Below are 72,089 nucleotides of genomic sequence, written 5' to 3' on the forward strand. Positions count from 1 at the left end.
TTTACAAATCCTACCATGTGGATTCATGGATTTTTTTTTCACATTCTGTCTCTCACAGTTGAAGTGTACCTCTGGTGCAAATTACTGACCTCTGTCATCATTTTAAGTGGGGGAACTTGCACAATCGGTGGCTGACTAAATACTTTTTTGCCCCACTGTATGTATGTATATATATATATATATATGTATATATACGTATATATATGTATATTAGGGTTGCCAACCGTCCCTTAAAATACGGAATCGTCCCGTATTTAGAAACAAAAGCACACGTCCCGTATTGAGCTAATAAGGGACGCACTTTGTCCCGTAATACAGTGAGAATCAAAAGTAGTCTATAAATGTTAATGGAATTAACGCTTTGTTGGAAAGCATAATTCCCAGCCCCTCTCCTGCTTTGTGACCAATGAGCTGACAGCACACTTATGACAATTCGAGTATGACAATTCAGATTACCGCTCATCTCATTGGTCGAGGAAAGGTCGCTTACGGAGAAAATACCGGAAGACAACAGATGACCACAACAAGAAGCATGGCCAACAGGGAAACAAACGCCGACACTGCGGTGCAAGTCTCGGACGACAGTACACCTAAAGCTGGGCAGACACTGTGCGATTTTCAGTCACGTTATTCAGCTCCTGCTCAAACTGCACGATTGACTCGCAGGGGTTAGAAGTTGGTAGGTCACGATGCAGGGTCTCACACTATACGGCCCGATGCTCTGATGCGACCTGAGTGCTCACACTGTGCCTCCATAACATGAAGGTTATAACAGAAAATCTGTCGCTCTCTCTCTCTCTGTCTTTCACTCACACAGACACACCACCACCATCAACTTTGCTAAATTGCTAATGAAAAACATTATCAGGCAGCTGTGAATGAGCAGCAGTGTAGATCCAACTATTTTCACGGTTGTTGTGGTCGTGATAATTTTGTGATGCCACATCGAAAAGGCTCGGATGAGCTTTCCAAAGTTCTACAAGTTGTGCCTCCATCACTTGTGTCCAGATCACACGCTGCACTGCCGTGCTGCGCCGTCTTTTTCACCGACGTTTACGTGTTTGCGCGTGAGCAGTGTGAGCGGCTCACGAGCGATTGATGATCGGGAGCTGCTCGAGGTGTTAATCGCTTCTCGTTACCCCACGTATACTACACGATGCACGATGAAGGCCAAAATCGGGCCGATCACCAAATCGGTCGCACGACTCAAAAATCGGCTCAAAATGGGCCAAAAATCGCACAGTGTAAGCCCAGCATTAGAGCAGCAATGTTTGTTCGCTCAGAGAAAGAAAAATAGGCTGCAAAAGTACTGGGAGGAATGGGAAAAGGGAAACACCTGGCTGGGAAAATACACCATAACACCTTTAAAGCGCACTGCACTGTGTGCCGGCGCACTTTTTCCATAGGCATGCTTCTAGTGGTGGGCACATGAAGAACATGAGGGGCGTGAAAGCTCGGGGAACCCTTAACCAATTTCTTGTCCACCAGGCCACGGCAGAAGCAGATATGGTATGTAAACACTGGTTTGTTGTTTAAACCCTCTGGTTAAGGTTAATATGGGCATGTGCAGTGAATATCAGCGCTATGTGGCCAGAAGTGTGATAATATAACTTATTTTGTGTAATAAACAACTGCAAGGATAGATGATTACAACAAATAGATCACTAATACATAAAAGTAATACATAGATGAATAATGATGATGAGTTATGATGCGTAATCATGGGAACAAGTGGGTTTACAAACCTGATTAGCTTTAGAAAAGCTGAAATAATACCTCAACTGAAGCCAGTTGTACTAAATGCACTAAATGTGCACAGTTACAAGAATGATTTTGTTCTATTGTTTTCTATTAATTTATATAATTTTAAGTTAAGCAGGACAGAGTTCTTTTAAAGAAAGATTTACTTATATCCTCAAAAGCTAAGCATGACAGGCTTCTGTTTAAGAAAGAGACCTGTTTTACTGTGTTAATGTTGTCATTTTGAGCTAAAAATAAATGGCTAAATGATCATTTGTTTCCCATATGGTCATATCACAAAGAATATGCATCTGCTTAAATCAAATTCAAGTCAAATGGTTAAAAAATAATTTCACACACAAAAAAAAGAGCTACCACACTGGGAAGGGTGAAGACACGAGGTGTCCCTTATTTATTTTTCAGGGAGTTGGCAACCCTAATGTATATATACGTATATATACGTATATATACGTATATATATATATGTATATATATATATGTATATGTATGTATATGTGTATGTGTATATATATATATATGTATATATATGTGTGTGTGTGAAGAGATAATGAAGAAATGGCTCACATACACAGCTTCTGAATTAAATTGGTATTTCATTTCACAATATATAGGCTAAACTTTCTCAACAGCCCCCTTAAATGTAAGCTGAGAGTGTGCACAGTATAAATAGTTTTATTTCAAATCTATTTTGCTGACACACAGAGTCAACACTGAAAATTGTACAACATTAATGAATTACTATGTACTCGCTGTGTAGTTCAAAAGTACAATGTTTATTGTGACTTTAAATAAAGGTACCCTGACTTTAAAGCCTTCTGTTTCGTATGCTTGACATTTGTGGTATGTGATGAATTAGTAGTAGTAGCATGAAAGAGCATAGAAAAAAGTGTTTGTGTGAATGAGTGTTCAGATAGAGTAAAAAAAATGCTATATAAGAACCAGTCCATTTACCATTTGGTAATCTCAGTCTGGTGAATACATTTTTGGGACTGGAGTGGCTTTCTGACATGAACTGCTGTGTTTGTATTGAGTTAGTTCGAAACTTTTACAATCTTGTTCATAACAGACACCACCCACATTAAAAATCTAGAAGTAATGTTGAAATGAAATGCGCAAACCCACTCTAAAAAATAATTATAATTAAAACAAAATTGCAAATGAAAAATAAAAAAAATAGCTCAGTAGGTTGACCATTCGCCCCATGATCGGGGGTTCAAATCCACCAAATGGCTACCATGAGGTACCCTGAGCAAAGTACCATCCCTACGCAGTGCTCCCCGTGTGCTGGATTGGTGGCTGCCCACTGCTTCACTGAGTGAATGGGTTAAATTCAGAGAGTAATTTCCCTACAGTGGATTAATAAAGTATACCAACCCATTGGCATTCTGGAAAGTGAAATTAATGTTGCAAAACACCTCTTGGGGGGTGGGGCCACTTGTGCAGGCAGTGTATATAAGCGTGATGCTTACTGCGTCAGATGATAAAACCCATGTGACGAGACTTTCCGTTTTCCGTGTTATGCTTCGTTTCCTGTGTACCTATGTAAGACACATTACATACACATGATGTTCTTTAATTTAGGGAAAGAATACAGTGATCAATCCATATGACTTGTTTATGATGCAAATGAGCAGTTATTGTTTTATTATTTGAAATGGGATCTCTACCAATTTAGTGATAGCTGCATGAAAGAAATACAAGGCTTCTATACAAGGCCTAGACTTCAGAAGAATAACTGAGGCAATTCATTTACATGGGATCAAAATGTAACTGAGAGCAGTGGCGGTCCTAGCCTTTTTGGCGCCCTGGGCGAACACTCCCTCTGCCCCCCCCCACCACACACACACACACACAAAACATATTAAGAATTGTACATTAACAAAAAACTGTTGTACACACACACACATGTGAAGAGAGAGAGAGTATGCATAGTATACAAATGGACACCAAACAGCCATCGTAATTCGTCATACAATTAGAACAGGGCAAATCAACAATTAACAATGACTAATTAATATTAAAATCTGTAATATAATGTATTGTTTGGAGTTTAGTCTGTTACTGTTGCTATTTTTACCATTTCTTCTTGGAGCAACTGTAACCCACATAATTTCCTTAGGGATTAATAAAGTATTCTGATTCTGATTGTTTCAGGATGACCTGCCATTATCCAATGACACATCTGCTTACCTGTATCTTTTGCTCGTTTCTCCTCCTCTTCTTTTCTCTTTTTTCTAAACTGAGCATCTGATGGCTTTGAACTTTTCTTGTCCATCTTCCATTGGTTTTAATTTTGCACTCCAGTATGAACACCCATCCCTCAACCCGAGGATCACCACAACATGACCTAATAGACCTACACCTTAGTTCACAGATTCACTTTGTCTAGGGTTTATTTCTGGGATTTCACACAACCCAAGGTTCAAATCATGAATACGTAATGGGCTTGGATTTACAACATTATAAATGAAATGTGCTCTATTTGGAAGCAGCAGGTCTCCCTCCCCTTTCGACAGGTTGTGTGTGAGACTTTAAATCAACAAACTGTAAATTTTAAATTGTTATTGATCCCTTTACCCCGAGTCATAAAGTGTATATTTATTTTCTTACTCTTCTTATATATATATTATTTGTTTACTTGCACTGCTGTAACTGGAGCCTCGTCGTCTCGTCTCTCTATATACTGGACTGTATGTAGCGGAGATGACAATAAAGTTTACTTTGACTTCAGCAGCAAGCAGGCGCACCGAGGGTTTTCGCGCTCACTTTTTGTGTACAGAATTTCAAAAAAACATCGGTGCAAATTATAAGTCTGTATTATAATGTCTGGTGTTTTCGTGTTTGTTGGTTTGTTTTTATTTTGCGAATTGATTATTATTAGATGCTGCTCCAACCAGCCAGAGAATCCCCCGCCGCCCTGCCCTCTCCTCCCCGTGTTGGAAGCAGCAAGAGGGTGCCCTTACCCCCAGCAAATGGGCGATAGAAAACCGATCGGTGCCTGTGCCATTCCCTGGCTGACGTCGGGGCAGCATGAGTACGAGCGTTTTTTTTTTTTTTTTGCCGATGCCCGTGATGCCACCCCGGGCAAACCGCCTGTGTCGCCCGTATCTAAAACCGCTACTGACTGAGACAATGATGCACAGGATGAAAAATATTACACCAGAATAACAACAAGGTTCAACACGGTGGCTTGCCTCACAGCAAGTAGGCTCAATTCCACCATCAGGCTGTGTGAAGTTCGCATGTTCTCCCTGTGCTTGTGCGGGTTCTCTCTGGGTACCCCGGCTTCCTCCCACAGTCCAAAGAGATGCAGTTAGTGGGGTTAGGTTAATTGGTAACTCTAAATTGCCCATAGGTGTGAATGTGAGTGCGAATGGTTGTCCGTCTCTGTGATGGCATGCCACACATGGTAAGCTCCACACCTCACCACTAGTTGATTCACTTTAGTTTAATTTACAGTCACTACTTTAATATATTCTACTTATTGTTCAATATTGTTTCTTTATTAAATGTATTTATTTTTCCATACACCTTCCAATGTTTATATGGCGTGCACACATATTAACACTGCAAGGTCAAAGTTCTGTTTTGTTATATTAATACATCTTTCTTTGTTTGGGTTACCTGGGGTTTGGCTTCTCCTCCTGTCTGGCAAAAGGTGTGGCAAACGGCTTGGAGAGCTGAAGTATCACTGACAGCTAATTGGATAAAATCACATGCTTCATTGCCTGGGGGTGTTTCATGTTTGTTTAATTGTTTTGTATTAGTTGGTTATATGGCAGCCATTTTGTTTTCCCCGTGTGTTTCATTCGGTTTAGCTAAACCAGTATTTAAGTTCCCCCTGTGTCATTTCAGGAGGTCAGGTTGTCTTATTGTTGCACACTTGGATTAAAATAAATTGAAACCAGTGTGGCTTTGTGAGTTCGCCTTTACTGCATCTGCAAATATATACATTGACATAGCACAACGTTACACACTTTTGCAGTCTCACACAACTCTTATAGGTGCACTGCCTTATGGGTAGTCTTTAAACTCAAACTCAAATCACTAATATTTCTTACAGTGTAACAATGAAATAAACATAAACAAAAGATAGTGTGATCCACCAGTCAATATCTGCTGTGATTACAGCCCGGTACAGGTATAAATCCGCCAAAAGCGCTACGAGGTTTCCGCACAAACTAGCTGCTAATCGTTAGCGTCACGGCTAATTCACATCGCTACCAATAACTTATACACTAATGACACATAGTGGGGATTAACGGCCAACTTTCCCACATTCTCTGCAACCCCGTGGACTCATCTGTAGATACATTTTAAGTTATTTACCATCTTGTATCTGCTTACCTGCAAATATATACATTGACATAGCACAACTTTACACACATGCAGTCTCACACAACTCTTATAGGCGCACTGCCTTATGGGTTATGGCTGGGCTTATTTACTCCCGCTAGAGCTGCTCATTTTAGGGGATACTCTCTCTTGTGGTGTAACGGAGGAATAACTACGCTTCCTGGACTATGTCATTTTTGGAGACTGGGGCACACATTATTTTACCACAATCAAAGAAAATACATATTTGAACAATCAGACCATTTAACTAACTATAATATTGTAACTAAAGATTATGGGGGGGGGGGGGTTCTGTTTTGTCCACAATGTCTTTCTTGTCCTTACACTATGTTTGTTTGAGATTTTGTTAATTGTTATCTTGAGTTTAGTCTATTTAGTTGACCTCTTTTATTGGCCTGCCTGTTTAAGTTTTGGCTTTGTTAAATATATCTTTAATATTTTTTTGAATTAAAACACCTGTGTCCTTTATGCTTTACTGCTTGGTCCCTGACAGTCTCTCAGCCCTGTGACAGACTGGTGACCTGTCCAGGGTGTATCCTGTCTCTCGTCTCCCTAAGACAGCTGGGATTTTTGGAACAGATTGGCTGGAGTTTAATAACCCATTGGAGCAGTGTTTGGGGATTTGTTCAAGACCTGTAGAGGCAAGAAGTGTCTTTGCTTCACTCAGCAGTGATGCAAGGTTGTCCAATGTTGACTCTGGGGAGAAGGAGACAGTGATGCCATCTTGGGAGACCATGTACCCTCCAATCATTCATTCTAAAGATTTCCCACTAGAGCAATCATGATGACACACTATTCTCAGCCAGTGAGTGAGTTGTGATACTTCCATGTAAGAGGAACATATCCAGGTGTTGTTAAGGGGCTAGAATCAGACAATTTTTTTCTGAGAAATAAAGGGCTTGTATTACTCCCTTCCTCTAGCCCACAGTTACTCGCCAAAACAGCAAGGGCCCTTTGTGGTCACACAGTGAATGGGGAACATTGATTATGAGGTGGTATTTTCAGACAAGGGTGGCACCACACAGGTGTATCACCTCAATCTCCTCAAAGCTTGGAGAGAGGCTGAAACTGCTTCTCTGGTGATTCTGATGAATGAACATTCCTATATTCCACATGTAGTGTAAGTGACATGAATGGAAATGAATACATTGTAAAAAGTAACATTTTAAACAAGAGAAGCCTGTAGAGAATTTAGAGAGCTCATCTAGGAAAAGCAAATGCTTTACATCACTTTCTCATGCTGTCAACCTCATTGCCACATCACTGGTCCATCCAGTCATCTTTCTGTCCATCTTCTTCAAGCCAATCAGCCTCCACTCAGCGTACTTTTAATCTCACTGCTCATCTGTCATTCTCGCTTGCAGATGTCTTTATGCAACCCACCTCCTCCCCTACGTCCCAATCCCCCTTTTAAGGTGTGGATTAAATGCCTTCTTTTTCTACATTCATGGTCTACATAAATAGATCAAGCTGAGTATATTCATTAGAATTACAATTTAGACTGAAATAAATTTTGTATTCGCATATACTAATATAAATTTGTTACATTAATATAACATTTTGTTATTTTTACAGAAAAAATGCTAGTAGAAATGTTCTAGAATGATTTACTTTTTGCTTTCTTACTCATTTCAGAGCCCATACCTTTTTACTTTTATTGGTGTAAACAACTTAAATCTGGAAATCTTTAACAAAAATATATATACTACTACTTGAACTAGTAGTACAGAATGCTTGTACTTTTGCCACTTCTGCCGCTCAGCTTAGCCTGGGGAATCATGTACCCCAATGTACTTAGGCAACTTGGCAGGTTAACCACTGATACTCAGACAGGATGTGCACCACTAGCAGACATCTGCCCGAATGCCCGGGCAATAAAATCAGGCCATTTCCAGAGTTATATACCTGGGAGATATAACACAGCAGCAGCTTTTCGGCACCAGGAACTGGGTAATTTTTTATCCCAAGCAAGTGTCATGACTCACTCAGTATAACCTGTTTCTAATCCTTGTGAAGTCTGGATGTATTTGTACTGCAGCAGGGCACACCAGCTGACCATCAACTTGATCAAAGGCAGACCTGTGAATGTCATCACCAAACTGTTTGAGCAAACCATCTTCCATTGAGTTAGCAGCTCACATACCACAAATAACCCTAACCCTACTTTCAGAAGAGAGGTTAACTACACATTCCAGACAAGTGTGTTGCTCTCTTCATCAGGCACCCCCCCCCCCAGACACACTGGTCCACTTATACCTCTTACTACTGAGCATAGAAACCTCACCCTACCATGCAGTTACCATGAAGAAGGTTATTAACCCAACAGCAGGACCAATATCTGCCCTTTTGCCATGACAATCAAAATTGAGGTCATGTGGATCCTCTCTCCACTGATCATCTGCCAAATGTTTCTACAAGGTGATTGAAGTCCACCGTTGGTAAATTCAGACCTGCAATTTGGTAAAAGCTATCTGAAAGACTCTCAGATCATGATAAAGAAAATTCTCTGGTCTGGTGAAACAAAGATCAAACTCTTTAGCCCAAATGCCAAACCAGGCACCTTTCATCACCTGACTAATACCATCCCTACAGTGAAGAATGGCGGTGGCAGTGCCATGCTGTGGGTATGTTGTTTTTTTTTTAGTAAATCTGGCCCTACATTGTCTTTCCCTACTTTAAATTACAACCTTATTTTTCACATGCTGTTAATTTTTATATGCTCTAACTCTAAACAACAGGGTTAGAATATGTTGGTTAAGTAAGATGCACATTTTATAGTCCATCTTCTGCACATTGTAAATTTGGTGTCACATAAGGTTTTGAATTCTGAGCACCACTCTTCTCTTTTCCTAAACTCCTCCTCCTCAGAGACATGCCTGATGTTGGCTTTGGGGGAAAGACAGCACCTCTTGCTTTCATTTTTAACTGATTATTCAAAATAATTTAAACTACAAGCAATGTTTCTACAAACTCTGGACAATCACCACTTTATATTGTGGCCTTTGAGCTACAACATGAGCCCCAACTCAATATATATGAATTCCAGTGTTATACATACAATCTATCCTAACCCACTCAACAGTCTCAAGATACAAATATTCTATATTAAACAACTATGTAGGACTGCTTTCTTCCATTTGTAAAATATCTCTAAAATTTTAAATATCCTGTCTCAGTGTGATGCTGAAAAACTAGTTCATGCATTTGAACTAGTAGTCTAGGCTGGACTACTGTAATTCTTTATTATCAGGAAGCCCTAAAAACTCCCTGAAAAGCCTTCAGTTAATCCAAAATGCTGCTGCAAGAGTACTGACAGGGACTAGAAAGAGACAGCATACAGTATTTCTCCTACACTGGCTTGTCTCCATTGGCTCATTGTTAATTCCAGAATTGAATTTAAAATTCTGCTTCACACATACAAGGTCTTGAATAATCAGGCTCCGTCCTATCTTTATGACCATATAGTACCATATCAACCCATTGAAGCACTTTGCTCTCAGACTTGTGGGCTTCTTTGTGGTTCCTAGAGTATTTAAAAGTAGAATGTAGTCTTTAGCTTTAAGGCCCCTCTTCTGTGGAACCAGCTTCCAGCTTGGATTCGGGAGACAGACAGTGTCTCTACTTTTAAGATTACTTTCCTTTTTGCTAAAGCATATAGTTAGGGCTGGAACAGGTGACCCTGAATCCTCCCTTAATTATGCTGCAATAGTAGTAGGCTGCTGGTGGACTCCCATGATGCACTGAGTATTTCAAAGTCAAAGCCAACTTTATTGTCATCTCTGCTATATACAGTTCAGTCTACAGAGAGACGAGACGGCTCCAGTTCCATACAGTACAAAAGAACAACAATAAATATAGGAAGAATAAGAAATATATATTTCTTTTTCAGTCACGTTTCTCACTCACTATGTGTTAATAGACCTCTCTGCACTGAGTCATACCCGTTATTAATCTGTCTCTCTTCCACAGCATGTCTTTTGTCCTGACTTCCTTCTATCGCCCCAACGGGGCGCAACAGATGGCCACATCTTCCAGAGCCTGCTTTTTCCTTCCCACGGTCACCAAAGCGCTTGCTCATAGGGGATCACATGATTTTGGGGTTTTTCTCTGTGTGTATTGGAGGGTCTACCTTGAGGCAACTGTTGTAGTCATTTGGTGCTATATAAATAAAATTTGAAATGGATCGATTATCATCAGAGAATATTGTAAACCTTGTCGATAAAGGACAAAACAAACAGATCCTGACCAGATTGTGTTTGCACGGCTGTTTATTGAGACAATATTAAATCTTCTTCTCTGCAATACACAATATGAAATGTATTATTATTTCTTTGTGTGTTACGGGAAACATTATTGTCAAGACTTCAGTTTTAAAGATTCTGACATTTTAGAACAAACAAACAAACACAGGAATTGCATCAGAATTTATTATCAATGTTCCACATCAGTGCTCCCTCGCTTCCACTGAGTTAAGTGACTGCCCCATCCCCCAGCTCTTGAATGCATTTTTTAGACACAAAAACTATTCATTTTGTAACATAAAAGGTATCACTTGCACATTAAAAACAAAGCACATTTATAATGTCATTATCCGCCATTGTCTGTGATTTCCATTATATGTTAATATTGCAATGAGGACATACTGATAAGGCATGGTGAACAAGAACAAAAAAAAATGAATAAAACATGATAATGAAGAGGTTAAAAGGGTAACAGAATGTCTTAACGGTATGTAGGCCAAGAGGAGGCAAACCTTTCTATCTTAAACAGAAAAAGGTGTCAGGATATGATGTTAGTAACAAGCAGAGCTAACACTGAAAATATTAAAAACAGTCTCCATTTTTGTGGTTAAACTGAGCTTTGATTATTGAGCAGTGAGTATTCTGTAGCTATTTCATCTCGCAAACGGGTGTTCAGCTGCTCATAAAGTTCAAGTTGTGGCTTTCTTTGCTTCCCCCACAGAATCACTCAGTAAGACTTCTGTCATAATCACACATCAGAGTGACAATGGAACATAACAGAAACATATATAAAATTTTTGGAATTATTATCATTTGTATTTTTATAGAAATACAAATCCACCAAGACACATAGCTGTTTTAACAGCTAGTGCCACATCAGATCAATATTTCAATATTTCAAGATCAATACTGACAACAAAAGCTGGACCAGCTGTCCTTAAATTCAGTAACAGTCAAACAAGTGGAAAAGTGAAGTAGCTATTTTAGAGAGCAGGCACATTTGGGATGTGCAGGTTGCAGCACTGGGGGTTAGTGTGGCCCTTGCATTATCTATTAGAACTTTTCAAACACTGTTGCCTCAATACAGCAGTGTAAGCTTTTATTTCGAAGCAGCACGATAGTGAGACTAGATCAGGGGTGTCAAACATAAGGCCCAGAGGCTGGAATCAGCCCAGCAAAGACTCTAATGTGGTCCGCTGGAAGACTTCAGAAAATGTGCAGTATTTCATTGATTTTAACTGTACTACCATAATTCCTATTCCTATTGATAAAGACTCTAAAAGATTAAAGGACATAAAAGTTTGATTTTCCACAGTTGGCCCCCTTAAACCCTTGTGCAATGACAATAAAGAGCTATTTTTTCTATTCTATTCTACTCTATTATACGGAAACTGAGATATACAGTTAAAATTGCATTTATTTTTTTTAGATTTTCACTGGTTCGCCCAACTTAAAATCAAATTGTGTGGGACACAATTTAAAACGAGTTTGACATCCCTGGACTAGCGTCAATCTGCAGCATGTCTTAATGCACCTGAGGACAAAAGCAGGCAACAGCTTGGCACAATGGTGTCTGTGCACCACACTTTTCCTGTATTGCTGTGGTGCATGGCGAGAAGTAGAGTACTGAGCAGCTTGTGCACTCCTAGGGTGGTCTACTGAGCCAGCAGTTGCTCTGGTGGGCGCAGGAACACCACCATTACTGTGATGTTATCACTAGAACCAGCTGTCTTAGCATTACCCACCAACTGTTGGGCGACTCTTGCCCCCACATCATCCTCGGACTGTTCCACTGGAGCAGTTCCTCCTTCTGGTTTACCAGCCAGCTTTAGTGCATCCATAACTAGATGTGGGACTGCTGACGCCTTAACTGCATCAAAGAAACCATCGCATGCCAGAAGAACATAGTCCTCATCACCCTGCAGTTTCATTGTTAGGCTTTCAGCGTCTCCAGACACAAAGGGCTTCTGGTCAAAGTCACCTGAACGAGGGATGGATGAGTGGTTAACAGCTGCAAGTGAATACTGCAGAACCTCAGACTGTTGCAGTCATTGCCTGAAAACTATTTATTAAATCAACAGGCAAAACACGTGTACATAATCACTCACACTGCATTTTATGTATACAAAAACCCTCCCTTTTAGTATATTTTACTGTATATAGTAACCATTTGTACACAACACAAGTTACTCTTGTTTTTTACTTTATTTTTCTTAATTCTCTAATATCTCTGAGTCACTTTTTCATTCCCAATTTCCTAGTGTGGGATTAATAAAGTCTATAAAGACTCCCTGACTCTCAATTAAGACTGCAACAATTTAAGTAACTTCAACACATGCACTGCACACAACATTTGTTTTTACAGATGTTGCATGTAAGGTGAGGATTACTTGTCACCATCTAAGTAGTTTAACATGGAGCTGCAGTCTAGTTCTGTCTACACACATGGTGAAGAACAAAGAGGCAGCCTTTACTGTGATGCAAATAAAAAATGTGTATGTGTAGGGATGGCTATCGAAACCCGGTTCTTGTTGAGAACCAGTTCCCACTGTTTCAATTCCTTGGAATTGTTTGCCATTTTTGCAAACAATTCCCTTATCGATTCCAGTCGCCCCGAATGACGTCACCACGTTGCGGAGCGTCATTTACTAAGCGGCTCAAACACTCAAAAGTTTGGTTATACTTTACGAGAACGGATGACGACAGGGCAACTTGCAATACTTGCAAGTAGATATTTCATTTAAGGGAGGAAACACTACAAATGTGCAAAAGCATTTGCTCACAAAACACGCGATGACCTTAAATGAATGTCGTGTTTTTAATTCCGCTCCGGACTCATGAATCTCAACCCAGCAGCAGCGGTAACGTTTGTACGTCCTCTCCCATTAATGCGGCAGGGAGTGCAAGGCTGTGAAACGGAACGGTCTAGCCTTCAGATTTGCGTCACCGCTGTCTCGGTGGAGTTTAATAAACTCAGCAAGGAGCAGACGGCCATCTAAAATATAACAGGACACTGGCGTAAATTCTCGACCGTCTCACACTTCTGTTTAATCAGTTTTCTGTTTGACGTTTATTCAGCTGTGTGAAAATCCCGGAAGAACCCACCAGATAGATTAATAACGTTTTATTTAATCTAATAATTTTGATCTCAGCCAAACCGATTTACTCCGGATCAAATAAAACACCGAAAAAAAGGCAAACAATTACATTTTTAAGTTATCCGAGTGACTTACTGTATATATCATGTTTAACCTGAGTAGCGAAAGAGCGGGGATCTGAAAACGACGAAGCCACAATTCCGCTGCTCTCGCCGGCTCGAGTGACCACTGAACCCCTCCGGCTTGCTATCCAGCGGGTGGCTAACAGACGTCTCCAAAAACGTCGGCGCACTTTTGCAAATATGCGATATCTTGATAAACCAAGCAGATATTTGAAATTTAAACAGCTTCTTTCTCGCCTGAAAATATGTTAAAAGTTTATTTTGTGACCCAGAAAGAGTAATAAGACTAATTTTAAAACTTAGCAGCGGCCGCCATTGTTGGCAGCTGAAATTTGGCTGGGCCGCGCTATAAAGGATATGGTGGGCCACGAAGGACACACCCGACCCATCCTTCAAATTCGGGGAAATGAAGGACGCATTTGTCACCGAGCAGTGTCTAAGCTTGTGGTAAAAGGCTTGCACCCATTTGCACCCAGAAGTGTGAGACGGTCGATTTTCGGTAAGTGAATGTGTTTAATTGTAGGCAGGGACATTACTGGATATTCTTGTGTAATTGCTACAGAACAATTTATGTTATACTTTGTTATTGCTACAGAAGAATATTTTATTATTTTTACATTTACAATTTTTTTTTTCCTGGTGACCCCGTGACACCCCATTGAAGAGCCATAGGCTGGATCTCTTAAGATCTCACTGTTGGGTTTGTAAGGCCATGTTACTCCTAAATTTCTATCTTGTTCAAAGAGAAGATATAAAACAAAGTTCTAAGCAAATCGACCTTAGTGTTCTCCTTTTTAAAAAAAGAATCGATAAGAGAATTGATAAAGGATCAAATTGTTGAACAGAATCGAAAATGGAATCGGAATTGTGAAAATCTTATCAATACCCATTCCTATGTATGTATCCAGGTGACACATTATTTAAATTCTTCTGCTTGCTGAAGGTTGTTGGCAGCTATCTTGCTTTATTTGGCAGTGATTACTGTAGTCTTTCCATTACAATATAAAGCACCTTAACGCAACTGTTGTGATATGGTGCTATATAAATATTGAACAGTGATACCTGTGGCAAGCAGGGCTGATTCAAATGAGGAGCATCCAGTGGGTCACCTTAAAAAGGCGGTTCATGTTTGAAAATCCTCCAATCTGTCTGAATTACAACCATTCTCAAAAGATTAGTGGACCAAAATTCCTCCACAGAACTGTAAAAGACTCATTGCCAGTTAGGGCAGCCCAACTAGTTACTAGGCTTAGGGGGGGCGATCACTTTTTCACACAGGAACAGGACCATGTAGGTTTGGATTTTTTCCCCCCTTAAGAGTAAACCCTTCATTTAGAAACTGTATTTTGAGTTTAATTGTATTGTCTTTGTCTAGTAATTAAATGTGTTTGATCTATAAGAATTAAATGTTACAAACATACAAAAAAGTAGGAAATGAGGAAGGGGGCAAAAACTTTTTCGCACTACAGTAAACTACTAAAAACATTGCAATTTCTAACACCTAAACCAGTGAACATTTCATCAAGACCTGTATCTCAATCAAAAGAATGATCAGCAGAATACGTGCTTACAACACAAAAATTTCCTTTGTGGGATTAATAAAGTATCTATCCATTATTCTAGCTGTTGCCTTACTATCAATAATACTTATATATATATATATATATATATATATATATATATATATATATATATATATATATATATATATATATATATATATATATATATTAGGGGTGCAACAATACACAAAATTCACGGTTCGGTTCGATACTTTGGTGTCACGGTTCGATATTTTTTCGATACAAAAAAATGTTCATGCATTTTTAATTTGTCATTTATTAAAATTATAAATATATATTTTAACTCAAAAGTACAGTTTTTAAATTTAACCCTCACCCTTGTGCGTGTTTTTTATTTTGACAGCGAATGCGCACCTGCAGACCACTTATGTGCAGCCCTGGTTATTTAGCTCATCATATTGCAGCCACAGAAATTCTTTTGTCCATGAAACCATAAAGCTGCACTTTCTTTTTGCCTTATAGTCTCATTTGTCATAACTTCTCCGTTTTGTGGTAAGCTTTTCTTTGGCTGTCACTTCTTCACCCTGACCTGTCTTATTTGGCTCAGCAGAACTGAAATGCTTTTACACACGCACTCACAAAAACTCAGCGATTCTCTGCGCGATCAACCTCTCACATGTTTAAGCTTGCTGCGGGAGATTTCACTTGTCATGTTTGCATAGTAAGCTAACGATTAATAAGACGATGTCAGAGGAATTGGTGCACAAATTATCATCACTCACAGATCAGTGCTGTCGCTCTCTATACACAGTTCGCACGATTGCAAAGTGAAAGCAAAAAAACAAGCGCAAATTCAAACGCGATTTCAATATGTCACATATTGACAGTGGCTCACCGATGCCAATGACATAATTACCCAGCTACATTTCCGAAAGAATGCAAAAGCATTGACATATATTTTTCCTACAATAGCCCGACGGGCAGGGAAGAGATAGATTTTGGTAGCCCGACTGAAAAAATCGCTAGCTCCGGGACGTCGGGCTAGCGATATTGCGAGCCCTGTATCTGATTGAGGAATCACTCATCTTTGGAAAAGAGAGTTTATTACAGAGAAATGGCTCTTTCCAAAATAAAAGCTATACTATCCGCTTCTTCTGGGCTATATTCTCAGCAGCATAAGGAGAATCATGTGCTAACAGCTGTCTAAATGACTCGGCTAAAGTTAGTAGCATGCTTGCTTTTTTTTGTCTGCTTCCACTTGTCTTTGCACTAGGATGATGTCGGCGTAAATGTGCAGTCATATTCGTTGTGTTCCCACTAGTGCTTTCAGGTTAATCTCGTTGAAATGACCTTAACGCCACAACACGGCAAATCTCCGTTAACGAGCTACCGCCGATCGCTCCGTGCATGGGGCTAGTCGGCCAACATGTTAACGAGCTAACTGCGCTAACACACTAGTTCACACCAATGTAATTGAGCATTGCATGGCACATCCAACATACTGTTTTTCTTTAGTCCATGACTCGCTTACCTTCAGGGTCATACGTCACATGAAAACCAAAATAATTCCAAACGCCAGATCTGAATGAGAGTGGGGGAGGTCCATCTTGCAAGGAGAGCTTAACTTCTGTCTCGCTAGCTTGCCCTGCGCTCTTCCTTCTGACTATGCTGTCTGTGTTGAGCGCTCAGTGGATCTGCACTCGACAGTGCAGCCTAGGCGGAGTAGTCGAACACAGATTCACTGAGCGCTCAACACAGACAGCATCGTCAGAAGGAAAATTGATAAAATAAATTACAAATGTTGTATTGTTCGATACATATGCGTACCGAACCGAAAGCACTGTATCGAACGGTTCAATATCGATACGAATATCGTTGCACCCCTAATAAATATATATATATATATATATATATATATATATATGAATGAAATGGTACATTTTCTAAATATCTAAACACAGATTGCAAATATGAGTTAATGAGATTCACAAATCATTAGATTTCCCTTTTACTTTACAATTTACACACTGTCTCAACTTTTTTTGGAACCAAGTTTGTCGTTTACTTTCAGTTAACATGAGCAACCTCAGTTTATGTAGCAGTGGAGGTCAATTAAGGTCACACTTTGAGAACTACTATATGATACAGCCAGTCAAATCACATCTACAGTGGGGCAAAAAAGTATTTAGTCAGCCACCGATTGTGCAAGTTCCCCCACTTAAAATGATGACAGAGGTCAGTAATTTGCACCAGAGGTACACTTCAACTGTGAGAGACAGAATGTGAAAAAAAAAAATCCATGAATTCACATGGTAGGATTTGTAAAGAATTTATTCGTAAATCAGGTGGAAAATAAGTATTTGGTCAATAACAAAAATACAACTCAATACTTTGTAACATAACTTTTGTTGGCAATAACAGACGTCAAACGTTTACTATAGGTCTTTACCAGGTTTGCACACACAGTAGCTGGTATTTTGGCCCATTCCTCCATGCAGATCTTCTTGAGAGCAGTGATGTTTTGGGGCTGTCGCCGAGCAACACGGACTTTCAACTCACGCCACAGATTTTCTATGGGGTTGAGGTCTGGAGACTGGCTAGGCCACTCCAGGACTTTCAAATGCTTCTTACGGAGCCACTCCTTTGTTGCCCGGGCGGTGTGTTTTGGATCATTGTGATGTTGGAAGACCCAGCCTCGTTTCATCTTCAAAGTTCTCACTGATGGAAGGAGGTTTTGGCTCAAAATCTCACGATACATGGCCCCATTCATTCTGTCCTTAACACGGATCAGTCGTCCTGTCCCCTTGGCAGAAAAACAGCCCCATAGCATGATGTTTCCACCCCCATGCTTCACAGTAGGTATGGTGTTCTTGGGATGCAACTCAGTATTCTTCTTCCTCCAAACACGACGAGTTGAGTTTATACCAAAAAGTTCTACTTTGGTTTCATCTGACCACATGACATTCTCCCAATCCTCTGCTGTATCATCCATGTGCTCTCTGGCAAACTTCAGACGGACCTGGACATGCACTGGCTTCAGCAGCGGAACACGTCTGGCACTGCGGGATTTGATTCCCTGCCGTTGTAGTGTGTTACTGATGGTGACCTTTGTTACTTTGGTCCCAGCTCTCTGCAGGTCATTCACCAGGTCCCCCCGTGGGTTCTGGGATCTTTGCTCACCGTTCTCATGATCATTTTGACCCCACGGGAAGAGATCTTGCGTGGAGCCCCAGATCGAGGGAGATTATCAGTGGTCTTGTATGTCTTCCATTTTCTGATGATTGCTCCCACAGTTGATTTTTTCACACCAAGCTGCTTGCTTGGTGCAGGTCTGGTGCAGGTCTACAATACTTTTCCTGGTGTCCTTCGAAAGCTCTTTGGTCTTGGCCATGGCGGAGTTTGGAGTCTGACTGTTTGAGGCTGTGGACAGGTGTCTTTTATACAGATGATGAGTTCAAACGGGTGCCATTCATACAGGTAACGAGTGGGGGACAGAAAAGCTTCTTACAGAAGACGTTACAGGTCTGTGAGAGCCAGAGATTTTCCTTGTTTGAGGTGACCAAATACTTATTTTCCACCCTAATTTATGAATAAATTCTTTACAAATCCTACCATGTGAATTCAGGGATTTTTTTTTCACATTCTGTCTCTCACAGTTGAAGTGTACCTCTGGTGCAAATTACTGACCTCTGTCATCATTTTAAGTGGGGGAACTTGCACAATCGGTGGCTGGCTAAATACTTTTTTGCCCCACTGTACATTTCTGTGGTTTTGTGAGTTGGGACTGACTTACCTATGGCTCTCGATACAGCATATGTGCCATTAACACGCCAGCAACCCATGAAAGTAATGCAGCCTCCAAGATCCTCAATTCTCTGTTTCTCATCCTGGACAGTTTAACACATCAGAGAAGGAGTTTAGCTTCTGGTTTCCTTCTCACCATTATGTGTGAGTATGTAAAAATAAGTGCATGAGTAATTTAACTTCACATGAAGTAACTGCATTTGTTAGTAATAGTTAAAAAAAACACATGCGCGTACACACACACACACACACAGTGTGTGTGTGTGTGTGTACGCGCATGTGTTTTTTTGAGCTCTGAGGAATGTTTGATCCATATCACGCAATAAACTTTCCAAATATTTTATCTGCATTCCCATTTTGGAATACAACATAGTATGAAATTTGAGGCAGCAGAGGTTGTGTGTTTGTATGTGGGATTCTTACCTCTCTCTCTGGTTTATGTGGGTCCATGAGTCTAACAACATGCCCATCTCTGACCAGTATTGCCTGAGAGTCTCCCAGCCAAGCAACAGTCAGCTCTTGATCCTGGATCAGTACTGCCACTCCTGTGCTGCCACTCCGGAGACGCTGCAGCACACAAAGGTGTAATTTAAAGACAAAAGACAGAGCAAGACAGCACACCAAGTTGAGTACTATAGCATGTAAATGTCAGCAGAAAACATTGTGCTCAAGATGCTGCACTGCTGATTTCTCAGTACCTCTCTCTTGGCCTTGTTTCTGAACATGTCATCTGTGCGTTTGAAGGCTGTTTTAAAGGCTGTGGTTGCATCACTCTGCAGCATCTCCTGTTTACTTAGAACAACATGGAGGTGAGTGGAAGCGTAGGTTGCTGCATCCACCCCTCCATGGCCATCAAACACAGCATAGTAAGCACGATCTACATCATCCTGGACCATACGGGAGGGAAAGAAAGACACAGTCATAAATAAATGTCACAGAATGCAGTTTTGTGAAAAACTAAGTGTACCCCATGATTCAGTGGCTTGTAGGACCACCTACAATACACACCCTCTGAAGTGTGGGCTGACAGATGCCCCCCATAGGCAGCAGTGATCCCAGGATGCAGCCTACCAATCCCCAGATCTAGCCAACCCCTCAGATGGGACTCTAAAATACTTTGGTATGCAGAGGAGCTCATGGTGAAGTTGGTGACTGCAAGATATGCTGCACAACAAATCTAAATCACCTCTCCACCACCGTGCAGCATCTGTGTATGCTTGGCTTTCTTCAAATATGGCTTTTATAGAGGATCAGCACCTCACTGCTGCTTACTTTATTTCTATACAAGCAGTAAGGGTACACTTAGTTTTAACAGGACTTTATGCGGTCCTGTGAAAACTTTTTTTTTTACATGACAGTATGTTTGATAATTAGTTGGGATTGTAATTTCAGTTTTTATTTTTGTGTCTGTGATATTTTTCATACCTGAATTCCAAAGAGCTGGTTGAACTCGGCTAAAGCCAAATGTTTGTCCTCCATTTTTCTCCGGGTGTTTTTGATGGCATGAATGGAGCACTGGAGGTTGCGAGAGGGACAAAGAGCCACCTTGGGGAAGTTTCTGTGCCACGCCAGTGCTACATCTATCAGTTTATTCAGGAAGGTGCGTTGGACTGCCTCTGATTGAAATACTGACAATAAATTACAATACAAGTAAGAAACCTGTTATATTTCTGGTTTTTTTTTTTCAATAACATCATGGACAAAGGCATTTTATTCCTTGAATTAATATGTACAATGGAAGTCAAACTACTTCCAGGTGGCACGGTGGTTAGCACTGTTGCCGCACAGCTAGAAGCTCCTGAGTTCAATTTCACCATCAGGCCGGGGTCTTTCTGTGATCTTTCTTCCTCCCACCATCCAAAGACATGCAGTTTGTGAGGATAGGTTAATTGGTTAAGCCAAATTGCCCTGTGTTAGTGTTAGCCCTGTGACAGACTGGCAACCTGTCCAGGGTGTACCCCGCCTCTCGCCCTATGACAGTTGGGATAGGCTCCAGCACCCCCCACGACCCTGAAAAGTATAAGTGGAAGCGAATGGATGGAAGTCAAAATACTACTTTTCAGTGCAGTGCAATGCAATATTTCCAACCACTATGCAAATGTACACCAGTTCCTTATAGAGGAGAGGTCTACTCATAGTTTCAATTTTAGTTTTTTACTTGTTTAAAAACTTTAGAAACTGAAATTATAATTGTTTGTGTTAAAACGGACCCTTTCACACACATGTGGCATCATCGAGGCTGAGGCTGTGCCCAAGTTGGCTGTGTGGCAGCAGACAGGGTGATATGTATTGGATAAATTATCATCTCCCCTTTTGCAGCCTCAAATTGCACTGTAAAAGATAAATTATAGTCTGCGAACATGCCAATAAGACCTGAGATGTGAAGACAAGTGTGAATGTGATCTGTGTTAGTACCGCTAATGATATTTGGTAATGATAAGTTGGTATCAAGTTACTTGGAGAGTGTATATCAGATATATGATCCTGGACAGACAACTTCCAAACACAAGATTATTTCATTCTGTCTGCTTGAATTGAATTGGCATCTTTCAGTATAATGCAATATATTCAAAGCACCACAAACATACAGACTGCTTTGTCATCTGCCTTCTCTTCTTGGTCACCTTCAGGTTCCTCAGGGCACTGGTAAGGTAAAAGGTCAGTCTGCAGCAGCTGGGAATATGCTGCCTGGCAAAGGAGGGCACCGAGTCTTGGAGAAGCACCCCTGAACAAACACAGAGATAAATACATGTTGTGTAATCTCTTGAAATTTGAGTCATTTTTCTAACTGCAGTTACAAAGTGTTGCACCAAAGTCCAAATTGTGGACAGAAAAAAGAAAAGATAATTTTTGGGCAGTAACCTGTAAATGCACTTCTTTTCCTCTACAGAATTGCATTTCTCTGGCAGCAAAGATTGTGTTTAGGAAAAAGGAAGTGGCATGAACAATTTTGTTTCTGCAGACAGGAAATGAAACCTTCCTGACAGGGAATACATCTGTAGAAAATGTGAGCAGAACAGAAAGCCAGTCACAGTTTTTAAGTGTTACTTTTTCCTGCTCAAAGTTTAAAAGTGTTTGAAAGTCTTTTACCAGCCTCTTCTCATTGCAGAAAGATTGACTGCAGATTATTGATTTCTAGAAGCCCAGACTTCTTACTAGGGATGGGTATTTATACGATTTTTACGATTCCGATTCCAGTTTTGATTCTGTTTAACGATTCGATTCTTTATCAATTCTCTTATCGATTCTTTTTTTCTTTTTTTTTTTAAAAAGGAGAACACTAAGGTTGATTAGCTTAGAACTTTGTTTTATATCTTCTCTTTGAACAAGACAGAAATTTAGGAGTAACATGGCCTTACAAACCCAACAGTGAGATCTTAAGAGATCCAGCCTATGGCTCTTCAATGGGGTGTCACGGGGTCACCAGGAAAAAAAAAATTGTAAATGTAAAATAATAAAATATTCTTCTGTAGCAATAACAAAATATAACATAAATTGTTCTGTAGCAATTACACAAGAATATCCAGTAATGTCCCTGCCTACAATTAAACACATTCACTTACCGAAAATCGACCGTCTCACACTTCTGGGTGCAAATGGGTGCAAGCCTTTTACCACAAACTTAGACACTGCTCGGTGATAGGGCTGGGCGATATATCGAGTTTTTTAAAAATATCGATATATTTTTATATGAGATATAAGATGTGACCATATCCTTTATATCGATATAGCCTATGTTACGCTATAATTATAGTTGTGGAGCCACAAGTTCTCTTTCGTCCACTTTTGTCTCTACGCAACGTTACTCGGCCTCGCCTCTCCTTCACTCCCATCGCTTCACCTGCAGGCAGCAACAAGATGGACACGGCAAATCTCCGTTAACGAGTTACTGCGCATCGCCCCGTGCGTGGGGCTGGACGGCGTCAACGTGTTAACGAGCTAACCACGCTAACGAGCTAACCGCGCTAACGCCATGCACAGCCTAAAATCCTTTCATTTTCTCAAAAGTTGACAGCGCGCCTTATGTATGAATTCTGGTTGTGCTTGATGACCGCAAACCGATTTCATGTGGAACACGGCGCTCAGCAATCTGTCAAAAAATGTTTTAGTACGACTTTGGTAAGCTACGGAGCTGCACCGCTTGATGGATTGTCGGAGCATTACGGCTACCGTAGTCCGGAGGCTGGCGGAGTGATACGTACTGTGCTTCAACGTAATATTACCGTATTGTGTGTGTATAAGGACCATAAATGGCACCTGTTAAGAGACACGGTTACAAAGAGGGTTTCAAACTCCAGGCTGTCAGTCACATAGTAGAAGTTGGGAACAGAGCAGTTGTGAAATCTGTCTTTGTTATTATGCTCAGCGTCTGTTAGTTTACATTTTGACTGCACAATTGTGAGCTCTTTGTTATGCACAAAAACAACAAAGTTTTCTTTTATTTATGGATCATTATTATTTAATAAATGCTCATAATTTATTTTTGAGTAGTTTTTTTCATGTACATCTATGCTGTATGTTAATAAAAGTTAATAAAATATCGAGATATATCTTATATCGCCATCCAGCTAAAAAATATCGAGATATGAATTTTGGGTCATATCGCCCAGCCCTACTCGTTGACATTCGTATATCCTGGCCTGAAAGAAGACACTAACGGTAGACTGCAGCGAGAACTGCCAGCATCTGAGCCAACCAATTCGTCGACTCCTTCAAATGCGGCCGACAAATGCGTCCTTCATTTCCACGAATTTGAAGGATGGGTCGGGTGTGTCCTTCGTGGCCCACCATATCCCAGAATTCATAGCGCGGCCCAGCCAAATTTCAGCTGCCAGCAATGGCGGCCGCTGCTAAGTTTTAAAATTAGTCTTATTACTCTTTCTGGGTCACAAAATAAACTTTTAACATATTTTCAGGCGAGAAAGAAGCTGTTTAAATTTCAAATATCTGCTTGGTTTATCAAGACATCGCATATTTGCAAAAGTGCGCCGACGTTTTTGGAGACGTCTGTTAGCCACCCGCTGGATAGCAAGCCGGAGGGGTTCAGTGGTCACTCGAGCCGGCGAGAGCAGCGGAATTGTGGCTTCGTCGTTTTCAGATCCCCGCTCTTTCGCTACTCAGGTTAAACATGATATATACAGTAAGTCACTCGGATAACTTAAAAATTTAATTGTTTGCCTTTTTTCTGTGTTTTATTTGATCCGGAGTAAATCGGTTTGGCTGAGATCAAAGTTATTAGATTTAATAAAACGTTATTAATCTATCTGGTGGGTTCCTCCGGGATTTTCACACAGCTGAATAAACGTCAAACAGAAAACTGATTAAACAGAAGTGTGAGACGGTCGAGAATTTACGCCAGTGTCCTGTTATATTTTAGATAGCAAGGAGCAGACGGCCGAGTTTATTAAACTCCACCGAGACAGCGGTGACGCAAATCTGAAGGCTAGACCGTTCCGTTTCACAGCCTCGCACTTCCAGCCTTCTCGGTCTTCAAAGGACCCAGCCCACGTAGACTGCGAAGGCCAGGTCCTCCGAAGGATGCAGCCGACGTTTTGGAACACAGCTTCTGTCTGTCTCTCTCATCATGGTCACCTAAATGCAGCGCACAGTAATGGCAGGTTTTGTAATAAGGCAGATCGCGCTAACATAATATGCACTGTTAGTTAATTATTTACCTGCCGCATTAACGGGAGTGGACGTACAAACGTTACCGCTGTTTCTGGGTTGAGATTCATGAATCCAGAGCGGAATTAAAAACACGACATTCATTTAAGGTCATCGCGTGTTTTGTGAGCAAATGCTTTTGCATATTCGTAGTGTTTCCTCCCTTAAATGAAATATCTACTTGCAAGTATTGCAAGTTGCCCTGTCGTCATCCGTTCTCGTAAAGTATAACCAAACTTTTGAGTGTTTGAGCCGCTTAGTAAATGACGCTCCGCAACATGGTGACGTCATTCGGGGCGACTGGAATCGATAAGGGAATTGTTTGCAAAAATGGCAAACAATTCCAAGGAATTGAAACAGTGGGAACCGGGTTTTGATTCCCATCCCTACTTCTTACCTAACAAAATGTTAACAAAAATGTTAGATGCAATCTCTCTAATCTGCAAATAAAATTTCTATTAAAAGTACAATACTGAACTAAACACTGTAGGATTAATGGTTACTTTGCCTCTTTCCCTTGTTATGCGTATATAAAGAGACGACCGTGGCTCAGGGGGTTGGGAAGGTCGCCGGTTCAATCCCCGGGCTCTCTGTCCTGGTCATTGTGTCCTTGGGCAAGACACTTTACCATACCGCCTACTGGTGTTGGCCAGAGGGGCCGATGGCGCGATATGGCAGCCTCGCTTCTGTCAGTCTGCCAAAGGGCAGCTGTAGCTACAACTGTAGCTTGCCTCCACCAGTGTGTGAATGTGACAGTGAATGAATAGCGCTTTGGGTGCGTTGAAAAGCGCTATATAAATGCAATTCATTATTAGTATACAACAATAACCAGCATTCGACTGACATTTACAGTTTGTATAAAACAAGAATAAATAAGTTTTACTTCATGTCTGCTTGTGTATCACCATACACTAAAAATCATTACATTTAAAAAAATGGAATATGTAAAATAATCCACAGTATACTCCTTTGTATTTATAATATTAATTAAGGCCCTTTACTAACTAAATGGTGTGTGTCTTTAGATAGCCACAATCATTTTCTCTTATTGGTCCACAGAAAAATAAATTTGTTCATCGTTACAACCTTCTATTCAGTTTGTCTCCTTCCCAGTCATACCTGTTTGCCAATAGCCTCAGGCCCAGCTCCAGGCTCTCTCCATGCAACTCCTCCATTGTGAATTTACGACTAAGAGGGCTAACAGGAAGTGAAGCGCCTTCCTCCAGAGCAGCTGGAAACTCCTCCAAAAATGCCTTCAAAAAGCACAGAGCCTCCTCCTGCTCCATCCCGCTGACTCTGGCTGGAGTGAACTCTTCGGTAAACAGGAGGTCAGGGCTCACAGGTCACTTCACAGTGGACAATTGAAGGGCACAAATTGAAACAAATTAATCAGTATAATTACATTACCATTTTCATCTAAAACTGTTTTTTTGTCATACAAGTTCAGAAAACTAATATAGGAGGTGCTTACTGTGTCACAAGATGCTTGTCTGAGAGTAAAATTAAAAGCAAAAAAAACGTAAAATACCCAAATTCCCCCGAATCTTATATTTTAATTGAAAGTACTAATGTAATGATACAAGTGTTGTTATAAGCTACAGGACTAATAGGATTGCCACATCTTGTAATTTGTACAGATTTATTGCTCGAGGATGTACTGCAGTCATCTGTGTGCATTTTGTGCATGATATGATGCTCCCCTGAGACAATATAATTCGAAGGTATAGCATACAGTTTCATTGGTAGGGATATGATACCCACCTCTAAGTATATAGGTATCAGTGAAGCCAGATAATACACACACTGACTACCGAAATGTCTTAAAGACAAAGACCTGGATGACCTCTAATTTCTTGTTCTAAATCGGATAAAACTGAGGTCCTTGTATTTGGCCCTAAATAGCTTAGAAATATGGTATCTTACCAGATTCTTAAGCTGGTTACCTCTGGTAACATTGTGTGGAATCTCTGACTTATTTCTGACCAGGATATATCCTTCAATACACATATTAAACAAATATATCGGACTGCTTTTTCCCCATTGTACTCTAAATATCTCTAAAGTTTGAAACATTCAGTCTCAGAGTTATGTTCAATAACTAATTCAAACATTTATTACTTCTAGGCTGGACTATTGTAATTCATTATTATCAGTATGTCCTAAAAACTCCCTGAAAAGCCTTTATTTAATACAAAATGCTGCATGAAGAGTACTGACAGGGAGTAGAAAAAGAGCATATTTCTTCCATGCTGGTGTCTTTTCATTAGCTCCCTGTTTAAAAATTCAGAATCAACTTTAAAATTCTTCACCTCATATCCAAGGTCTTGAATAATCAGACCCAGTCTTATCTTAATGACCTCATAGTATTCTATGATCCCAATACAGCATGCGACTCTCAGACTGCTGGTTTACTTGTGGTTCCTAGGATATTTAAAAGTAGAGTGGGAGGCAATCCTTCAGCTTTTCAGGCCCCTATTTTAGGGAACTAGCTCCCAATTCTAATTCAGGAGGGAGACACCCTTTCTAATTTTAATATTAATTAATATATTATGATAAATGGTAGAGCAGGGTGATATGACCAAAAATATTTATCATGATATATATTTGAAAATTTGCAATAACAATATAACTGACGATATAATTGACACTAGACAAAACACTTTACAACTTTATTAGTGCAAAAAACATCAATGTATTTTCACTTAAACAAGCAGTAGTTTTTATGTGCATTAAAGTTATATAAAAACTTAACAGTGCAAATGCAAATTCCTTGCTGACAGTTTAACCAAAAGGCATTTCCAGTGAAAACTGGCCGACATATAATAATAATAATAATAATAATGGATTGGATTTATATAGCGCTTTTCAAGGCACCCAAAGCGCTTTACAATTCCATTATTCATTCACTCTCGCATTCATACACTGGTGAAGGCAAGCTACAGTTGCAGCCACAGCTGCCCTGGGGCAGACTGACAGAAGCGAGGCTGCCATATCGCGCCATCGGCCCCTCTGGCCAACACCAGTAGGCGGTAGGGTAAAGTGTCTTGCCCAAGGACACAACGACCAGGACAGAGAGCCCGGGGATCGAACCGGCGACCTTCCGGTTACAGATGCGCTTCCCAACCCCCAGCACCACGGTCGCCTAAATCCTCAGCATAACCATATATAATATCCACAAAACTTAAAAAGAGGTTATACACACACACAATACGGTAATATTATGCTGAAACCCAGTACGAATCACTCCGCGAGGCTTCTGCTTACGATAGCTGTAATGCTCCGACAATTCATCAAGCGGTGCGGATTTGTAGCTTAGCAAAGTCGTACTAAAACATTTGACAGATTTTCGAGCGCCGTACACATAAAATCGTTTTGAGGTCAGTAAACACAACCAGAATTCATACATAAGGTACACGGGTTTATAAGGGGCACTGTTGATTTTCAGAAAAATCAAAAAGATTGATTTTAAGTGAGCTGTATTTTCCAAAAAAAAAAAAAAAAAAACACGGTAATAACGATGGCCCGCTAGCATGCTCTACCAAAAATAGTGCTTTGTTGTGTATCTGATGGACAAAAGCTAAACCAGTTCCACACCAATGAAGTTGCAGCATTTTTACAAACCAATTATGGTTCATCCATTTCATTCAACGATCCGCTTTCGCCCTACTCATTCTCCGTCACCGCCATGCTTTTACAGCTATGTGCATATGAAAACAAAGGCACTACGCATGTGCATCCATATTCTATCGCGATATTTCATTTTCTTATCATTGCCGAACATTATATCGGTATTACGATATGATATGGTCCAGCCCTAGTAAATGGACTGGTTCATATATAGCGTTTTTCTACTCTGAGCATTCAAAGCGCTTGTAAATTCACCCATTCGCACAAGCACTTTTTTCCTATCCTTTTCTAAGTACTTCCTATCTAACAGTCAGATAGGACTCAGATGCCAGCAAGGTGGAGGTGGAGTACTGGTTTGGGCTGGTATCATCAAAGATGAGCTTGTGGGGCCTTTTCGGGTTGAGGATGGAGTCAAGCTCAACTCCCAGTCCTACTGCCAGTTTCTGGAAGACACCTTCTTCAAGCAGTGGTACAGGAAGAAGTCTGCATCCTTCAAGAAAAACATGATTTTCATGCAGGACAATGCTCCATCACACGCGTCCAAGTACTCCACAGCGTGGCTGGCAAGAAAGGGTATAAAAGAAGAAAAACTAATGACATGGCCACCTTGTTCACCTGATCTGAACCCCATTGAGAACCTGTGGTCCATCATCAAATGTGAGATTTACAAGGAGGGAAAACAGTACACCTCTCTGAACAGTGTCTGGGAGGCTGTGGTTGCTGCTGCACGCAATGTTGATGGTGATCAGATCAAAACACTGTCAGAATCCATGGATGGCAGGCTTTTGAGTGTCCTTGCAAAGAAAGGTGGCTATATTGGTCGCTGATTTGTTTTTGTTTTGTTTTTGAATGTCAGAAATGTATATTTGTGAATAGAGCAGGGCGATATGGCCAAGAATATTTATCACGATATATATTTGAAAATTTGCGATAATGATATAACCGACGATATAATTGATGCGAGACAAAATACAACTCCACAACATTACTAGCGCAAAAAGACAACCTTCCATTTATTTTCACTTAAACAAGAAGCTGGTTTTTATGTACATTAAAGCTTTATAAAAATGTAACAGTGCAAATGCAAATTCCTTGCTGAAAGTTTAACCAAAAGGCATTTCCAGTAGAAATGGGCTGACATATCCTGAGCATAACCATGTATAATATCCACTGAAGTTAAAAATAGGTGCTTTGCAACATTAAACTGCAGTGTGCAGTATGCATTTTTCGGACCGTAAGGTGCACGGGATTATAAGGCACATTAAGCGAAACAAAGCAGTCAGATAAATCAAACTTTATTAAACTCATTCTTCTTGCTTCCTCCACTTCTGTACCATTGTTTCATTAATGTTGAATTCTCTGGCAGCTGCTCTATTCCCATGTTGTTGCAGTATATTAATGACTAACCTCGTATTGTGGATGGATTATCTCAGTTGTTCTCCTGACTGAAGTTTGGTCCGTTTACAGCATCCTGCCATGCGATTGCATTTGTCTCTAACCATGAAGAACCTTCACGTTAACTTTTATAAGTGGAAAAGTGTTAGTGTTCGTCCTCCAGCTTCACTGTTTATGTTATGCTAACATAGCTGTGTCGCTAGCGATCACGTAGCACATCATTATATACTAGCTAGCCCAACTTCAGTAACCCTACAAACGTCACTGCTGTTTAGTTTCCTGTCTTCATTTATGTTGGAAGTGATAGCAGAGCTGTACGTTTGATTTTTTGCAGAAATCTCTCAGTCAGAACATGCAATATCATGCTTAGGTAACTAGCGAAACTAGCGAGCTAACTTCCGCTAGCTTCCTGCTAACTTCTAACTCAGTTAAATGTAATAACTTTTGTTTTCATGGATGCCTGGAAGTTAAACTTTATAGTTACACCTGGTAAAGCAGCAATGCTGATCGTTTTATTAAAGATGAAAGAATTTAGACAGTTTTTAACTCTAAGTGACGCTGCAGTGTTGTTTGACCTGAAGTATACGGAGTTTAGGACCCAGATTACTCCCAGATTTAAGAGCATCTTAGTCCGACAAATATGACAATAACAACGGCCGCTTGCATGTTCTGCAAAAAAAATGTGCTTTGTCGTGTATCTGACAGACAAACACCAAACCAGTTCCACATCACGGAAGTTGCACCATTTTTACAAACCAATTCTGGTTCATCTGTTTCACTCAACAATCGTCCATGTGCGTATGAAAACAAAGGCACTGCGCATGCGCGTTTTACTCCCATTCTATCGCGATATTTCATTTTCCTATCGTTGCCTAACATTATACCGGTATTACCGTGAACGGTATAATATGGCCCAGCCCTATTTGTGAATGTGGAGATGTTATATTGGTTTCACTGGTAATAATAAATAATTGAAATGGGTATATATTTGTTTTTTGTTCATTTGCCTAATAATTATGCACAGTAATAGTCACCTGCACACACAGATATCCCCCTAAAATAGCTAAAACTAAAAACAAACTAAAAGCTACTTCCAAAAACATTCAGCTTTGATATTAATGGGTTTTTTGGGTTCATTGAGAACACGGTTGTTGTTCAATAATAAAATTATTCCTCAAAAATACAACTTGCCTAATAATTCTGCACTCCCTGTATATGTGACAAGAGCGGAGTTCTTGTAATGGTCACTTGGGGCTTGCTCCAAAACTTTTTCAGTCCCACGGACTGTCCAGCTTTACATGTTTATTGCCTGGTACAATAATGTGTCTAACTTGGACAGCTTCTCTCCCCAACTGTATGGTGGGAGACTTAAATTTTATGTTCTTATAATTCATTTATTTGGATATTGGCATTTGGGGGTGTAGACAGAAAACTGTCATTCCTGTTTTCTTCTTCTGACCCGTCTCCGTAAAGCTTAGGCTGTGTGGGAAAATTCCAGCATACCAGCAGTTTCTGAAATAGTGGGACTAACTTGTGTGGCACCAACAACCATGCCCCTTTTCTAATGCTCCGTTTGAACCCGAGGAGGTCAACTTGACCATGGCTACATGTTGCTGCCATAACTGCTGGTTAGATATTTACATGCCTATCTAATAAAGTGGTAAGAGAGTGTATATGGATTTTTACAGGAAATATTCGTACAGTTCGATTCATAATTTGTTGGGCATATAGAACGTTTTTGTACAGCATCGCAGTGGACTTGAAATCAGCAATAATCAATTTATGAAATGTAACGCTCTAAACCAGGCCCCAGGGACTTCATTATTACAGGATATTTTTAAAAATAAAAATAAAATGGTTTTTTTAATGCGCCAGCTTGTTGTCATGTAAGTTACATGTTGGCCAATATGTCTGAACATTTCTTGAAAGAAGCGCAGAGAAGCACTTGAAAAGGGCTCGCAAACTCCCCACACTTTGAGTTAAACGCAAAGAAAAAAGCAACCGTGCTGCATTGGTTGTACACCAGGACTCATACCTGAAAACTGGAGCCTAACGATCAGCTTTCCCGTTTCTTTTCTTTGCAGTGCGTTACATGAATGTTGAGGGTTTGGTGCTTTGTATGCAGTACACATTATAGTGCTGCCCACAATTACACCTCGAGTCCTGAAACCATGTTTCATCGACATGATCGCTACCAGAATACATGCTTATTTTACAGCCAAGCAGACAGTGGTTAACTTGGTCTTACCGTCCGCTGACTTGGTGCAGTCCCTTGTTTTAGTACGCGTCTTCACACCTCCTGAAGTCCTACTGACTAAACACGCCCTTCGGCGAGACAAAGACTAAAGGGATTTACTGATAACACAAACATGCACCGCGTATGGTAATACACAATCCCAGTTCACTATTAACAGTGTTTACAGATCTGCGCAACGATCCACGCCCAATTGAACCGGCAGTTTCCTGTACGCCATCATCGTCATCACCATTGTTATAAGACCCTTCTTCGCCTATCTTTTTATGGCGGGTAGCAAACAACTTTAGGTGTTATACCACCACCCTCTGGACTGGAGATCTCCCATCATGCCTTGGGACATGTGCTGCTGTTTAGATGTTCTTGTTCTATTGTTTATGGTTACGTTACTTTTAACTGTTAGCTTGAATGTTGTGTTTACGCCGTGGTGCAGCGTCACTGACAGTTGTTGTTTTGTAGCGAGAGTGCTGTACCATGAGTGACTTCTGTTGTGCTGTTGTTGAACTTTGAGGCACATTGTAGCACAGCAAGTGTTTTAATAAGGTGCGCTCCCTATCAGCTTGGGGTTAAATAACAAGCTCAATCTTTCTCTGTGAGCTTCTTTGTTAAGATTTCTCTGAATTTCACAATATAAAACATTGCACGGACACGCTTTGCTAATTATATATTTTGAAAAAGAAATGTAGAGGTAGGAATTGCAATTAATATAAATAACATGACGCTAAGCATCGGCCAATGAATGTGAACTAACAACAAGGTCACGGGTAACGCTGCGACCATAGGAAAAAAACCCTAATATGAAGGTATTTTACTGTGCATTTTACAGTAATGTTCTGTTCTTCTAGAATATCATTAAAGTTACGTAAATAGACTTTGACTTCACATTTTGAATGTAAATTAACGTTAAATCACTGTAATGTAATACAACATAATTGTCTTGATTATTAAATGTATCTGTCTGTACATATGCATATTTAGATTGTTAAAATACATTCACAAATGTATCATGATCTCACAAATATCTGTCCTTTATTTGAAAGATCGAATTCAAATGTAATGCTATGGAAAAGTATATAACATGATCCCTATAAGCTTGTGTTACATCACATAAGTATTATTATCACTGCTAGTTATGCCTCACCTCACCTCTGTCCCAGGGCATGCAATCAATTATTATTCAAACCAACTGTTAACTGTATATTTCTGTACATTTACGTATTATGATTCATATTTCCACATTCAGTGACCTTGTTTATAGGTAATTTCATTGTTTGATCGCGTTTTGATCACTAACTAGCACTTGGAAAAGGCAGAATCCCCTGTCAAATTAGCGCAACAAACTCTATTTTCATTACTGAAAATAACCGTATTTTTATGGGACAGTTATTTTCTGTTATTTTACGGTCGTATTTTGGCGCCCCAGCTGCCGGAATATTACCGTTTTTTAAAGATTTTTTTCCCTATTTATAGATGATTTCATTGTTTAATCACATTAACATGTTCCTTATTTAATGTTTAGCGGCACTTGAAAAAGGCGAGATTCCATGTCAAATTAGCGCAACTAATTGTACATTACTGGATATAACCGTATTTTTATGGGACCAGGGCCGTGCAGAGAGGTTTAAAGGGGCGGGTGCTCAAAGTTAAAAAGGGGCACATTGAAACAGGGTGAATAACAACAACACACATTCACCAAGAATCTAATATGGGCAACAAGGCAAAGCAAACGTAGCCGATGTTCTACCTGATGGGTACAATGTTGCTGTTGAGGGGTTGCTGTGGATAGTACTGGAGGGCAGGGCTGTGTTGATCTGAGACTGTAGACAGTAAAAAGTCCATAGGAGAGATGGTAGCTGATTAAACAAGTGTCATGAGATAATAACAAAATGCAAAGATTGGTGACAGCGCTTGGAACCATAAGGCAGCAAAAAACTGTGAGAAATAATTTAGGCTCTGCCTGTGAATCACTCTTTGCTTCTCTTCTTCCTTCCATCCCATCATTTCATATATCACTCTCCACTCGCTGTCTATCTGAGAACAAGCTTTGCAAGCTCCTTTGACTACGATGACCTGGATGACTGAGAACCTTCACAGACATCTGAGAACAAGGCACAACTTGCTATTGCAATAAACTATAATCTAATTATCCACACCTAACAACTCTTGCACTTAATCTATAATAAAATGATGACAGAAAAATGTTATAGCAATGCCTTTAGTAGCCTCACACAGCTCCTACTGTTTCCTCCTCATGTCCTTACCAGGCATGTCTGGACAATGTTATATCATGAGTAATAATTTAAAAAAATCCATTTACATAAAGCAAACACATGCACGCACACACAGTGACATTTTAGACCTTCTTCAGAATACTGTATATACTATGGGCATCATGGTGCTGATCCAGAATCCTTACATTATTATTTATTACTAGAGCTACAATAATAAAGCAATGAGGAGGGGGAAGTAATAAATATGAAATAATGTCATTATGATGATTCCATTTGTTTCACTATCCACTCTGTGCAGGGGCAAAGCTTATTACATTTTTAAACTGTTTGAGATACAATAATTTTACTGCTGTAAAATCCAAATTTTGGCTTCTTGGGGCGATCGTGGCTCAAGAGTTGGAAGTTCGCCTTGTAATCGGAAGGTTGCCCGTTCAAGCCCCGGCTCGGACAGTCTTGGTCGTTGTGTCCTTGGGCAAGACACTTCACCCGTTGCCTACTGGTGGTGGTCAGAGGGCCCGGTGGCGCCAGTGTCCAGCAGCCTCGCCTCTGTCAGTGCGCCCCAGGGTGGCTGTGGCTATAATGTAGCTGCTATCACCAGTGTGTGGATGACTGGATGTGTAAAGCGCTTTAGTAAAATACAAATACAGGCCATTTACCACTTAATGTATGTTCTTTAAAATACAGCGTGTGTTTTTTAAAATATTATAATAATGCATAATTATGTGGACATGCATATTAGATCGTTTTTAGTGAAATATAATCCCTCCAGAAAGGCAGGAAAAGCTCTGTAACTTACTTTAAAACTAAATATGTTCCCTAAAACGGTGACAGAGCTACAGACCCATTACAGCCTTACACAGGTAGCCAGCAGCTATGACCAGCACTACATGTGCAGTTAATAAAAGGACAGGTAATGTTTGTCACGCTGTTGCACACACAGTACGCTCATTTGTTTCAGTTCATTTGTTTCAGTTCGTTCGTTGCAACAAGACAACTTACCAACGTGTACGTAATAAGCTGATACTCCTGGGTGCTATACACTACAGTGTAGGGGAGACCGGGGATAGTTGTAACATTTTTGACATTTCTGTCTGTAAATTGGAGCTCTTTTAAGGTAGTGGATTTAAACTGTAATGCAAAGTATTTACATGTCTCTGCTATTAAATAGTGCAGCTATTTTCTCTGCAGCACAATTACCCATTGCATGGTATGGTCTCAAGCACGAAGAGTGAAATGTTACAATTAACCCCATAGTCTGGGTTAGTTGTAACATATCCTGGGGTAAAATGTAACACAATGAAATAAGGGTACTAAAAAAACATTAACATCTTTTTTATTCAACACATGAATGCACTTACATCCATTTATGTAGATGTGTGTGTGTGTGACAGAATGCAGAAATCTAGCTTTTGAACATATTCCAACCCCCCAAAAAAGACAAATTCTGGAATTTTCTGCAACTGAATATTTCATTAATTTTGGTTGGTCTTCCTTGAGTTTGGCCTCATTGGCTCAGTGGGCATTATAACCTACAACTCTTGCACCAATTTTGAACATAACAATGAAGCTGAAAAAATGTAGTTGTTCACCAGCATCGCAATTCCATTACTTTTTATCATGGCTTACCTTGGTGTGGTTTGCAAAGTGCTTCAGAAAGATGAGGAAATCTGTTTCTTGCACCCATCCTGATTTATTTCCACTACCAGTACTTCCTACTGGTCCATCTCTGACACAGTGGCCTGCATAACGTATGTGTGGGGAACACAAACAGTGGAGGATTTGTGTTGCCAATGGCATTAACCGCATATACAAATGCGACCAGTGAACTTCTCTCTGCTGATGTCGTTGCCCCAACTTGTTTAATATAAGTTAAAGTAATAGTGTGGTAAGTTTTAACATCTGTTGTTATTGTTATTGTTATTGTTACAACTAACCCAGACTGTTGCTGTTACAACTGACCCAGACTCCTATAGCCATGAACTAGCTAACATTACAGCCAACGGCTAAAACACTAGCTCTAAAGACCTACACAGAATATATCCCCATAGACATACAAATAACATAATTTAAGTTTGATGAGTTTAGCTGCAAAGCAGATAATGCTATTACAAATTGAAATAAAGTAGAAAAACTTACTTTTTGGCATACAAATTACTTTTTTTCGTGTTAAATTGTCTGTGTTTGACAAAATGTACTGATTTTTCACATGTGATAGCAGAACTGAATTGGGCATGCACAGGATGAGTCACATCATTTGAAACTTAGCCCTGATTGGAGAAATTGGAAGTGTTACAACTGACCACGTTACAACTATCCCCGGTCTCCGATACGCTGTACACCTACTTACTGGTTTTGTCGCATCAGTCCGTGTCTCTGAGTTAACTTGTGTTTCTCCTACAGCTCCGGACCGCAACAAATGCGCGTGCTTTTTGTGAGCTCGTTCCCGGCTCGTACCCAGCGAGTTCTGCCGTCAAGGGCGATCATTGGTTAAATGTGATCATGTTACTGATGCAAGCCAGATCCTTTTATTTAGCAAAACTATGATTATTAGTTAAATATTATTGTTGAGGGCCACAGACAGGACTCCGCACGCACACATTAAAAATAATAATACTTTTTTTTTTTAAAAAGTTGCCTCAACAAAAGGGCACTTTGGGCACCCATCAGGAAAGGGGCGGATGCTCAAGCCCCTCTAGCCCCCCCCCCCCTCTGCATATGCCTGGTGTGGAGTCCTGTCTGTGCCCCTCAACAATAATATTTAACTATTAATCACAGTTTTGCGATCACAGCGATCTCAAATACTATTTTTTTTATGGTCAAACTATGTGATTTTCCAAATGTGTGTGTGTGGAGTAAAATGACCTTCTTCTTATGATGTTGTCACATGAATCATTCAGGATTAACAACACAAATTGTTTCGATAGCAGAAACAGTCTGTCTTATAGTTCTCAGACGTTTCTGCTAGTTTTACAAACACAGTCTTCTTCAGGTCTGTTTATGTAGCTTTTATGAAACTGATTTTCCATAGTACAAGTAGCTTTTAATTTTTCTTTGCTCTCCAGTATAAATGCAAGAATTTGCAAGCTTTATTGAAACTGTGACAAATGTAACACTCAATGCCAAAAACAGGGTTGATCAATGTTTCTATGAACACTGCTTTGTATATCAACAGCTCTGAAACCCCCCTTTAGTTTTTAAAGTAATGCAGAACAGGATCTCTCTCACTCTCTGTGTCTCTAAAAATCGCAACAAAACTGGCAATCACCTTGTAGAGGAATTTCTTTCATTTATGTATTGATCACATTGTTTATTGGTAATGCTTTTAGGTCACTGTTTTAGCATGTCTGCCTCATACTCCATTCAAACAGTTAGACAGATGTGGGGGTCTGGTAAGGAAGTTGGAGGGAAGCAGACAACTCCACAGGAAGAGTGTTTTTGTCTTTTCTCCACTGTAAGAGATGGCAAGGGAGTGTGAAACTTTCTTTGGGGCAAAGACCAAAGGTGTGAAAACAGCTGTGTACTGCCATTTGTTCCTGAAGGAGGTATTTAACCGAGAGCCATGCTAGGCTCAGTGAGAGACTCTGCTCATCTTCTGCCCCAGCGATGGCAGTCCCTCACAAAGCTTGGTATCTGTTCTTTGTCTTGATTAAAGAATGTTAGCTACCGCTCATCGCTTGTCTGCAGGCTTTATTAAATGGAAAACTTCTACAACTGCCTCTAAACAGTGGTTTATGGATTTTTATCACCTGCAACACCATGTAACACTTGGATGTTAGATTATTTTACCAGTCAGTGTTGTTAGCCCCCCAACTCCCAGGCTCCAGGTGTCTGAGCTCTAACCCTGGCTGCCAAATGTACCCCTGAGGCCTTTGTGCCTTTTACCACCTGACTAAGTTTGTAGTCCTATCTACTAATATTATTATTTTTTCTTTATTATAGCACATGGTTCAGTTAGGTTACTACTTTGACTTTCTCACTTTGAGCACATTTCTGACCCGATACTTTATTAAATTTTTTACTCAAGTGTTTTTGACACTAACAGCTGTACCTCTACTTAAGTAAAAAAAAATTGCCTGCACTTTTGTCACGTCAGTTGCCACTTTTTCTGGAGTTTGTACAATTTTTACATTCACATTTTCAAGGGTTTATGTGTTATCTTTGATCACAGTTCTAAAAAAGTTAACTTTCTTGACACAAAAGTAGCCCAAAAAAGACAAATATATGTCCATTTCTTTTTTACTCCAAACCTACTGATCGGAAAACATTATGTGATGCTGGAAGTTTTCATCCTATCCACCCCCAAAACAAGTTTACCTGTAAGCCAACACCATCCATCCATCCATCCATCGTCATCCGCTTTGTCCGGGGTCGGGTCGCGGGGGCAGCAGCCTAAGCCAACACATTAGACTTAAACAAAATTGTGAAATTCCTGAACAATATGCTTTGTGCAGTAGCAGTAGTACTAGAACTAGAACTAGTAGTCCTAGTATTGTGCAGCAACCAGGCTTCAAGAGCGATCACTCTTCTGGCTTGCAAATTGTGAAAACATGTCACAGTCTTAGCTGCAAATCAGAAATGTTGGTAAATTTAAAAAAGGAGGTTTGGCATAGACACAGACTTTATTAATGCCACACTCGGGAAATTCACATGTTACAGTAACACAATGGTCAGTAAGAAAAAGTGAATCAGAGATAGATTACAAAATACAAAAATAAATAGTGCACAAATTTAAAACAAGCAAAACACCTATGCAAGAATAACTACTAATGATTTACAAATACTTGTCATATACAGCCAATACACTCAGAGAATTTTAGCATATCAGTATAAAGCTCTCTGTAATTCCTGGACAGTTCATGAAATAATTTAAAATTAAATCTGCACGTCAGTTAACTTCTTTTTAAATAACAGGTTTATGCCTTAGATCTACCGATACAGGTAAAACACTCTGCTTGTATAATGCTGTATGCTCTCCCAGCTTACCCTTTTCTCACAACAGGGTGATTCCCAAAGTACGAGTCAAGAAAACGATGACTCTAAAACCAGAACAGAAAGATAAAGTTGGAAGATCAACGATTAAGATTTTTCTTCTTGGCCTTGTGTGTGTATGTTGTGTGTACCTCACAAGTCAAATTATACATTGTGATGGAGCAGTCACAGTACACTACAATGTACACTCACGAGACAAAGTTTGATTTTTCCTAACTCAAGTTTGTATGAAGTTCACCTTATCAGCTGAAAATATAAAAGCCAGAACTTAATTACATTGATACTTGTAAAGAGTTTCCAAAATGGTTTTTGATATTGTAATTTAACTTGAAAATCTTAGCTCAAACAGCTGCAAAACCTATTTCCCCAGCACGGAGATGCTGAATTCTATAAGGCAAATCCATAAATACGTGTGTCTGAGTCTTCTATCAAGAGTTACAGCTATCTCTATGAAGTTGTACAAAAAGGCTTTATTTCGCTAAGACAGTTTGAATGGAGTTCTCGCCCCAAACAAAGTATAGGTTTTAACCTTCTTATTATGTTAAGGGTCAATTTGACCCATTCCCGTTTTTGTGTTGACCAAAGTACTGGTCATCCTTTCTTTTTCTTCATGAAACCTTATGACTTTTCCTTATCTGGGGTCATGAACTAGTGTGTAAAATATGGACACTTTGATGTGTCTGGAATGTCTCTGCAGTGTTTGTATACAAAGAGGATGTTGCGGGTTATTTTGACACACACTTTTATGTAAGTAAAAAGTTGTTCAGATCCAAAATAAACATTTCTATTTGACGTACTTTGTTTTGACTGCTTCTGAATATACATTCAGACCCAGGTGTGTATGCAAGAAACTTTCTCTCCCCTATTCTTGTCACTGTTCTCATGTCAATTCAACACACCAAAAATGAGCTCCAGGAGGTTGATGACTGAACAAGCTTTATCACTGCTTTTCAACTGGGATAGTGATGAAGAAGAAGATGCTCCAGAGACTGAGGATCTTTCAGAGGCCGAGGACAATGTTATTGATGATCCAGACTGCCAATTTTCAAATAAAAACCAAGGAATGCAGCAATCATCATCCACAGAGGAGACATGGACATCTAAAGATGGTAATATAAAATGATCAATTCAATATCCCTGTGTTAGGCAAACAGGTTTTGCAGCCGTTTGAGTTAAGATTCAAGATTTAAGTTATTCACAAGATGAAAACCTATACTTTGTTTCGTTTGAGAACTCCATTCAAATGCATGTATTAGTTAGAAACGCATTGTCTTGGCGGAAAGAAAACGTTTTTGTACAACTTCATATAAATAGCTGTAACTTTTGATAGAAGACTCATATATTTATAGCTTTATCTTATAGACTTCAATATCCCCGTGCTGGGCAAACGGGTTGTGCAGCTGTTTGAGGTAAGATTTTCAAGTTATTCACATAATGAAAACCTATACTTTGTTTCGGGCGAGTTCCCCATTCAAATGCACGGAAATCGCAAGAAATGCACTGTCTTGACGAAATAAAGCGTTTTTGTACAACTTCATATACATAGCTATAACTTTTGATAGAAGACTCAGACACACATATTTATGGCTTTATCTTATAGACTTCAATATCCCCGTGCTGGGCAAACAGGTTTTGCAGCTGTTTGAGCTAAGATTTTCAAGTTATTCACATAATGAAAACCTATACTTTGTTTCGGGCGAGTTCCCAATTCAAATGCATGTACCGTATTTCCCGGACTACAAAGCGCATCTGAATATTAGCCGCACAAGCTAAAATCAGGAGAAAATCCTGTTTTGTACATACATTAGCCGCACCTGACTAAAAGCCGCAGGTGTTTCAATGTTGACTTATCATATGTAAGAGAATATGCGCAAAGGGAATTGTCAGGAAAGAGATGGCTGTTTGGAGACACACCCCTTTTATTAATATTTTGAAAAACAAGTTATGGGTACATATTTGCACAACTTTTTAGGTATATGTAAAAGTAGCGGTAATTACAAGTACGAAACGTACTGTGCTTCATAAATGAGTAACAAATGTAGTACATAACAATAACCTACAGCACACCAGAAAAATTGATTCGGACTACCTTTTAGGCTCAGGTGTATGGGGCGCCGTTTGTAAAGTGAAACATGCTGAAATTAACGGCAACATTTTTCCACATTTAGCTCAAAACAAGTCATTTTTTTTACAACATTTAGTAAAATATTTGTAACTTTTCATATTTAAAACAGAATTTTAAATGTTAAATCTAAATGTTAAATATTCAATCTAAATGTTAAATGTTAAATCTAAATATTATATTTAAATCTAAATGTTAAATTTAAATATTATATTTAAATCTAAATCTAAATGTTAAATCTAAATGTTAAATGTTAAATCTAAATATTATATTTAAATCTAAATGTTAAATGTTAAATCTAAATATTATATTTAAATCTAAATCTAAATGTTATATCTAAATGTTAAATCTAAATATTATATTTAAATCTAAATGTTAAATCTAAATGTTTAGGCTAACATGCAAATTTATTGCACGGATCAGCGGAAATACCAAAATAAAAGCTTTCCAAAAACCTCTGGTGCAAAAGTGTGCCGGTAGTGGTCAGACACGTTCTCACTCCCAAAGCGTAATAATTTTCGCTAGGTGACAAATTGTCAACATTTTATGCTTTGGGGTACCCAACACGTTCCTAAATTACGGCATTGGAAAAAGGAGAGCACATGAGAACCGTTTGGACTCAATCTACACATGTTCGTTCATTTTCTAAAAATCGATTTGGAAAACACTATTTTACGTCATTTAACTGCTAGATAAGGTCAGGAATAAGGTTATGGTCAGAGCTAGGGATAAGGTTAGGTTTAGGGCTGGAATACAGGGCTGGAACATCTATTACCGCGGAAGCGTCATTGCACTGGATCCCAGCCATAACCCGCCGCGTACCATAAGAACGCCGAAGGTCTCCTTTCGCGTTCCTCAGGAACGCCGCGGGACGTGACAAAACGTCGACATGTTACGCCTCGGGAGTGAGAACGCTCTGACATGTCAGTTATGAGGAGTGAAGGAAAAAATACAAGATTGATGATACAGGATCTGGATCAGATGGAGAAACAGGCGGAGGAGGCAGGAAGCCAGCAAGAGGTAGGAAGGCATCAAAATGAATAGCACAAACATGTCTGCCTGTTAAATATAGAACATCAGCCACCATGTTTTAACTCAACTCTAAAGGTAAATACTTCAAGTCCCTCTTCCAGCCTTGCGAGCTATAACCTCCAACCTCTTTGTTGTGTCATGCCTCTCCCAGGTCGTGGCCGTGGCCGACGAGGTCCAAACGTACAGAGCTCCGGTGACCACAAAGCACGCTCGGAGCTGAAAACAAAGGATCAGATCATGAAGCAGCGCAAGAAAAAGCAGAAGCACCAGTTCCTGCAGGGCGGGGGGATGAGGAAGCTCCGCTCCAAGAACAAAAAGTGGCTCGGATAAGTTAAAAAGTCAGGTTTTGGAAGGGGTGGCCATAAGAAAGGCAAGCTGAGGAAGAAACTGGGAGGAGGACAGAGGGTTGATGGTGTGGAGGACATCACGAGGAACTGGGTGATAAGCATCAGAATCATCTGAGAACATCACCAAAGATTTTCCTGGCGCTTTGTGTGACTGTAGATTAAGGAGAAAATCATTTGTGAATCTTTACACTGCAGAAATGCACGTCACTTCTTCCTTGATGGCCTGCTGAACTCTGCGTTTGCCACAGAGTTATGTTTAATTATGATCCACTAACCTGGATTTACTACTTGTAAGCATGTTGGCAGTCTAATAAAAGTGTTTTGGAGTACTGAAATATGTCTTATCAAAATGGTAAAATACAGATATTAAATATTGTGTGCTTAATTTGCAGTTAGTTTCAAAAATCGTCTCGCCCATCTTTTCTTAAAATAAGAGGTGCTCTATAAAAATGACATTAAATTCTGTAAACGTGCTCTATTTGCAATTATTTATCATTACTGTTGTCCAAGTGGTCTCATTTCAAAGTTGAAAGCGAGCATCGGAACGGGCAAGAAAGGCGACTTTTAATTGACTTTGAATGTGTTGTGGTTACTGATATCAGATGGGCTGGGTTGAGAAACTGGCTTAGAATTCCTCTTGCCTTCAGCATGGCCACGCCCCTCTGACTTCTGCAATCAACAAGGCATTTTTACCCAGGGAAATGTTTATTTCGCTTTTCAGTTTGGACTGTTCTCTGTAAATTCCTGAGAAAATTTGAGAAGATCAGGAGTGTCTGAAAAACGTAAAACAGCCCATCTGTCACCAACAGCAATGCTGCCTTCAAAGTCACTTAAATCACCCTTTTTTTTTTCTGGCATGTGATTGGCTGATTAGATATTTGCATTCACAAGCAGCTGAATAGGTTAGTGCAGGGGTCAGCAACCTGCGGCTCTTTAGTCTTTTTAGTGCGGCTCTGCGTGGTTTGGGAAAATAAATTATTTTTTTAAGTAATTAGCTGAAGTGTATTTTATTTATGTTAGTTTTTTTTTAACTTGTAGTTCTAAATTGGAAGATTACTGTGATATTGAAATATAAATATAAAATTATATTCTATTACAGTTTTTTCTGAATGCCTAAGCACATTTTTTGTAACTATTGGCTAATTTTGCAAAACTCTTCACACAAATAAGAAAACCTGTCACCCAATAATCAAAACATTGTAGTTCTCTTGCAAAAGCAAACACAGCTAGATTAACTCTTCACACCTTCGTAAAAATGGTGTTTCCGTATCAAACAGTACACACAAGCCATCATCTACTAAGCACACAATGCGCCAACTGCACACTGATGGTATGAATACAAAACACATCTGGCTTTTGCTTTCTCTGTGCACAAGGTAGGCTATGTCAGTTTGAGCTCATACTTCTGTCATAGATCCATAAGCATAGAGGGATCCAAACTTCAAGTACTGGTGTACTTGAAACACATCAAAACAAACACAAGTGTTCATTTCCAAGTATAGGATTATTTGCAATCGCCATAATGACTATATGGGTTACTTGGTCTGCAGTGAACATGCTTCCTCTGCCCCCAGCATCTGGTCATCTAGCAATTCTGTAAAGTAACAATTTCAGTATTTTTACATCAATGGTATTGGTGTGTTTCTCATTGGCATATGGCAGTGCTACAAATCTTTGTGCGAAGTGACTGTACTAACCGATTCTCATTTCAAGATGTCCTTATGGTACTTGCTACAGTGTAGCGGCTCGAGTTAGGCTGGACCCGTTGGCCAGCTACCCTCAGGGTCATTCCACGGTTGATTACATGGTTGATTACATGGTCCACTATTGTCATCAGCAATTCTATTTCTTACTCTTCCTACCCTTCCTCTCCCCCCTCCTCATCTTCCTCTCCCCCCTCCTCGTCTTCCTCTTGCTCCTCCTTGTCCTTGTCGTCCTCTTCATCCTACTTCTTCACCTCCACGTCCTCTTCCTCGGCCTCCTCTACTTCTCACTCTTTCTGCTCCCTCCATTGTACTCCGCACACACAGCTTACCTGTATTATAGTGCTTAGGCTGATTGCAAAGTGAACTAATTATCTAAAAAAGTTTTCACATGTGAAAGTGTGCCAGACAGTTGGCAAATTAGTGTTAATGATAGCCATACATGTGTATACTTTTGCTAGGAGTGTGTTGGAAATTTGGTAATTGAGTGTTGTGCAGTGAATTGTGCCTACCGTTTTGCAAAGTGTGTGTTACAAAATTGCAAACTGAGTGCAAAGCAGTTTATGTGCTTTTAGTTTTGCAAACTCAGTGAGTGGTTTTGCTATAAGTATGAATAGTTTTAGAGATTGTGCTACAGGAATCACAGTTAGGGTTTAAGCATTCAGAAAAAACTGTAAGTTTAGAGGTTTACACATCACATCATTATAATCATTGAGCCTGTCTGACTTTAATCGTCCACTTGATGGCGCAGTAGAGCCAATGAATCGTCACAATGCTTCGAACCATGAGTCGACCAGTTGGATGGAAAGCTTCAGTTCATCACAAGGCTTCATCTCACCATCACTAATGAAAGCTCTTATAATTTGGCTGCTATTAGAGACCATTGATTTAGTCTCTCTTTGGTTACTACGTGGATCTTTTTTCAGACAAATTAATGAAAAAAAATATAATAAATGGAAAAACAGAGTACAAATGTGGACAGTTAACTGGATATTACAGCGCGATTTCAGTGCATAAATACATAAATACAGGTCTGAGACGTAAGTGGTGCAATATTGATAGAGCTCACATGACTCCGTCCTGTTCGTATCCCAGAAATCCACCAGGATTTTAGTGCCTCATATACTGCACAGGTCATTGGCACACCTGAGATTCAGGACGACATGCTAAGCAGTGCTGTGTCACCATCAATAATACACCATATTAATGCAAGGTACAATTACAGCTGGGCTCCGCCACATTTTATTTTAACAGAGGAAATAAAATATGCAGCGCTAGCTGAGTTGGTTGAAATTCAGTTGCTACTTTAAGAGAATTTCATACAAGAATAATTGAAGATAAAATAGGTTATTAAAGCTGTCATCATTGCTTCAGTGCCATATTCTCTCTGCTGTAACTCCGATTTGAAGAGGGCTTGTTTAGGCAACAACTCAGAGCACTATACGATCACTGCCGGTCACTTAGGTGATTTGTTATAAATGTGAAAACAGCTATGCAGGTTTAATGCAAGGAAGTCTTTACTCAGTGTTTGGCATGGGTCCTAAATGAAGGAGGGGTAGTCTGTCAGTCACTGCATTCCTCACCTGCATGGGAAACTTCCCAAACTGGAAGTTATCAGAAACATTGGAGACAATACTGAATCCACCAGAGACAGCTGGGACAGGTCCTAGTCATTACCATACAGAAAAGAACGGATTTATTTCAGTTCAGTTCAAATTAATAAGGTGAAGAAAAAACAGAGACTGCATCTTATGTGTTTTCTATTCTATTCTAGTAGTTTTAGAATCCAATAACTACACAAACAATCATGGCAGTGAGGTGTGGAGGGCCAGGAGTGACAAAATGAATGAATTAAATATGCCATTAATTATTGAATTAAATGTTTCATTATTTAATTAAATGCCCATTCACTTCACTAGTGTTTGTAGTTGTTGTTGAGAAATGCCCACTGAAAGAATGGCCACCAGGGCAAGTGCCTGTAATCGGATTACAGTAACTCGTTACTTGTAACGCATTACTGCCCATCTCTGTTGAGAACAAATAATGTAAATGAATAATAGTGTTCAAATTGTTCGTTAAAACTCTGCATATCTCAGAAAAACTAAAAAAAAATCAGCTTTCTTCACTCACTTCTTTACAATGCAGCCATTACAGTCTTCTTTGATTGGTCGCTGCAGGATTGCCATTCTTCTCATGTTTAGTTTTTTTTCCTATCAGTGCTTTAATTCTATGAAATAAATTTTTCAAAGTCACTTTTTGCTTTCACTAGCTTGTTTTTAGTGTCCCACTTTTGGATCTTCTGAACTCACTCTGATTAAAGTTGTCATTGTACTAATGTTATTCATGTGCAGCTGACTTCACAGCTGTGTGTGGGTTTTTTTTTTGCTTTTTTGCAACTTTTTGTGATATCTAAATGTTTAACCTGTTCAATAACATTATTACTATTCAGTGATTATTATATATGATTATCACTTGGCTACGTGAACATACATAAATCTGTTCAATCTCAGCGACACAAGCATGTCTTCATGCGCACACACAGTTTCTACTCCCATTCATTCAGGTTTATATTTACAACTTTTACAGGACGAATGGACAGCCATCACTTTAAGGAAAAACAAAGAGAGAGAGAGAGAGATTATAAGTTCAGGGCAGGTCAGTTTTTATAGAAATGCATAGATGTGTGTTGTACTTCCATCTGGCTTATTACTTTCTAATGCAGGGGAAAGACATTGGCAAAGAAACACCTACTACATAAATAGTTTGATTTGAAGTTGCTCTTTTGAGTCCTCTCTATTGACTCTGACATCCTGCTGTTAACAGTTTCATGGTATTGCTTTGTTTGCTTTAAACAAACCTCACAGGGTGGTAGAATATGTCTGCGGTGCAGAGGTCCTTGGATCGCCTCTCTGTTGTCTTTGTTGACAGCAATGAAGGTGGTGAAAGAACTGCTCACTCCTGATTGGACACTGAGCTGCACCACCTTCTCCTTCACTCCTCCATCTTGCTGTCCTCTGAGCTCTCTCTCCTTCATCTCCAGGGAACGAATCAGAGTGCAAGCACCCAACCTGTGGACTGTTAATCTGCAGACAAGGAAGAAAACATTTACAGTTCTAATGTTTCCTATTTTTGCTACATTTGTGCATCACTGACTTTTCTGTTTTTCTGTACTGAGGGTGCATTCTTTTTATATTAGAATTAGTAGAGTTACAGAGGGTATATAGAGTGTGAACATAAAATAAGAGCTTGATTAGGCTGTAGAAACGGATGAAAATCCAGTAAAGTGAAGAGTGTGTGTGTGTGTGTGTGTGTCTGGCAGGAAGTGAAGCAGGAAGTCTGAATATAGCTTGTGAGCTTGTGAGAGACGTTTCAAAAGGAAAACAGAGGAATTAGAGAGTGAAAGTGCTAAGAAATAGTAATGAAAATGATATTAAATAAATGTCTTAGTGTGTTAATACAGGTGCCCATGGACTTGGCTCAACCTCAGATGAGTACAGCGGCAAAATGATAGATTAACATAATTGGAACGAAAAACAGGCCAGGCTTTGGCTGAAATTTTACAGCTTCACCTCTCATCCTGCCCTTATCCTGAGAAGAAGCTTAAAGGACAGTCAATCTCCTGATGAAGACAGAAAACAGACAGAACAACACCGTAGATTTGAAGAATTAACAGCAGGCAGAAGACAGTACAACTGACCTAAAACACTGAAGGGTCCAGCAGCATGTATGTTAATGGAACATGTGCTCTGAATTACAAGCTGGAAAGAGTACCAGTGACATGACTGTGTGAAAGCACTGCATTGGACTGTCTGAGTTCATATTTGCCATGCTGGGAGTTAACCGCCAAGAAAAGACTGAAAAGATGAAGAGAGAATGAACAGAGAAGAAGAAACGGCTGATTTGGGCCTGTGTTTGATTTGGGAGGCCACACAGGAAGCTGTGAGAAGAGGGGACGAGGACCGGTGAGAGGTGAAGGCTGGACGTGTTCAAGTGAAAGTATAGGAAAATTGGGTTGAAAATTGAGGCTGAACTTGTGGGGTTTAGAAATGTCCAGAGCATCGCAACAGAAAGGTGAATTAAAAAAAAGAGAGAGAGCGGGATGAAGAAATAAATAAACTAATAATACATAAATGAATAGAAAAATCTTTTGTATATGGCGCGGTGCTGTGGGCACCTAAGTCTTTGATAGTGTAGAATTTTCAAGTCAATACCATGGTTGCATCTACTGAAAATCTCTGTGAAGCTTAAATCTCAATGACCTTGACTTCAAGGTCAGAGGTCAACTTTTCTGAAAATCAGAGGAGTTTCACATTCATAACACAGGTATGTCTACTAGGAGGCTGAAGGGTAGCTCTATATATTTATAAATAATCAAAAACAACAATTATTACGCAATTTATTTCCAATTTGTATGGAATTTATTTCTGTAAAGGTGGTGTTTTAGGTCTGATTGAAGGACTGATGTGATGGTAAGGTGTCCACTGCTGCGCTTTGAAGATTGGTAGGCTTTTTTTTTTAAATTTTCACAAGAATTGCTACTTCCCCTAGAGTTTTGGCCACTCCAACAATCAGAAGATTTCCCTATGAGCAAGCATTTAGCGACAGTGGGAAGGAAAAACTCCCTTTAAAAAGGAAGAAACCTTCAACAGAGCCAGGCTCAGGAAGGGACAGCCCTCTGCCACGACTGGTTGGGGTGGGGGGAGTGAAAATTTAAAAAAAAGAAGCCAAAGTGATCATTTTTGGAGCAGCTTAATTAATTTTTGCATTGTAATTTGCTGTTAATGTCATTTTCCAACCCCGGTTTGTATTTTTATCACTTTTGTCCAGGGTGGAAGATGCCATGCTGGAGACTGATTCAGTATGGTCTTTCAATGTTGATACATGGGAACCTTTTAGAGAGGCCAGGGCTGAAAAAGGGATGCCGGAGAACCTGAGAGGGTGTTATCCGCTGGTGTGCATCCAAGGCCAACATCTGTTTAATTAGGCTGACAAATAAGCGTCGGCCCGCTTCTGGTCCTCGTCTAAACATCATTAGCTGTTCAAGGTCATCCAGACGTGTAAGTATTATGTATCTTGTCTCCAGGGATTCATGTCCTGTCCCTGGAACAGAGCCTTTATATTGTTCTTCCGTCTTAAATGTCCAGCGCTGTTGCTTGTATTTGTCTCCAATGAAATAGTTTTCAGTGTACACGCCAGAGTCTAGCACATGATCTGGTGGCTGACCCTGAGTCTCTATGATGAATTTCAGATAATCATAGTCATTCTCCGAAGGGTAGAGTGGCAGCCCTGTAGCAAGCTCCACAGCCACCAGCCCCAGAGACCACATGTCACTTGCTTCATTGTAAGGAAGGCCAAGCATAACCTCAGGTGCACAGTAACCAACCGTTCCCACAAAGTCACCAGGTATCACTGCAGACGCAGGACATGCGAGGCCAAAGTCTATAAGTTTGACTTTGATGGGAGACTCATGGCGGTTTACAACCATGATGTTTCCAGGTTTGAGGTCAGCGTGCACTATTCCCACAGAACTCAGGTGGGACAGAGCATTTGTGATTTGACCTAAAATTGGCCTGACTTCGCTTATGGGGAGACCCTGTTTATTCCGGTCCCCTATGTAGTCCCACAGGCATTGATCAAGGAGTTCAAATTTCAGGCAAACCCGCTGTCCGTCGTGGAAAAAGCCGTTCCATTGAACAATGTTGGCGGCATCTGGATCCAACCTTCGCAGCTGCTCCAAGATGAAAATTTCCACATGTGCCTGTTGCAGAATATCAGGGTCGCTCTTGTTGACTTTAATGGCAACAGCTTGGTTGGTTGTTGTGTCGCGACATTTGGCTACAATACCAAAGCCCCCTTCTCCGAGGAAAGCCTCTACCTTGTAGTGCTTTCCCAAAATGCTCCCTTTAACTAATTCAAGCTCATCTGAGCTGAATGATGGACTGGCTGATGTGTGGACGAATACTTGCTGAGAAAATTCAACCGAGTTTTGAAAACTGCAGTTGATTTTCTGTGATCTCTTGCTTTCCAAGTTTGAAGGGTGCTGAAAGACCACAGGGTTTTGTGATATTTCAGCACTCATGTCAATGCACAGGGAACTCTTAGGGCTGAAAAAGGGATGCCGGAGAACCTCCGAGGGTGTTATCCGCTGGTGTGCATCCAAGGCCAACATCTGTTTAATTAAGCTGACAAATAAGCGTTGGCCAGCTTCTGGTCCTCGTCTAAACATTATTATTTGTTCAAGGTCATCCAGACGCGTCAGTTTTATGCATCTTGTCTCCAGGGACTCATATCCTGTCTCATACTGAAATTGTAGGTCAGTCTTAAATGTCCAGCGCTGTTGCTTGTCTTTGTCTTCAATGAAATAGTCTTCAGTGTAGACGCCAGAGTCTAGAACATGATCTGGTGGCTGACCCTGAGTCTCTATGATGAATTTCAAAACATCATAGTCTTCATTTCCAGGGTAGAGTGGCAGTCCTGTAGCAAGCTCCACAGCTACCAGCCCCAGAGACCACATGTCAATTGCTTCATTGTAAGGAAGGCCAAGCATAACCTCAGGTGCACAATAACCAACCGTCCCCACACGGTCACCAGGCATCACTGCAGACGCAGGACATGCGAGGCCAAAGTCTATAAGTTTGACTTTGATGGGAGACTCATGGCGGTTTACAACCATGATGTTTCCAGGTTTGAGGTCAGCGTGCACTATTCCCACAGAACCCAGGTGGGACAGAGCATTTGTCAGTTGACCTAAAATTGGCCTGACTTCGCTTATGGGGAGACAGTGGTTTTTCCGGTCCCCTATGTAGTCCCTCAGGCATTGATCAAGGAGTTCAAATTTCAGGCAAACCCGCTCTCCGTCGTGTGACCAGATATTGGCATGTAGTCGTCGCCAGACTGTCATCAAAAGTGTGAAGTTTGGGACAGACTGGACAAAATACATTTTTAGAGATGAAAATCTTATGTCCAGTGATAAATGATCAAAATTCCACCACAAACATGGCTTTGACAAAGATGTCCCTTTCTGAAGTAACCCCAAAAAGTTCCTGAAGTAACCAAATGGAATTTAACCAGTGACCTCTCACTTTGCAGGCGAATGTGTAAACCAGCGATGCCTGGAAAACACTAAAACTGTGCCAAAATGTCATTTTACATTCAAAATGGCGGACTTCCAGAATTCCTCTTTGGATTGGGTTCACTGAATCTGTGTGTAATAAATGTCATACACGTATTTCAAGCTGTAAATAAGTTGTTAGAAGTTCTTTAAAATTTCTTAAGTGGTGCTGTAGATCCATTTCCGCAGTGCCAGTCACTTTTTTAAAAAAAGTACATTTTGACCTGATGTGAAGAATGCAAAAAATGTCATTAGTTTGGAAGCATGTTTGGTATATGATATACTTGCCTGACTAATAATAATTTATTATTACTATTACTACTGTTGTTGTTGTTGTACAATGGAGCCTTTCCCCTGTGAATGACCAGCTCCCAGCTAAAATGTGTATTTTGTGCCATTTATAAGGTCAGTGCTTTATCATACCTTAAACTGTGCAGGGTAAAAGCCTCAGTTGCTGGGAAAAGCACAGGTGTATTAGAGTTTTTTCTGAATTGCTAAAACACTAAACCCCATTGTAAAAACTAAACTATCAACTATGAAAACTCTTTCATCAAATCAGTCCCACTGTTGCCAAAATCTTAAACACTATTCAAAGCTCAGTCTCCCATTTAGCAAAACTCTAAACACAAAACACACTTAGCAGTGTGGTGCACCTGTTGTCGTGTGAAGGCTGTGTGCAGTAGTGATGTCTCCTGTGTGTCGAAGCTTTGAAGCGTGTGTCGGGTAATCTCGTGGTAGTTTTGTAAAGCGCGTATCGAGGCTTGCTTTGATTACGTATGCAGTGATGTTCGAGGCCTCGCGGGCAGTCCGTACCACGTGACTGATTCAGGAACTGGCTCGCCGGTTTGCACCAGATTCTAAATAAATTGGGCAGCAAAACACAGCTGATTCCCCGTCACATTGTGTTGTGGAATTGGATTACGTCCCAGTTACATACTTACTTGAACATTTCTCCTTCGATGGAACCAGCAAGGAAGAGAATATTTGTCTGACAACATTTAATCTCATCTCTCCTAATAAAGTATGCACACAGTAATAAATATCACAAATGATAAGTACCATAATATAAATCAACAACACCACAGATCTTATAATCTGATTTCTGTCTTTTAGTTTATTACAGTTTTTTTCTGAATGCCTAAGCACATTTTTTGTAACTATTGGCTAATTTTGCAAAACTCTTCACACAAATAAGAAAACCTGTCACCCAATAATCAAAACATTGTAGTTCTCTTGCAAAAGCAAACACAGCTAGATTAACTCTTCACACCTTCGTAAAAATGGTGTTTCCGTATCAAACAGTACACACAAGCCATCATCTACTAAGCACACAATGCGCCAACTGCACACTGATGGTATGAATACAAAACACATCTGGCTTTTGCTTTCTCTGTGCACAAGGTAGGCTATGTCAGTTTGAGCTCATACTTCTGTCATAGATCCATAAGCATAGAGGGATCCAAACTTCAAGTACTGGTGTACTTGAAACACATCAAAACAAACACAAGTGTTCATTTCCAAGTATAGGATTATTTGCAATCGCCATAATGACTATATGGGTTACTTGGTCTGCAGTGAACATGCTTCCTCTGCCCCCAGCATCTGGTCATCTAGCAATTCTGTAAAGTAACAATTTCAGTATTTTTACATCAATGGTATTGGTGTGTTTCTCATTGGCATATGGCAGTGCTACAAATCTTTGTGCGAAGTGACTGTACTAACCGATTCTCATTTCAAGATGTCCTTATGGTACTTGCTACAGTGTAGCGGCTCGAGTTAGGCTGGACCCGTTGGCCAGCTACCCTCAGGGTCATTCCACGGTTGATTACATGGTTGATTACATGGTCCACTATTGTCATCAGCAATTCTATTTCTTACTCTTCCTACCCTTCCTCTCCCCCCTCCTCGTCTTCCTCTTGCTCCTCCTTGTCCTTGTCATCCTCTTCATCCTACTTCTTCACCTCCACGTCCTCTTCCTCGGCCTCCTCTACTTCTCACTCTTTCTGCTCCCTCCATTGTACTCCGCACACACAGCTTACCTGTATTATAGTGCTTAGGCTGATTGCAAAGTGAACTAATTATCTAAAAAAGTTTTCACATGTGAAAGTGTGCCAGACAGTTGGCAAATTAGTGTTAATGATAGCCATACATGTGTATACTTTTGCTAGGAGTGTGTTGGAAATTTGGTAATTGAGTGTTGTGCAGTGAATTGTGCCTACCGTTTTGCAAAGTGTGTGTTACAAAATTGCAAACTGAGTGCAAAGCAGTTTATGTGCTTTTAGTTTTGCAAACTCAGTGAGTGGTTTTGCTATAAGTCTGAATAGTTTTAGAGATTGTGCAACAGGAATCACAGTTAGGGTTTAAGCATTCAGAAAAAACTGTAAGTTTATTACACATCACATCATTATAATCATTGAGCCTGTCTGACTTTAATCGTCCACTTGATGGCGCAGTAGAGCCAATGAATCGTCACAATGCTTCGAACCATGAGTCGACCAGTTGGATGGAAAGCTTCAGTTCATCACAAGGCTTCATCTCACCATCACTAATGAAAGCTCTTATAATTTGGCTGCTATTAGAGACCATTGATTTAGTCTCTCTTTGGTTACTACGTGGATCTTTTTTCAGACAAATTAATGAAAAAAAATATAATAAATGGAAAAACAGAGTACAAATGTGGACAGTTAACTGGATATTACAGCGCGATTTCAGTGCATAAATACATAAATACAGGTCTGAGACGTAAGTGGTGCAATATTGATAGAGCTCACATGACTCCGTCCTGTTCGTATCCCAGAAATCCACCAGGATTTTAGTGCCTCATATACTGCACAGGTCATTGGCACACCTGAGATTCAGGACGACATGCTAAGCAGTGCTGTGTCACCATCAATAATACACCATATTAATGCAAGGTACAATTACAGCTGGGCTCCGCCACATTTTATTTTAACAGAGGAAATAAAATATGCAGAGCTAGCTGAGTTGGTTGAAATTCAGTTGCTACTTTAAGAGAATTTCATACAAGAATAATTGAAGATAAAATAGGTTATTAAAGCTGTCATCATTGCTTCAGTGCCATATTCTCTCTGCTGTAACTCCGATTTGAAGAGGGCTTGTTTAGGCAACAACTCAGAGCACTATACGATCACTGCCGGTCACTTAGGTGATTTGTTATAAATGTGAAAACAGCTATGCAGGTTTAATGCAAGGAAGTCTTTACTCAGTGTTTGGCATGGGTCCTAAATGAAGGAGGGGTAGTCTGTCAGTCACTGCATTCCTCACCTGCATGGGAAACTTCCCAAACTGGAAGTTATCAGAAACATTGGAGACAATACTGAATCCACCAGAGACAGCTGGGACAGGTCCTAGTCATTACCATACAGAAAAGAACGGATTTATTTCAGTTCAGTTCAAATTAATAAGGTGAAGAAAAAACAGAGACTGCATCTTATGTGTTTTCTATTCTATTCTAGTAGTTTTAGAATCCAATAACTACACAAACAATCATGACAGTGAGGTGTGGAGGGCCAGGAGTGACAAAATGAATGAATTAAATATGCCATTAATTATTGAATTAAATGTTTCATTATTTAATTAAATGCCCATTCACTTCACTAGTGTTTGTAGTTGTTGTTGAGAAATGCCCACTGAAAGAATGGCCACCAGGGCAAGTGCCTGTAATCGGATTACAGTAACTCGTTACTTGTAACGCATTACTGCCCATCTCTGTTGAGAACAAATAATGTAAATGAATAATAGTGTTCAAATTGTTCGTTAAAACTCTGCATATCTCAGAAAAACTAAAAAAAAATCAGCTTTCTTCACTCACTTCTTTACAATGCAGCCATTACAGTCTTCTTTGATTGGTCGCTGCAGGATTGCCATTCTTCTCATGTTTAGTTTTTTTTCCTATCAGTGCTTTAATTCTATGAAATAAATTTTTCAAAGTCACTTTTTGCTTTCACTAGCTTGTTTTTAGTGTCCCACTTTTGGATCTTCTGAACTCACTCTGATTAAAGTTGTCATTGTACTAATGTTATTCATGTGCAGCTGACTTCACAGCTGTGTGTGGGGTTTTTTTTTGCTTTTTTGCAACTTTTTGTGATATCTAAATGTTTAACCTGTTCAATAACATTATTACTATTCAGTGATTATTATATATGATTATCACTTGGCTACGTGAACATACATAAATCTGTTCAATCTCAGCGACACAAGCATGTCTTCATGCGCACACACAGTTTCTACTCCCATTCATTCAGGTTTATATTTACAACTTTTACAGGACGAATGGACAGCCATCACTTTAAGGAAAAACAAAGAGAGAGAGAGAGAGAGATTATAAGTTCAGGGCAGGTCAGTTTTTATAGAAATGCATAGATGTGTGTTGTACTTCCATCTGGCTTATTACTTTCTAATGCAGGGGAAAGACATTGGCAAAGAAACACCTACTACATAAATAGTTTGATTTGAAGTTGCTCTTTTGAGTCCTCTCTATTGACTCTGACATCCTGCTGTTAACAGTTTCATGGTATTGCTTTGTTTGCTTTAAACAAACCTCACAGGGTGGTAGAATATGTCTGCGGTGCAGAGGTCCTTGGATCGCCTCTCTGTTGTCTTTGTTGACAGCAATGAAGGTGGTGAAAGAACTGCTCACTCCTGATTGGACACTGAGCTGCACCACCTTCTCCTTCACTCCTCCATCTTGCTGTCCTCTGAGCTCTCTCTCCTTCATCTCCAGGGAACGAAACAGAGTGCAAGCACCCAACCTGTGGACTGTTAATCTGCAGACAAGGAAGAAAACATTTACAGTTCTAATGTTTCCTATTTTTGCTACATTTGTGCATCACTGACTTTTCTGTTTTTCTGTGCTGAGGGTGCATTCTTTTTATATTAGAATTAGTAGAGTTACAGAGGGTATATAGAGTGTGAACATAAAATAAGAGCTTGATTAGGCTGTAGAAACGGATGAAAATCCAGTAAAGTGAAGAGTGTGTGTGTGTGTGTGTGTGTGTGTCTGGCAGGAAGTGAAGCAGGAAGTCTGAATATAGCTTGTGAGCTTGTGAGAGACGTTTCAAAAGGAAAACAGAGGAATTAGAGAGTGAAAGTGCTAAGAAATAGTAATGAAAATGATATTAAATAAATGTCTTAGTGTGTTAATACAGGTGCCCATGGACTTGGCTCAACCTCAGATGAGTACAGCGGCAAAATGATAGATTAACATAATTGGAACGACAAACAGGCCAGGCTTTGGCTGAAATTTTACAGCTTCACCTCTCATCCTGCCCTTATCCTGAGAAGAAGCTTAAAGGACAGTCAATCTCCTGATGAAGACAGAAAACAGACAGAACAACACCGTAGATTTGAAGAATTAACAGCAGGCAGAAGACAGTACAACTGACCTAAAACACTGAAGGGTCCAGCAGCATGTATGTTAATGGAACATGTGCTCTGAATTACAAGCTGGAAAGAGTACCAGTGACATGACTGTGTGAAAGCACTGCATTGGACTGTCTGAGTTCATATTTGCCATGCTGGGAGTTAACCGCCAAGAAAAGACTGAAAAGATGAAGAGAGAATGAACAGAGAAGAAGAAACGGCTGATTTGGGCCTGTGTTTGATTTGGGAGGCCACACAGGAAGCTGTGAGAAGAGGGGACGAGGACCGGTGAGAGGTGAAGGCTGGACGTGTTCAAGTGAAAGTATAGGAAAATTGGGTTGAAAATTGAGGCTGAACTTGTGGGGTTTAGAAATGTCCAGAGCATTGCTACAGAAAGGTGAATTAAAAAAAAGAGAGAGAGCGGGATGAAGAAATAAATAAACTAATAATACATAAATGAATAGAAAAATCTTTTGTATATGGCGCGGTGCTGTGGGCACCTAAGTCTTTGATAGTGTAGAATTTTCAAGTCAATACCATGGTTGCATCTACTGAAAATCTCTGTGAAGCTTAAATCTCAATGACCTTGACTTCAAGGTCAGAGGTCAACTTTTCTGAAAATCAGAGGAGTTTCACATTCATAACACAGGTATGTCTACTAGGAGGCTGAAGGGTAGCTCTATATATTTATAAATAATCAAAAACAACAATTATTACGCAATTTATTTCCAATTTGTATGGAATTTATTTCTGTAAAGGTGGTGTTTTAGGTCTGATTGAAGGACTGATGTGATGGTAAGGTGTCCACTGCTGCGCTTTGAAGATTGGTAGGCTTTTTTTTTTAAATTTTCACAAGAATTGCTACTTCCCCTAGAGTTTTGGCCACTCCAACAATCAGAAGATTTCCCTATGAGCAAGCATTTAGCGACAGTGGGAAGGAAAAACTCCCTTTAAAAAGGAAGAAACCTTCAACAGAGCCAGGCTCAGGAAGGGACAGCCCTCTGCCACGACTGGTTGGGGTGGGGGGAGTGAAAATTTTAAAAAAAGAAGCCAAAGTGATCATTTTTGGAGCAGCTTAATTAATTTTTGCATTGTAATTTGCTGTTAATGTCATTTTCCAACCCCGGTTTGTATTTTTATCACTTTTGTCCAGGGTGGAAGATGCCATGCTGGAGACTGATTCAGTATGGTCTTTCAATGTTGATACATGGGAACCTTTTAGAGAGGCCAGGGCTGAAAAAGGGATGCCGGAGAACCTGAGAGGGTGTTATCCGCTGGTGTGCATCCAAGGCCAACATCTGTTTAATTAGGCTGACAAATAAGCGTTGGCCAGCTTCTGGTCCTCGTCTAAACATCATTAGCTGTTCAAGGTCATCCAGACGTGTAAGTATTATGTATCTTGTCTCCAGGGATTCATGTCCTGTCCCTGGAACAGAGCCTTTATATTGTTCTTCCGTCTTAAATGTCCAGCGCTGTTGCTTGTATTTGTCTCCAATGAAATAGTTTTCAGTGTACACGCCAGAGTCTAGCACATGATCTGGTGGCTGACCCTGAGTCTCTATGATGAATTTCAGATAATCATAGTCATTCTCCGAAGGGTAGAGTGGCAGCCCTGTAGCAAGCTCCACAGCCACCAGCCCCAGAGACCACATGTCACTTGCTTCATTGTAAGGAAGGCCAAGCATAACCTCAGGTGCACAGTAACCAACCGTCCCCACAAAGTCACCAGGTATCACTGCAGACGCAGGACATGCGAGGCCAAAGTCTATAAGTTTGACTTTGATGGGAGACTCATGGCGGTTTACAACCATGATGTTTCCAGGTTTGAGGTCAGCGTGCACTATTCCCACAGAACTCAGGTGGGACAGAGCATTTGTGATTTGACCTAAAATTGGCCTGACTTCGCTTATGGGGAGACCCTGTTTATTGCGGTCCCCTATGTAGTCCCACAGGCATTGATCAAGGAGTTCAAATTTCAGGCAAACCCGCTGTCCGTCGTGGAAAAAGCCGTTCCATTGAACAATGTTGGCGGCATCTGGATCCAACCTTCGCAGCTGCTCCAAGATGAAAATTTCCACATGTGCCTGTTGCAGAATATCAGGGTCGCTCTTGTTGACTTTAATGGCAACAGCTTGGTTGGTTGTTGTGTCGCGACATTTGGCTACAATACCAAAGCCCCCTTCTCCGAGGAAAGCCTCTACCTTGTAGTGCTTTCCCAAAATGCTCCCTTTAACTAATTCAAGCTCATCTGAGCTGAATGATGGACTGGCTGATGTGTGGACGAATACTTGCTGAGAAAATTCAACCGAGTTTTGAAAACTGCAGTTGATTTTCTGTGATCTCTTGCTTTCCAAGTTTGAAGGGTGCTGAAAGACCACAGGGTTTTGTGATATTTCAGCACTCATGTCAATGCACAGGGAACTCTTAGGGCTGAAAAAGGGATGCCGGAGAACCTCCGAGGGTGTTATCCGCTGGTGTGCATCCAAGGCCAACATCTGTTTAATTAAGCTGACAAATAAGCGTTGGCCAGCTTCTGGTCCTCGTCTAAACATTATTATTTGTTCAAGGTCATCCAGACGCGTCAGTTTTATGCATCTTGTCTCCAGGGACTCATATCCTGTCTCATACTGAAATTGTTGGTCAGTCTTAAATGTCCAGCGCTGTTGCTTGTCTTTGTCTTCAATGAAATAGTCTTCAGTGTAGACGCCAGAGTCTAGAACATGATCTGGTGGCTGACCCTGAGTCTCTATGATGAATTTCAAAACATCATAGTCTTCATTTCCAGGGTAGAGTGGCAGCCCTGTAGCAAGCTCCACAGCTACCAGCCCCAGAGACCACATGTCAATTGCTTCATTGTAAGGAAGGCCAAGCATAACCTCAGGTGCACAATAACCAACCGTCCCCACACGGTCACCAGGCATCACTGCAGACGCAGGACATGCGAGGCCAAAGTCTATAAGTTTGACTTTGATGGGAGACTCATGGCGGTTTACAACCATGATGTTTCCAGGTTTGAGGTCAGCGTGCACCATTCCCACAGAACCCAGGTGGGACAGAGCATTTGTCAGTTGACCTAAAATTGGCCTGACTTCGCTTATGGGGAGACAGTGGTTTTTCCGGTCCCATATGTAGTCCCTCAGGCATTGATCAAGGAGTTCAAATTTCAGGCAAACCCGCTCTCCGTCGTGAAAAAAGCCGTTCCATTGAACAATGTTGGCGGCATCTGAATCCAACCTTCGCAGCTGCTCCAGGATGAAAATTTCCAATTTCGCCTGTTGCAGAATATCAGGGCGGCTCTTGTTCACTTTAATAGCCACAGCTCGGTTAGTCATGGTATCACGACATTTGGCTACAATACCAAAGCCCCCTTCTCCGAGGAAAGCCTCTACCTTGTAGTGCTTTCCCAAAATGCTCCCTTTAACTAATCCAAGCTCATTTGAGCTGAAGGATGGGTGAGCTGACATGGTGAAATGTGTCGGCTTGGTCGGTGAATTGCTAAGTAAAATTCTCTCAAAACTCTCCAAAAAGGGTTTGCTTGCTGTCAGGTCAAGGTCCGTTGAGCATTAAAGTTTAACAGAGCAAAGCTCCTATTTAAGGGTTTTTTCTCTCAGCAAGATGATGACATAACAAAGGATCTATGTCATCATCTTGTGATGTCACAAGATGTCACCTTTTTTCACAAGATGCATTCCATTTGGATCAAAGGCATTCTATTTTTTCAGTTGAAACACTAAAAAAAAAACAATGTTTCAACAGGCCAGGCTGCATTTTCTGCTGCGACATCTCAACAGGAGATAATAAGATAAAGACAAGGAAGACTGGTGATCTATCCATATCAGCAACATCGGCAGGTTTCTAGTGCAGGAAGTAATAAATTCAGCCCTCGTGTTTGCACTACAGGTTGCTTTCATGAGTATTTCTGTTTTTGTGGTGGGGGAATTTTTCCTCGTTCCAACGATGTAAACAAAAACATTAATTGTGCTTTCCGCAATGACTAGTAATCATTTTGTCCTACTGTTCATTTACAGAACAGGAAAGGTTTTGTTTGGTTATGATTGTTTTGCAAGAAATGCTTCAATCACAGTGGGGTAGTCTTGATTAAAATGTTATATGAGAACTGTGGCACCATGTGTGACCAGATATTGGCATGTAGTCGTCGCCAGACTGTCATCAAAAGTGTGAAGTTTGGGACAGACTGGACAAAATACATTTTTAGAGATGAAAATCTTATGTCCAGTGATAAATGATCAAAATTCCACCACAAACATGGCTTTGACAAAGATGTCCCTTTCTGAAGTAACCCCAAAAAGTTCCTGAAGTAACCAAATGGAATTTAACCAGTGACCTCTCACTTTGCAGGCGAATGTGTAAACCAGCGATGCCTGGAAAACACTAAAACTGTGCCAAAATGTCATTTTACATTCAAAATGGCGGACTTCCAGACTTCCTCTTTGGATTGGGTTCACTGAATCTGTGTGTAATAAATGTCATACACGTATTTCAAGCTGTAAATAAGTTGTTAGAAGTTCTTTAAAATTTCTTAAGTGGTGCTGTAGATCCATTTCCGCAGTGCCAGTCACTTTTTAAAAAAAAGTACATTTTGACCTGATGTGAAGAATGCAAAAAATGTCATTAGTTTGGAAGCATGTTTGGTATATGATATACTTGCCTGACTAATAATAATTTATTATTACTATTACTACTGTTGTTGTTGTTGTACAATGGAGCCTTTCACCTGTGAATGACCAGCTCCCAGCTAAAATGTGTATTTTGTGCCATTTATAAGGTCAGTGCTTTATCATACCTTAAACTGTGCAGGGTAAAAGCCTCAGTTGCTGGGAAAAGCACAGGTGTATTAGAGTTTTTTCTGAATTGCTAAAACACTAAACCCCATTGTAAAAACTAAACTGTCAACTATGAAAACTCTTTCATCAAATCAGTCCCACTGTTGCCAAAATCTTAAACACTATTCAAAGCTCAGTCTCCCATTTAGCAAAACTCTAAACACAAAACACACTTAGCAGTGTGGTGCACCTGTTGTCGTGTGAAGGCTGTGTGCAGTAGTGATGTCTCCTGTGTGTCGAAGCTTTGAAGCGTGTGTCGGGTAATCTCGTGGTAGTTTTGTAAAGCGCGTATCGAGGCTTGCTTTGATTACGTATGCAGTGATGTTCGAGGCCTCGCGGGCAGTCCGTACCACGTGACTGATTCAGGAACTGGCTCGCCGGTTTGCACCAGATTCTAAATAAATTGGGCAGCAAAACACAGCTGATTCCCCGTCACATTGTGTTGTGGAATTGGATTACGTCCCAGTTACATACTTACTTGAACATTTCTCCTTCGATGGAACCAGCAAGGAAGAGAATATTTGTCTGACAACATTTAATCTCATCTCTCCTAATAAAGTATGCACACAGTAATAAATATCACAAATGATAAGTACCATAATATAAATCAACAACACCACAGATCTTATAATCTGATTTCTGTCTTTTAGTTTATTACAGTTTTTTTCTGAATGCCTAAGCACATTTTTTGTAACTATTGGCTAATTTTGCAAAACTCTTCACACAAATAAGAAAACCTGTCACCCAATAATCAAAACATTGTAGTTCTCTTGCAAAAGCAAACACAGCTAGATTAACTCTTCACACCTTCGTAAAAATGGTGTTTCCGTATCAAACAGTACACACAAGCCATCATCTACTAAGCACACAATGCGCCAACTGCACACTGATGGTATGAATACAAAACACATCTGGCTTTTGCTTTCTCTGTGCACAAGGTAGGCTATGTCAGTTTGAGCTCATACTTCTGTCATAGATCCATAAGCATAGAGGGATCCAAACTTCAAGTACTGGTGTACTTGAAACACATCAAAACAAACACAAGTGTTCATTTCCAAGTATAGGATTATTTGCAATCGCCATAATGACTATATGGGTTACTTGGTCTGCAGTGAACATGCTTCCTCTGCCCCCAGCATCTGGTCATCTAGCAATTCTGTAAAGTAACAATTTCAGTATTTTTACATCAATGGTATTGGTGTGTTTCTCATTGGCATATGGCAGTGCTACAAATCTTTGTGCGAAGTGACTGTACTAACCGATTCTCATTTCAAGATGTCCTTATGGTACTTGCTACAGTGTAGCGGCTCGAGTTAGGCTGGACCCGTTGGCCAGCTACCCTCAGGGTCATTCCACGGTTGATTACATGGTTGATTACATGGTCCACTATTGTCATCAGCAATTCTATTTCTTACTCTTCCTACCCTTCCTCTCCCCCCTCCTCGTCTTCCTCTTGCTCCTCCTTGTCCTTGTCATCCTCTTCATCCTACTTCTTCACCTCCACGTCCTCTTCCTCGGCCTCCTCTACTTCTCACTCTTTCTGCTCCCTCCATTGTACTCCGCACACACAGCTTACCTGTATTATAGTGCTTAGGCTGATTGCAAAGTGAACTAATTATCTAAAAAAGTTTTCACATGTGAAAGTGTGCCAGACAGTTGGCAAATTAGTGTTAATGATAGCCATACATGTGTATACTTTTGCTAGGAGTGTGTTGGAAATTTGGTAATTGAGTGTTGTGCAGTGAATTGTGCCTACCGTTTTGCAAAGTGTGTGTTACAAAATTGCAAACTGAGTGCAAAGCAGTTTATGTGCTTTTAGTTTTGCAAACTCAGTGAGTGGTTTTGCTATAAGTCTGAATAGTTTTAGAGATTGTGCTACAGGAATCACAGTTAGGGTTTAAGCATTCAGAAAAAACTGTAAGTTTATTACACATCACATCATTATAATCATTGAGCCTGTCTGACTTTAATCGTCCACTTGATGGCGCAGTAGAGCCAATGAATCGTCACAATGCTTCGAACCATGAGTCGACCAGTTGGATGGAAAGCTTCAGTTCATCACAAGGCTTCATCTCACCATCACTAATGAAAGCTCTTATAATTTGGCTGCTATTAGAGACCATTGATTTAGTCTCTCTTTGGTTACTACGTGGATCTTTTTTCAGACAAATTAATGAAAAAAAATATAATAAATGGAAAAACAGAGTACAAATGTGGACAGTTAACTGGATATTACAGCGCGATTTCAGTGCATAAATACATAAATACAGGTCTGAGACGTAAGTGGTGCAATATTGATAGAGCTCACATGACTCCGTCCTGTTCGTATCCCAGAAATCCACCAGGATTTTAGTGCCTCATATACTGCACAGGTCATTGGCACACCTGAGATTCAGGACGACATGCTAAGCAGTGCTGTGTCACCATCAATAATACACCATATTAATGCAAGGTACAATTACAGCTGGGCTCCGCCACATTTTATTTTAACAGAGGAAATAAAATATGCAGAGCTAGCTGAGTTGGTTGAAATTCAGTTGCTACTTTAAGAGAATTTCATACAAGAATAATTGAAGATAAAATAGGTTATTAAAGCTGTCATCATTGCTTCAGTGCCATATTCTCTCTGCTGTAACTCCGATTTGAAGAGGGCTTGTTTAGGCAACAACTCAGAGCACTATACGATCACTGCCGGTCACTTAGGTGATTTGTTATAAATGTGAAAACAGCTATGCAGGTTTAATGCAAGGAAGTCTTTACTCAGTGTTTGGCATGGGTCCTAAATGAAGGAGGGGTAGTCTGTCAGTCACTGCATTCCTCACCTGCATGGGAAACTTCCCAAACTGGAAGTTATCAGAAACATTGGAGACAATACTGAATCCACCAGAGACAGCTGGGACAGGTCCTAGTCATTACCATACAGAAAAGAACGGATTTATTTCAGTTCAGTTCAAATTAATAAGGTGAAGAAAAAACAGAGACTGCATCTTATGTGTTTTCTATTCTATTCTAGTAGTTTTAGAATCCAATAACTACACAAACAATCATGGCAGTGAGGTGTGGAGGGCCAGGAGTGACAAAATGAATGAATTAAATATGCCATTAATTATTGAATTAAATGTTTCATTATTTAATTAAATGCCCATTCACTTCACTAGTGTTTGTAGTTGTTGTTGAGAAATGCCCACTGAAAGAATGGCCACCAGGGCAAGTGCCTGTAATCGGATTACAGTAACTCGTTACTTGTAACGCATTACTGCCCATCTCTGTTGAGAACAAATAATGTAAATGAATAATAGTGTTCAAATTGTTCATTAAAACTCTGCATATCTCAGAAAAACTAAAAAAAAATCAGCTTTCTTCACTCACTTCTTTACAATGCAGCCATTACAGTCTTCTTTGATTGGTCGCTGCAGGATTGCCATTCTTCTCATGTTTAGTTTTTTTTCCTATCAGTGCTTTAATTCTATGAAATAAATTTTTCAAAGTCACTTTTTGCTTTCACTAGCTTGTTTTTAGTGTCCCACTTTTGGATCTTCTGAACTCACTCTGATTAAAGTTGTCATTGTACTAATGTTATTCATGTGCAGCTGACTTCACAGCTGTGTGTGGGGTTTTTTTTTGCTTTTTTGCAACTTTTTGTGATATCTAAATGTTTAACCTGTTCAATAACATTATTACTATTCAGTGATTATTATATATGATTATCACTTGGCTACGTGAACATACATAAATCTGTTCAATCTCAGCGACACAAGCATGTCTTCATGCGCACACACAGTTTCTACTCCCATTCATTCAGGTTTATATTTACAACTTTTACAGGACGAATGGACAGCCATCACTTTAAGGAAAAACAAAGAGAGAGAGAGAGAGATTATAAGTTCAGGGCAGGTCAGTTTTTATAGAAATGCATAGATGTGTGTTGTACTTCCATCTGGCTTATTACTTTCTAATGCAGGGGAAAGACATTGGCAAAGAAACACCTACTACATAAATAGTTTGATTTGAAGTTGCTCTTTTGAGTCCTCTCTATTGACTCTGACATCCTGCTGTTAACAGTTTCATGGTATTGCTTTGTTTGCTTTAAACAAACCTCACAGGGTGGTAGAATATGTCTGCGGTGCAGAGGTCCTTGGATCGCCTCTCTGTTGTCTTTGTTGACAGCAATGAAGGTGGTGAAAGAACTGCTCACTCCTGATTGGACACTGAGCTGCACCACCTTCTCCTTCACTCCTCCATCTTGCTGTCCTCTGAGCTCTCTCTCCTTCATCTCCAGGGAACGAAACAGAGTGCAAGCACCCAACCTGTGGACTGTTAATCTGCAGACAAGGAAGAAAACATTTACAGTTCTAATGTTTCCTATTTTTGCTTCATTTGTACATCACTGACTTTTCTGTTTTTCTGTACTGAGGGTGCATTCTTTTTATATTAGAATTAGTAGAGTTACAGAGGGTATATAGAGTGTGAACATAAAATAAGAGCTTGATTAGGCTGTAGAAACGGATGAAAATCCAGTAAAGTGAAGAGTGTGTGTGTGTGTGTGTGTGTGTGTCTGGCAGGAAGTGAAGCAGGAAGTCTGAATATAGCTTGTGAGCTTGTGAGAGACGTTTCAAAAGGAAAACAGAGGAATTAGAGAGTGAAAGTGCTAAGAAATAGTAATGAAAATGATATTAAATAAATGTCTTAGTGTGTTAATACAGGTGCCCATGGACTTGGCTCAACCTCAGATGAGTACAGCGGCAAAATGATAGATTAACATAATTGGAACGAAAAACAGGCCAGGCTTTGGCTGAAATTTTACAGCTTCACCTCTCATCCTGCCCTTATCCTGAGAAGAAGCTTAAAGGACAGTCAATCTCCTGATGAAGACAGAAAACAGACAGAACAACACCGTAGATTTGAAGAATTAACAGCAGGCAGAAGACAGTACAACTGACCTAAAACACTGAAGGGTCCAGCAGCATGTATGTTAATGGAACATGTGCTCTGAATTACAAGCTGGAAAGAGTACCAGTGACATGACTGTGTGAAAGCACTGCATTGGACTGTCTGAGTTCATATTTGCCATGCTGGGAGTTAACCGCCAAGAAAAGACTGAAAAGATGAAGAGAGAATGAACAGAGAAGAAGAAACGGCTGATTTGGGCCTGTGTTTGATTTGGGAGGCCACACAGGAAGCTGTGAGAAGAGGGGACGAGGACCGGTGAGAGGTGAAGGCTGGACGTGTTCAAGTGAAAGTATAGGAAAATTGGGTTGAAAATTGAGGCTGAACTTGTGGGGTTTAGAAATGTCCAGAGCATCGCAACAGAAAGGTGAATTAAAAAAAAGAGAGAGAGCGGGATGAAGAAATAAATAAACTAATAATACATAAATGAATAGAAAAATCTTTTGTATATGGCGCGGTGCTGTGGGCACCTAAGTCTTTGATAGTGTAGAATTTTCAAGTCAATACCATGGTTGCATCTACTGAAAATCTCTGTGAAGCTTAAATCTCAATGACCTTGACTTCAAGGTCAGAGGTCAACTTTTCTGAAAATCAGAGGAGTTTCACATTCATAACACAGGTATGTCTACTAGGAGGCTGAAGGGTAGCTCTATATATTTATAAACAATCAAAAACAACAATTATTACGCAATTTATTTCCAATTTGTATGGAATTTATTTCTGTAAAGGTGGTGTTTTAGGTCTGATTGAAGGACTGATGTGATGGTAAGGTGTCCACTGCTGCGCTTTGAAGATCATGAAGTGATCATTTTTGGAGCAGCTTAATTAATTTTTGCATTGTAATTTGCTGTTAATGTCATTTTCCAACCCCAGTTTGTATTTTTATCACTTTTGTCCAGGGTGGAAGATGCCATGCTGGAGACTGATTCAGTATGGTCTTTCAATGTTGATACATGGGAACCTTTTAGAGAGGCCAGGGCTGAAAAAGGGATGCCGGAGAACCTGAGAGGGTGTTATCCGCTGGTGTGCATCCAAGGCCAACATCTGTTTAATTAGGCTGACAAATAAGCGTTGGCCCGCTTCTGGTCCTCGTCTAAACATCATTAGCTGTTCAAGGTCATCCAGACGTGTAAGTATTATGTATCTTGTCTCCAGGGATTCATGTCCTGTCCCTGGAACAGAGCCTTTATATTGTTCTTCCGTCTTAAATGTCCAGCGCTGTTGCTTGTATTTGTCTCCAATGAAATAGTTTTCAGTGTACACGCCAGAGTCTAGCACATGATCTGGTGGCTGACCCTGAGTCTCTATGATGAATTTCAGATAATCATAGTCATTCTCCGAAGGGTAGAGTGGCAGCCCTGTAGCAAGCTCCACAGCCACCAGCCCCAGAGACCACATGTCACTTGCTTCATTGTAAGGAAGGCCAAGCATAACCTCAGGTGCACAGTAACCAACCGTCCCCACAAAGTCACCAGGTATCACTGCAGACGCAGGACATGCGAGGCCAAAGTCTATAAGTTTGACTTTGATGGGAGACTCATGGCGGTTTACAACCATGATGTTTCCAGGTTTGAGGTCAGCGTGCACTATTCCCACAGAACTCAGGTGGGACAGAGCATTTGTGATTTGACCTAAAATTGGCCTGACTTCGCTTATGGGGAGACCCTGTTTATTCCGGTCCCCTATGTAGTCCCACAGGCATTGATCAAGGAGTTCAAATTTCAGGCAAACCCGCTGTCCGTCGTGGAAAAAGCCGTTCCATTGAACAATGTTGGCGGCATCTGGATCCAACCTTCGCAGCTGCTCCAAGATGAAAATTTCCACATGTGCCTGTTGCAGAATATCAGGGTCGCTCTTGTTGACTTTAATGGCAACAGCTTGGTTGGTTGTTGTGTCGCGACATTTGGCTACAATACCAAAGCCCCCTTCTCCGAGGAAAGCCTCTACCTTGTAGTGCTTTCCCAAAATGCTCCCTTTAACTAATTCAAGCTCATCTGAGCTGAATGATGGACTGGCTGATGTGTGGACGAATACTTGCTGAGAAAATTCAACCGAGTTTTGAAAACTGCAGTTGATTTTCTGTGATCTCTTGCTTTCCAAGTTTGAAGGGTGCTGAAAGACCACAGGGTTTTGTGATATTTCAGCACTCATGTCAATGCACAGGGAACTCTTAGGGCTGAAAAAGGGATGCCGGAGAACCTCCGAGGGTGTTATCCGCTGGTGTGCATCCAAGGCCAACATCTGTTTAATTAAGCTGACAAATAAGCGTTGGCCAGCTTCTGGTCCTCGTCTAAACATTATTATTTGTTCAAGGTCATCCAGACGCGTCAGTTTTATGCATCTTGTCTCCAGGGACTCATATCCTGTCTCATACTGAAATTGTTGGTCAGTCTTAAATGTCCAGCGCTGTTGCTTGTCTTTGTCTTCAATGAAATAGTCTTCAGTGTAGACGCCAGAGTCTAGAACATGATCTGGTGGCTGACCCTGAGTCTCTATGATGAATTTCAAAACATCATAGTCTTCATTTCCAGGGTAGAGTGGCAGCCCTGTAGCAAGCTCCACAGCTACCAGCCCCAGAGACCACATGTCAATTGCTTCATTGTAAGGAAGGCCAAGCATAACCTCAGGTGCACAATAACCAACCGTCCCCACACGGTCACCAGGCATCACTGCAGACGCAGGACATGCGAGGCCAAAGTCTATAAGTTTGACTTTGATGGGAGACTCATGGCGGTTTACAACCATGATGTTTCCAGGTTTGAGGTCAGCGTGCACCATTCCCACAGAACCCAGGTGGGACAGAGCATTTGTCAGTTGACCTAAAATTGGCCTGACTTCGCTTATGGGGAGACAGTGGTTTTTCCGGTCCCATATGTAGTCCCTCAGGCATTGATCAAGGAGTTCAAATTTCAGGCAAACCCGCTCTCCGTCGTGAAAAAAGCCGTCCCATTGAACAATGTTGGCGGCATCTGAATCCAACCTTCGCAGCTGCTCCAGGATGAAAATTTCCAATTTCGCCTGTTGCAGAATATCAGGGCGGCTCTTGTTCACTTTAATAGCCACAGCTCGGTTAGTCATGGTATCACGACATTTGGCTACAATACCAAAGCCCCCTTCTCCAAGGAAAGCCTCTACCTTGTAGTGCTTTCCCAAAATGCTCCCTTTAACTAATCCAAGCTCATTTGAGCTGAAGGATGGGTGAGCTGACATGGTGAAATGTGTCGGCTTGGTCGGTGAATTGCTAAGTAAAATTCTCTCAAAACTCTCCAAAAAGGGTTTGCTTGCTGTCAGGTCAAGGTCCGTTGAGCATTAAAGTTTAACAGAGCAAAGCTCCTACTTAAGGGTTTTTTCTCTCAGCAAGATGATGACATAACAAAGGATCTATGTCATCATCTTGTGATGTCACAAGATGTCACCTTTTTTCACAAGATGCATTCCATTTGGATCAAAGGCATTCTATTTTTTCAGTTGAAACACTAAAAAAAAAACAATGTTTCAACAGGCCAGGCTGCATTTTCTGCTGCGACATCTCAACAGGAGATAATAAGATAAAGACAAGGAAGACTGGTGATCTATCCATATCAGCAACATCGGCAGGTTTCTAGTGCAGGAAGTAATAAATTCAGCCCTCGTGTTTGCACTACAGGTTGCTTTCATGAGTATTTCTGTTTTTGTGGTGGGGGAATTTTTCCTCGTTCCAACGATGTAAACAAAAACATTAATTGTGCTTTCCGCAATGACTAGTAATCATTTTGTCCTACTGTTCATTTACAGAACAGGAAAGGTTTTGTTTGGTTATGATTGTTTTGCAAGAAATGCTTCAATCACAGTGGGGTAGTCTTGATTAAAATGTTATATGAGAACTGTGGCACCATGTGTGACCAGATATTGGCATGTAGTCGTCGCCAGACTGTCATCAAAAGTGTGAAGTTTGGGACAGACTGGACAAAATACATTTTTAGAGATGAAAATCTTATGTCCAGTGATAAATGATCAAAATTCCACCACAAACATGGCTTTGACGAAGATGTCCCTTTCTGAAGTAACCCCAAAAAGTTCCTGAAGTAACCAAATGGAATTTAACCAGTGACCTCTCACTTTGCAGGCGAATGTGTAAACCAGCGATGCCTGGAAAACACTAAAACTGTGCCAAAATGTCATTTTACATTCAAAATGGCGGACTTCCAGACTTCCTCTTTGGATTGGGTTCACTGAATCTGTGTGTAATAAATGTCATACACGTATTTCAAGCTGTAAATAAGTTGTTAGAAGTTCTTTAAAATTTCTTAAGTGGTGCTGTAGATCCATTTCCGCAGTGCCAGTCACTTTTTAAAAAAAAGTACATTTTGACCTGATGTGAAGAATGCAAAAAATGTCATTAGTTTGGAAGCATGTTTGGTATATGATATACTTGCCTGACTAATAATAATTTATTATTACTATTACTACTGTTGTTGTTGTTGTACAATGGAGCCTTTCCCCTGTGAATGACCAGCTCCCAGCTAAAATGTGTATTTTGTGCCATTTATAAGGTCAGTGCTTTATCATACCTTAAACTGTGCAGGGTAAAAGCCTCAGTTGCTGGGAAAAGCACAGGTGTATTAGAGTTTTTCTGAATTGCTAAAACACTAAACCCCATTGTAAAAACTAAACTGTCAACTATGAAAACTCTTTCATCAAATCAGTCCCACTGTTGCCAAAATCTTAAACACTATTCAAAGCTCAGTCTCCCATTTAGCAAAACTCTAAACACAAAACACACTTAGCAGTGTGGTGCACCTGTTGTCGTGTGAAGGCTGTGTGCAGTAGTGATGTCTCCTGTGTGTCGAAGCTTTGAAGCGTGTGTCGGGTAATCTCGTGGTAGTTTTGTAAAGCGCGTATCGAGGCTTGCTTTGATTACGTATGCAGTGATGTTCGAGGCCTCGCGGGCAGTCCGTACCACGTGACTGATTCAGGAACTGGCTCGCCGGTTTGCACCAGATTCTAAATAAATTGGGCAGCAAAACACAGCTGATTCCCCGTCACATTGTGTTGTGGAATTGGATTACGTCCCAGTTACATACTTACTTGAACATTTCTCCTTCGATGGAACCAGCAAGGAAGAGAATATTTGTCTGACAACATTTAATCTCATCTCTCCTAATAAAGTATGCACACAGTAATAAATATCACAAATGATAAGTACCATAATATAAATCAACAACACCACAGATCTTATAATCTGATTTCTGTCTTTTAGTTTATTACAGTTTTTTCTGAATGCCTAAGCACATTTTTTGTAACTATTGGCTAATTTTGCAAAACTCTTCACACAAATAAGAAAACCTGTCACCCAATAATCAAAACATTGTAGTTCTCTTGCAAAAGCAAACACAGCTAGATTAACTCTTCACACCTTCGTAAAAATGGTGTTTCCGTATCAAACAGTACACACAAGCCATCATCTACTAAGCACACAATGCGCCAACTGCACACTGATGGTATGAATACAAAACACATCTGGCTTTTGCTTTCTCTGTGCACAAGGTAGGCTATG

At 40.2% G+C, this 72,089-nt stretch overlaps 1 protein-coding gene and 1 long non-coding RNA gene across 3 annotated transcripts; one reads left to right on the top strand and one right to left on the bottom strand.

Annotated features, from left to right (window-relative positions):
- Positions 1-10,526: 10,526 nt before the first annotated feature.
- Positions 10,527-32,099, bottom strand: ppm1f (protein phosphatase, Mg2+/Mn2+ dependent, 1F). Of its 2 annotated transcripts, none has more exons than XM_026188090.2 (8): positions 31,840-32,099; positions 25,689-25,915; positions 21,494-21,630; positions 20,331-20,533; positions 19,604-19,792; positions 19,329-19,472; positions 18,895-18,988; positions 10,527-12,339 (listed from the first exon to the last, which is right to left on the bottom strand). In XM_026188090.2, exons 2-8 carry the CDS (start codon positions 25,853-25,855, stop codon positions 12,014-12,016), a joined length of 1,260 nt encoding a protein of 419 aa, XP_026043875.1. In that variant the 5' UTR covers positions 25,856-25,915; positions 31,840-32,099; the 3' UTR covers positions 10,527-12,013. The 2 variants fall into 2 exon arrangements, with proteins under 2 accessions (XP_026043875.1, XP_026043876.1); XM_026188091.2 differs by having other exon boundaries at positions 21,530-21,630; positions 31,840-32,096.
- A 9,764-nt stretch (positions 32,100-41,863) lies between these two features.
- LOC145432219 (uncharacterized) lies at positions 41,864-43,040 on the top strand. The gene is made up of 2 exons (XR_013912499.1): positions 41,864-42,207; positions 42,371-43,040. It is a non-coding gene; the product is annotated as an uncharacterized LOC145432219 (long non-coding RNA).
- Positions 43,041-72,089: the final 29,049 nt, after the last annotated feature.

The sequence above is a fragment of the Astatotilapia calliptera genome, chromosome 12, assembly GCF_964374335.1.
Source record: "Astatotilapia calliptera chromosome 12, fAstCal68.1, whole genome shotgun sequence".
NCBI classification, from domain to species: Eukaryota; Metazoa; Chordata; class Actinopteri; order Cichliformes; family Cichlidae; genus Astatotilapia; species Astatotilapia calliptera.

Coding starts and splice junctions, on each gene's coding strand:
- ppm1f (XM_026188090.2), bottom strand. CDS start 25,855: ATGGAGCAGGAGGAGGCTCTGTGCTTTTTGAAGGCATTTTTGGAGGAG. Junction 20,534..21,493: donor GGCAGATGACAAAGCAGTCT/GTATGTTTGTGG, acceptor ATTTATTGTCAG/TATTTCAATCAGAGGCAGTC. Junction 19,793..20,330: donor ACCAGCTCTTTGGAATTCAG/GTATGAAAAATA, acceptor CGTATGGTCCAG/GATGATGTAGATCGTGCTTA.